The following is a 66,141-nucleotide window of genomic DNA, read 5'->3' as shown; positions in this document are numbered from 1 at the left end:
GTTTTTGGTAGAAAAACAGGACAACATGCAGAGAAACTTGACAGGTTATACAAGTCCTTTACAAATCTGGGGTTCAGCAGTTACAAAACTGAAAGGATATCAGAATTCAGAATGTGATGCAACAAACTAAAACACCTGCACATCAGCAGTTGAATTCATTTTATACAGAGAAAGTGGAAACATCAGAAGCTTTTACACTTTTAAACTATTTTCATATTTGAGTAACTCCAAGTATTGCATATTATAATTGTACTCTTAATGTGTTACATGCATTTACCTGCAAATGTGTTCAAAACTGCCCTAAAAGTATGTTATAAATGTGTTGAGGTGGGGTGGGGTCACAGGGATTTTGTGAACCAGTCAAGCTACAAGTCTAGACCCGCCCCTGCTAGTATAAGTAACACTGTGTGCAGTTCCTCTCACAACAGAACAGAAGCTTCACCTTCCAATAGCAAGACTCGCATCACAGCTCCAGTTTCAGAACAAGAAGTATGTGTCGAGGAGAAATAAATACTAATAATAGAATTAAAGAATTAGAAATCAAGCTGGCATTTCTAGAAAATACTTTACATTCTAATTTATCTGCTAACACTGCAGTGGAATGGGATTTCATTAGAAAAGAGCTTAATCTTTTACTCAGGCAGCGGGCTGGATTCCTTATTCATAGAGCTAGGCAGCACTATTATTTCAATGGCTCGAGACCTAGTCATCTTCTACCTCTCCTTCTAGCATCTTCTGACACTCCGGGCTAACGAGCACTTCACAAACATTATATTTGTTAAATCTCCAAAGGGAGATATACTTTCAGGCCCTGTACAAATAAATTTGGCATTTCGCTCTTTTTATTCCAAACTTTATAGTTCTGACGTTCCTCATGACAAAAACAACTGCATGCAGTTTCTTCAAAAGCTGCAATTGCTGCACCTTTCGGACTATGAAGCAGCTGTCCTCGGCACTCCGATATCTTTAGCTGAACTTAAAGACGTTCTTCAAGATATGAATAAGGGTAAATCCCCAGGATTCGAAGGCATTCCTCTGGAATTTTTTTTGACTTTTTGGTATCAGTTAGGTCCTCTTTTGCTTGATATGATGCATTCTGCAGTTGAGAAGGGCTTTTTTTTACTAGAGATGTTAATAGTGTGTGGAAGGCTGGTGGGCAATTCACTGACACACAGGAGACAGAATTAGATTTGTAACGCTGCTCAGGCACACTCATTTATTCTTACCTGCAGAGGGCGCTGTTGTCCGTGGCCTGAATACTGGCAACAGTAAACAGGACCACAGGGTTACCAATACGGTAGGCAGTCCAGTGCACTCAAAATAATAATGAAAACAAAAGGCACAAAGAAAAAGGGAAAACAAAACTACAAAATAAAGGTGCTGCACTCTGCAGCGTTTCCCCAACCGTCGCTACCCGCATGGTCCGGGTCTCCATCCTACACTCCACCGTTCACTCAGACTACGGTCTTGTATGCTAATCCCACAGCGATGGTGTTGACAGGCAAAGAGTGTTCTCCCCAATTTAACATCTCCAGGGAAACCCTCTCTCCTCTGCTGCTCGCCCTGTCACTCGAACCGATTGCTCAGGCTGTTCTTCAGTTGGTTGATTATACTCCCATCACCATTAATAATACTCAATGTTCGCTTTATGCAGATGACGTATTACTGTTTGTCGAAAATGTGTCTCAAGCAGTTCCTCACTTATTGACTACTATTTTTGATAACTTCAGTTTGCTATCGGGATATAAAATCAATTGGGCACTATTAGCCCTGAATGGAGCAATGAGAAATATAATTTTGCCCTCGAACAGATCGGTGGTTCAGCACTTTAAATATCTGGATGTAGAGATCTATCCCTGCTTACACTCTACTGTAATAACTAATTTCAATTATTTTTTTTTTAAAAGGTGGAGACAGATTTAGATAGGTGGTCTCAACTTCCTAATTAATTTCAAGTGCGTATCTCTATAGTTAAAATGAATGTGCTCCCACATGTTAATTTTATAAGCTCTATGATCCCCCTCTCCCCCACTATAGGATACTGGGATAAATTGCACTTTTTAACTTCCAAATTTATATGGAAGGGTAGACGCCTGCACCTTCTCCACTTTACAGCGGGAGAAGTGTACATGAGGTTTATCATTCCCAAACTTTACATTTTATTTTTTGTTATTTGTTCTGTGCCCTCTTACTATATGGTTTGACAATAATGCTCCTGTCTCTTGGTGTACTCATACCCAAGATTTAATCTACTCCTATATTGCTCTCAGACATTGTAAGCTACGGTTTGGCCCCATAATCACACAGTTAGTTACTGTTTGGCACTTAGTGGAGAAGCACACAAAAACCCAACTCACTCTCCTATATTTCACAGTTTTGCACCTCTCTTCCACACTGGAGGGACAGGGGGATATATACCCTCACTGATATTTCTAATGGCTGCTGTCTCCACGCATTCCAGGATTTACAACTTGATGAGAACTTTGCTGATTTAGTTCAGGGAGTTTCTTTGCTCTTGTTCAGATATTGAAGGTTCTGTCTGATGAGAAGTTTGCTGATTAAGTTTGGGCTTAGTGTTGACTTCTTTGTTTAGGCCTGATGTTTTTGTGTTGACCAGACAGTCAGAATCGTCACTCGGTGATTGCTCAGTTTTATACATTCCTTTCGTTGGCCTAGATTGCTCTTTTCAATTTAAGATCATAAAACTAGCACACAAAAATAAAACACGAAATTCAACATGAAATGTATTAGTAGGATTTGACTGGTATGCTTTCCGTCACACATAGACTTGCTACTATTCGAGTTTTATTTTTTTGCCAAATCGACGATTAAAATCGACTTTTATTTTAGAAAGAATTTACCATTTTTTTCTATCTTTATTTTTCCATTCAAGCAGAGAATGGGTGAAATCAACCTTTATGCTATAAAAAAACTTTTTATGCCATTGAGAAACGTCTCATTTAGCGAAACCCATTTATCATATTCAACATGCAACAAAACCATGGTTACCAACATTCTAATTGAAATAACGTTTGGTCACAGCGGAGCTACAGGTATAGATAAAGATCAGAACACATTTAATAATTGTCTCAAATAAACTGCAGAAACCGCAGCATATGAAAGTGTATTACACAGACTTTTTACCCTTTGCAGTCCATTTATTAAGTGCGCATCAGGCGCGTCAGGTCCAATTTATTTTTACACGCGCAGTTAATTTTAGACGCGCTGTTTAAAAGTCTTTTTTTCCACAGTCAAACGGGTTTCAAAGGCCCTGCATATCAACAAAGTACTCACTAGGCATCTCCAGCCCCGCCCCACCCTTTCGTTAGCTATCACTTTCACATATGCGAAGAAATAAATAATAATAACACTATGTAACACAATTTTTATTCCTGGGTGGTAAGTGTTATTTCCTAATTGCTTATGCCTCAAAAGTATAGAAAATGGCTATTATTCCCCACAAACTTTGCTTTTGTGACCAGGACAGTGATATTTTGAAATTTACCTATTTCCAATGAGAAAACGGGCAAATTTGTGTCTTTTCGTTCACATAAAGTCAGAAAAAAACAACATATGAATCCAAATTAACATGTATTTTTACTAAAGTAATACAAAAATGACTACAAACGATTTAGAAGTGAGTAGTTTTTTGAGATTTCCGATTATACTGTAAATCACTTTCACGAATCAGCCCCCAAATGTAGTCTCCCATCATGTTCTCATTATACTGTCCTTGGTAGCGGCATTCAAAGTCCAGTATATCCTGGTGGAAGCTATCGCCTTGCTCCTCTGAGTACGCTCCCATGTTCTCCTTGAATTTATCAAGATGAGCATCAAGGATATGGACTTTGAGGGACATCCTACAGCCCATTGTGCCGTAGTTCTTTACCTGAGTCTCAACCAGCTCCACATAGTTTTCGGCCTTGTGATTGCCCAGGAAGCCCCGAACCACTGCGACAAAGCTGTTCCAAGCCGCTTTCTCCTTACTAATGAGCTTCTTGGGGAATTCATTGCACTCCAGGATCTTCTTTATCTGTGGTCCGACGAAGACACCGGCTTTGACCTTTGCCTCAGACAGCTTAGGGAAGAAGTCTTGAAGGTACTTGAAGGCTGCGACTCCTTATCTAGAGCTCTGACAAATTGTTTCATAAGACCCAATTTGATGTGTAGTGGTGGCATCAGCACCTTCCGGGGGTCCACCAGTGGCTCCCACTTGACGTTGTTCCTCCCCACAGAGAACTCGGTCCGCTGTGGCCAGTCCCGCCTGTGGTAGTGCGCCTTGGTGTCCCTGCTGTCCCAAAGGCAAAGATAGCAGGGAAACTTGGTAAAACCGCCTTGGAGACCCATTAGGAATGCCACCATTTTGAAGTCTCCTATGACCTCCCAGCCGTACTCATCATACTTCAAGGCGTCCAGCAAGGTCTTGATGCAACATTTTTCGTATATGATATATTTTTTCAATAACATTGAAAATTGTAAAACATTTTAAAATTAAAAACTTTTACAATTTTAAAAATTTTAACAAATTTTATAACATAAAATTCCGAGCAACAATTGTCCATCTTACCTTCCAGAGTTTTTTTGCAGTGCTCGCAGGTGAAATGAGGTGCCCAGGTTTTGTCTTGATCCCCGACAGGCATGCCGAAATATGCCTTGTAGGCCACAGAGTACTTTTTCACTCTTGTCTTGATAAATTGGCCGCAGACATAGCAAAATGTATCTGCCGGATGCTTGAAGCCTCTTGATGCCATCTCAGAAAAATGCAGATATGTATCCACTTAGGCAGCTGGAACTAAACTGAACTGGTGGGCTTGAGGCCCTTGTATTTATACTACTATTTATATTACTGGAAAGTTCTAGAAAGTTCTAGAAGTTACTCCAAGTTTACTCAGCACTGAATCTATCTGGAATGTTCTGGAAAATAGGTAAATTTCAAAATATCACTGTCCTGGTCACAAAAGCAAAGTTTGTGGGGAATATTAGCCATTTTCTATACTTTTAAGCATAAGCAATTAGGAAATAACACTTACTACCCAGGAACAAAAAAAAAATAAAATAATTGTTACACGGTGTAATAATAATAATAATAATAATAATCGTGCATACCGATCAATCATCTCCTGATCACTCGTTTTATCACCAAACTCCTCAATAATGCAATCCAAGTTATTTTATTACTATAACATCTCAAAAAAGCTCTGCAAATGTCTGTGATAGTCTCTGTGCGCTGATACACTAACAGCCAGCTTGTTTCCTTATGACCGCCCCTATGTAATGCCAGGGGCATGTATGACTAATCATGAGATTCGCCTTTTTTTGGCACAAATATTGGAATTATTGGTTAGTAGCCAATTTAAATTAAAAATTGACAAGACTGGCATGTTACCCATATCGATTGGCTCATGGCAGCCATGTTTGTTCATGTAGGAACTTTTCCTGAATAACTTTTTTAGTGGACACTACAAAGATATAGTATACCCAAGATTCACGTCAATCGGCCAAAGGGTTCATGAGGAGATGTCGTTTAAGCATTTTACACAAAATCCAACATAGCTGCCACACCATGTGACCGATCCATTTTTCCTGAAATAGAATCAATCGTGGACATAAGCACACTATGTACAACATTTTTCACAGCTGCGCTATTTACCATCCATGAGAAGTAGACTGTTGAATATTGTCCAAAATTTTCATTAAATCCAAGATGGCTGCCACACCATGTGACCAAAGGCCGCCATATTGACCACGACACAACATCCCATAGTCCTCTACATCTGTGTGAAACTTCATGCGTTTTGGTGCAGCCGATAAGAAGTTATAGGCAGTTTTAGGGCAGCAGTGTGGAGTAGTAGGGCAGCAGTGTGGAGTAGTGGTTAGGGCTCTGGACTCTTGACCGGAGGGTTGTGGGTTCAATCCCTGGTAGGGGACACTGCTGCTGTACCCTTGAGCAAGGTACTTTACCTAAAAAAAAAAAAAAAAAAAAAAAAAATTGCTCCAGTAAAAACCCAGCTGTATAAATGGGTAATTGTATGTAAAAATAATGTGATATCTTGTAACAATTGTAAGTCGCCCTGGATAAGGGCGTCTGCTAAGAAATAAATAATAATAATAATAATAATTTTATAGCCAGTTGTGTATGTTGATGATGTCATGCATCACATTTGACCTTTAGGAGATGTCAGAGGTCATGGGCAATGACAGTTTTTCATACTGCACATGACTTCCTATATGTCTTTAATAATAACTATGGCCCTCCCTAAGGAATTAAAATTTCAACGTAAATTCCAATATGGTTGCCACGCCGTGTGAGCAATCTGTTTCAATCTGCCATTGTCATAGTTCCAACAGTGGCAGCAGTGTGGAGTAGTGGTTAGGGCTCTGGACTCTTGACCGGAGGGTCGTGGGTTCAATCCCCGGTGGGGGACACTGCTGTTGTACCCTTGAGCAAGGTACTTTACCTAGATTGTTCCAGTAAAAACCAAACTGTATACATGGGTAATTGTATGTGAAATAATGTATAATATGATATTTTGTAACAATTGTAAGTTGTCCTGGATAAGGGCATCTGCTAAGAAATAAATAAATAATAATAATAACTTAAGTTATTAAGTCAAGAGTTTTGAAAAATTTCCAAATTTTCCACGAGATCCAATATGGCAGTCGAACCATGTGACTTTTTCATTTGGGGCACCAGTCTGGTTGTCCAGCCATAGGCATCTACTTATGTATTCATTTTCATAACTCTGCGATGTTGTTTGTGCGCAAAAATAATAATAAAAATAAACACTGCAAAAACAATAGGCTTCCCCAGCCTTCGGCTTGGAAGCCTAATAATACAATTAATTTAATCAGCAAAAAGGGTTTAACAAATTCATTAATACTTATGCAAATAGGCAATACTATATTTAAATAATGCATTCACATTCATAAACAGTAACCATATCACATGTTTAACCAAACAAATAGCAATTATAAGTTTAAGTTATCCATATGCAAAGGAACTGGGAAAATGTTTGGGAGACAATACAGCCACTGTCATGCTCCCAGGCAGAGTATGCCATACCGTCTCTGTAAACTCTTTATTTATGTTGCATTCACTAGTCAATCTGGGTGTCTATATAATAATTCTACTATCACCCAAATAAAAAAAAAAAACTGTAATGCAAAGGTTGCATGTCCCACTCCTTACGACAGAACTATGGTCTGCAGACGGTGTTTTGCTTTTGTGGTCGATGTCGACTCATCCTCATACTTGCTTTTCTTCACAGGAGTACCTGGGTAACATACCTCGCTCTTCATCACTTCCAAATATCTCTTAAAGAAAATAATGTCCAACATTCACACGCAGCTATTAGGCACTAGATATTGCATTTTCTGATTTGTATTTGTATTTTTTTATTTGTTGTAACAGGGCAAGGAGCCCTGTACATGGATTTATTTATTTATTTTTAAAATGGGGTCTCCCCCTCTGGCCCTGTGCAGTTTATTATTTTGTATTTGTTTTGTTGTATTGTTATGAATAATTTTATGTATTTATATGAAGACAAAGCGCTGCTGTTTTTTTTTTTTTTTTTTTTTTTAAAACATGTTCTGACAGGTGTCAGTGTTTTTCCCTTTCTGCTTCTGACCTGACGTCACCGCACAGCCACCCTGTCACATTTGTATTTGTGTTTTTTTTTTGGAGCTCTGTGTACAAACACACATCACTCCATTGAAGTGAATCGATATAATATGTTTTTTAATATTTATTTTACTATACTGTTTGTCGCAAATGTATTTTTAATTTTCACCTTTCATTAAACTGTACCATTTTAGCACAGCCCCAACCAATTAAAATACAACCAGGCTACAAACAGGTTTGTTTTAAACCTTCTTTAAAAAGCTGGTAAATTGTGTACCAGAACTTTATTCCATTGTAAACATAGTGAATATGAAGTTTGCTGCTGTGTTGTGTGTTACCCAGTGGGCTCAATGCATGCAAAGAAATGAATATGTGTTGTTTTATGGTAACATTGTTTCTGAACTCTATGTTAAAAATCACCTTTCTTTTCATCAGTGAAAGAGAAATTGCAGGAGCAGAAGAAAGAGAGAAGAAACTTATCCAGTAAATCCAGTTAACATTGTTCTTCAGTGATAGCATACAGTACAAATCATGGCTACTCAGGTTTACAATAACTGGAGCATTGTTGTCATCCTTGCTTTGTGTCGAACACCAAGGATGGTTAAATGTAATTATTTGTTAACTATTTCCCTCAGGATTCGCTTATAGTTCTGCTTTATTGTGCTGTACTAAACTTGGGCCAGATATTAATTCCATTGAAGTTCATTATTTATTTATTTATTTGCAGATGCATTTATCCAGGGCAACTTACAATTACAACTTACAAAATATCACAGTACAAACTATCACAGTACAAAATATCACATTACAGAATTTCATATTACAGAATATCACATTACAGGTAAGAGCAATTATAAAGCATAATAAAATCAGTAGCAAATAAGATCAAATTCAAATAAGAGCAAACTAAAGGATACAGTAAATAATTACATTTGAGAGCGAGTTTGACTAAGAACAGTTAACTTATAGTAAAAATGTTTGATTATATGAGTAAAATCCAGTAAGAGCATGTAGTAAGTACGATAAATGGAAGATAAAGATTTCCAGTAAGAGCAATTACAAAAAATGTGAATACGGATACCTATAAGAGTAAAATCAAATACACGATACAGGAAATAGTTAATATTAAGAGCAGTAATAGAATATGGCCAGGTATGGTGCAGTGCAGTGTAAGTACAAGCTGATGCAAGTACTGGAACAATTGGGTGCCATATAGTCCAGTAAAGTCGAGAGTTGTGGGGTTTACAGATTCCGCCTGAACAGATGTTTCTTGAGGAGTCACTGGAAGGTGGTCAAGGACTGAGCAGTCCTGATATCCGTGGGTAGGTCATTACACCACTGAGGGGGCAACTGTGGAGAAGGAGCGGGCTCTGGAAGCAGGGGAGCGGAAGGGGGTACAGCTAATCTACCGGTAGCAGAGGAGTGGAGGGGGCGAGAGGGGGTGAAGGGAGAAATTATAGTCTGGAGATAGAAGGGAGCAAAAAGATCAAGAAAGCGATAGGTGAGTACAAGAGCTTTGAATTGGATACAAGCAGCAATAGGGAGTGTGGCAAAGTGGTTAGTAAGGGGAACAGGTGTAGAGGTGATGCGGTGCAGGAGTGACAGGCAGACAACGGTAATCCAGTGAAAAACGCTTTTATTTTATTTCCTGGTCTAGTGACCAGGAAATAAAATAATAAGCCCCGGCAATACACAACGATGTGTAGAGCGCGGGGATGAAAAACACAGGTTACACTCCTGAATAAAGAAACAAAAACACGTTCACCCGTCTCGGGTGCGTGCAGTCGTGCTGGTGGTGAGTGAATACACTTTATTCTGTGACAGTTCGTGATGTGGTGATCCGGCTTGTGCTGGCCCAAGGCGACAGCTCCGGATGTGCTTTAGCTGTCTGGTGATTTCAAAAAACACAGACAGTTATTTTACAGCGACAAACAAACACAAACACACACACACGCAACTCTTTACAGAGTAATACAGTAATTCGCTATATCGTCCTTCTCGGTCCTTGGCTTAACCCAAATGAAGGAAAAGAACAGCGTTACCCTGGCCCCTATATGTAATCCCGCATGATATCTAGGTAAACGGTTGCAGCTGCCTTATTACTTGTAGCTGCCCCTCGTTTACCTGTCAAATCAATACGGTCTTACAACAGAGTCTCGCTTCTTTCCAGGCTGACCCACTTCCCGGTCCCGGAAACGAACTGTCAGGCCAGCCCTTCCAGATACTTCTCTTCCCGTTCTTTAGCGCCCTCACAGGTTGGGAGGAAGATTTATCACCAGAACTCATTGTATTTCTGTCACAGGAGCCAATGTAGAGAATGTAGCAGCGGTGTAGCGTCAGAGAAACAAGGTAGTGACAAATTGAAATGCTCCCACAGCCAGTGTCACATGAAATCAATAATGTGCAATATTGTGCAATTACACAAGTGATTAGAAACCAGAATCAAACTTGATTCAAAGTGTTGACACAATGACATGGCCTCTGCTCACTCCAAGATCTTAGCCAGTCACAAACAAACCAGAATGTGTTTCTAATTCAATCACAATTGTGTTTTATTTTTGTTAGTGTTTGGATTTGAGTTGAGGATTGTACTGATTGGGAAGACTGGCTCTGGGAAAAGCGCAACGGGAAACACCATCCTGGGCAAAGAAGCATTTCCATCTGAGCCTTGGGGAGAATCAGTAACAAAGATATGTGGGAAGAAGAAAGGGGAAGTGTTTGGGAGACAGGGGGTTGTGGTTGACACACCTGGCCTGATGGACATACAGTTCTCCACTGAGCACATTACTGAAGAGATCGCGAAATCTATCCAGCTGTCCTCCTCGGGACCCCACGCTTTCATCCTGGTGTTACAAATAGGCCGATTCACACAGGAAGAGCAGAAAGCAGTGGAGATTATCGAAGATGTTTTTGGTGAAGGAGCTTCAAAGTTCATGATAGTCCTTTTCACCCACAAAGAAAGCATTGAAGACAGAACGATTGAAGAGTTTGTTCAGAGAAGCAGTAAAGAGCTCCAGCAGCTTGTTCAGAAATGTGGAGGTGGGTGTCACGCCTTCAACAATAAAGACATGAACGATTGCACCCAGGTTACTGAGCTACTGGAGAAAATAGAGAGGATGGTGGTAGAGAATGGAGGAAGGTAATACAGCAGTGAGATGTACGAGAAGGCTGAGGCAGTGATCAGAATAAAACAAGAGGAGTTACTGAAGAAGAAAGAGGAAGAGATACAGAGGGAGCAAGATGAATTCAGGGCAAAGCTACAGAAAGAACTGGAAGAGCAAAAGAAGAATATTGAAGAGGAATATGAAAAGAAAGAGACAGCGAATAGGATAGAGAGAGAAAAGAAGGAGAGGGAGCTGCAGGAAAGAATAAAGACAGAGGTGAAAGAAGAGATTAAAAGACTGGAGGAAGAGTTTAAGAGAGAGACAGAGGCCAGGGAAAAGAAAGAGCGCGAGGAAAAACAGAAACAGGAGAAACAGAAAGAAAAAGAGAATGAAGAAATAATACAAAGACAAAAAAATGAAATCAGAAAGAAAAAAGAGAAAGAAGCAAGAAGCAGAAAATGCAAAGCTATCCTGGTATGAAGTACTTAACCTGGGTAAGAAGGTGGTCGGCTGGATTTCGGTGTTATTCAAGTAAATGACTTTTGATTTGACTTTATTTGCTCTCTGTATGACAAATAAGACTTTTAAAATAATGCATATGACCCGACACTTTATTGGTAGATTTTACTGTTAAGTGTGGATTTGAATTGTATTATTAAATGCTAAATAAAAGCTTGTAATGCCCCATTTCTCTTTTTCCAACAAAAAGAGTAGATTGTGCATGTGTTCAAATGGAAAGTTTTAGGCAATATTCATCTTATTTACCCAGTAAATAAAATTAAATGAAATGTATGGATAAATAACATTAGTTTCTCCTATACATTTGAACAGAAGACAGTAAACAGTATACTCAAGTAAATGTGTATGAGCTGGTTACAGACCCACACGTGAACAATCCCAATACACTGTATAAGCTGCGTACAGACCCACACATATACAATCCCACTACACTGTATGAGCTGGGTACAGCTTGGACTGTAGTCTGGGGGGCATTAGAAGGTTCAGGATTTTAAAAAATATATATATATTTTTATTTTATTACAGCAGCTGTCTTGTAAATCTTTCCAATTCCTAACAACGGATGTTAAATAATAAAAGTGGTTTGCTTGCTATTTCAGAAGGACCTTTTACACTGAACTTTTATGACCCCCTGTGACAGAAATACAATGAGTTCTGGTGATAAATCTTCCTCCCGACCTGTGAGGGCGCTAAAGAACGGGAGGAGAAGTATCTGGAAGGGCTGGCCTGACAGTTCGTTTCCGGGACCGGGAAGTGGGTCAGTCTGGAAGGAAGCAAGACTCTGTTGTAAGACCGTATTGATTTGACAGGTAAACAAGGGGCAGCTGCAAGTAATAAGGCAGCTGCAACCGTTTACCTAGATATCATGCGGGATTACATATAGGGGCCAGGGTAACGCTGTTCTTTTCCTTCGTTTGGGTTAAACAGGAGGAGAGAAGGACTGAGAGAGGAGCTCTCAGAAATATAAAAAAGGAATAAGTGTTACGTGTTGTGTGTTATTTCTGTCTGTCTATAATTGTCTGTCTTTTTGTCGCACTACTAGACAGTTAAAGCACACCTCCGGAGCTGTCGGCACAAAAGCACTATCCGGAGCACCACTGCACAGAGCACCTGCACGACTGAGTTCACCCAGGACTGGTGACCGTGCATTTTGTTTTTCTGTTCAGGACTGTGTGGGATTATTCACGCTCCCCGTGCTTTACACATTGTTGTGTACTGCCGGAGATTTATTATTTGATGGTCGCCAGACCTGGAAACAGCACAATAAACACTTGTTCACCAAATTATCGTTGTCTGTCTGTCACTCCTGCATCGCATCACCGCTACACCTGTTCCCCTTACCATCCACTTTGCCACACCCCCCCACGCACACACACCTTTCCTTGTATTCTGTCTATTGAATATTTGTCAAAGAACTTTCTAAATGGCTCCCTATCTCTTCTCAGTGCCTATAATAGGGGTCTCTCCAGCTCTGCTCCTCGAGAGCTCCAATCCTGCAGGTTTTCAATGTGTCTTTACATCATCACTGGCTAAAGATCTGGAACGCCTGTTAATCATGACTAATACTAATAATACTGTCGCAGTATTTCCCGAGTCCCTCTGCTCTCTTTCCCTCGCTCTTGGTTAGTGGGAGGGCGATCTCTGTAAAAATAGAACAAAGCTCTGCTAATTACCGGGTCCTCAGCTTGGGCAGTTGCCCATCGTTCACTAGTCCAGTCAGGAAGCACTTCCATCCATTGGTTTCATCCCTGTAAACTCAGGAGCTTCTCCTTCTCTATCCGCTCACTGATCCCAGCACAACAGGCCTGGACAACTGCATCCTCTATGGGCAAAAAAGCTGGAACCTCCAAGCCATCTCTATTTTCTTCTTCCACTGGAGAACTTGTTGGCTGTCGAGAAAGAGAATCAGCATTTCCATACTGACTTCTGGGTCTATACTTCATATCAAACTGGTAATTTGCCAGACGGGCAGCCCATCGCTGTTCCACGCTGCCTAGAGAAGCTGTCTGGAGATGGGCCAGGGGGTTATCAGTATATACTGTAAATTTTGAACCGTCTAAATAGTCATGGAATTTCTCAGTAATAGTCCACTTTAATGCAAGAAACTCCAGTTTAAAGGAGCCATAATTGCTATCATTCTTCTCAGCAGGATGCAGACTGCGGCTAGCATAAGCGACTATTCGCTCTTTGCCATTCTATTTCTGAGATAGTATTGCACCCATGCCTTGGTGGCTAGCATCAGTATAGATAATAAGGGGCAGATCAAAATCAGCAAAAGTTAAAATAGGAGCTTGAATCAGTACCTGCTTTAAACGGCAGAAGGCAGCTTCACAGTCTTCATTCCACTCCCCAACCTCTGTCGTTGGGAGTTCTTGGCATCCTTTGGGATACCTATCAATGATCCATTAAGGGGTGCAGCAATCTTTGAAAAGCCCTCATAAAATGATGGTAATAGCCCACAAAACCCAGAAATGAACATAGTTCTTTTACAGTACCTGGTCTGGTCCAACCATTCACTGCTGTGATCTTGTCTGGATCAGGGGCCACACCTTCCATGGACACTACATGTCTCAGATATTTCACTTGTCTCTGCAGGAGGCTGCATTTTCTCGGTTTCAACTTCAGGCCGTGACGATGCAGACGACTGAAAACAAAGTCTAGATGGGCAAGGTGAGTAGTAAAATCAGGTGAGTATACAATTACATCATCCACATATATTAATATGGACTCTAAGCTCTACTCCCCCAAGCAACACTCCAAAAGCTGTTGGAATGTTGCAGGGGCATTACATAGTCCAAACGGCATGAGTTCGAATTCATACAGGCCCACTGGAGTGGTGAAAGCGGTCTTCTCACAATCTCTTGGATCAACCTCGACCTGCCAGTATCCACTGGCCAGGTCCAGAGTGGAGAACCAGGCAGCTTGCTTCAGGCTAGTCAAGGCTTCTTCTATACGCGGCAGGGGATAAGCATCCCCTGTAACTGTATTTAACTTACGATAGTCAACACAGAAGCGAAGCGTAACATCCTTTTTCCTTACTAACACAATTGGAGATGCCCATGGGCTTTGGCTTTAACATCCTCTGTAAAAGAGGAAAGACCTCTCGTTACAAGTTAGGTGGAATCTGGCTATACCTCTCATGTACTGGTAGAGCTTCTCCAGTCAATATCCGGTGCTGCACAGTACTAGTCATTCCATAATCCTCATCTCCAGTCAAATACATTAAAAATTAAAAATACCTCACATACACACAAACACCAGACTGACGCTCTGCTGGAGTAGAGCCAAGAGTGCTAGCAGAGAGAAAAATACTGAATAGGTCTGCAAGGATACTTCTTACAGTTTAATAACATTTTGAAAACCTTAACTGAGTTAAGTTACATGTATACATATTGTCTTGAGTGGAAATGGACCTGTCTTCCAGTAGTTAATAAGAACATAAGAACATAAGAAAGTTTACAAACGAGAGGAGGCCATTCAGCCCATCTTGCTCGTTTGGTTGTTAGTAGCTTATTGATCCCAGAATCTCATCAAGCAGCTCCTTGAAGGATCCCAGGATGTCAGCTTCAACAACATTACTGGGGAGTTGGTTCCATACCCTCACAATTCTCTGTGTAAAAAAGTGCCTCCTATTTTCTGTTCTAAATGCCCCTTTATCTAATCTCCATTTCTGACCCCTGGGCCTTGTTTCTTTTTTCAGGTCAAAAAAGTCCCCTGGGTCGACATTGTCTATACCTTTTAGAATTTTGAATGCTTGAATCAGATTGCTGCATACTCTTCTTTGTTCAAGACTGAATAGATTCAATTCTTTTAGCCTGTCTGCATATGACATGCCTTTTAAACCTGGAATAATTCTGGTTGCTCTTCTTTGCACTCTTTCTAGTGCAGCAATATCCTTTTTGTAACGAGGTGACCAGAACTGAACACAATATTCTAGATGAGGATTTACTAATGCATTGTAAAGTTTTAACATTACTTCCCTTGATTTAAATTCAACACTTCTCACAATATATCAACATCTTGTTGGCCTTTTTTTATAGCTTCCCAACATTGTCTAGATGAAGACATTTCTGAGTCAACATAAACTCCTAGGTCTTTTTCATAGATTCCTTCTTCAATTTCAGTATTATAATGCACATTTTTATTGCCTGCGTGCAGTACTTTACACTTTTCTCTATTAAATGTCATTTGTCATGTGTCTGCCCAGTTCTGAATGCTGTCATTTTGAATGACCTTTGCTGTTGCAACAGTGTTTGCCACTCCTCCTATTTTTGTGTCATCTGCAAATTTAACACGTTTGCGTACTATACCATAATCTAAATCATTAATGTAGATTAGGAATACCAGAAGACTTAATACTGATCCCTGTGGTACTCCACTGGTTACCTCGTTCCATTTCTAATCAATACTTTCTGTGCATGCATTTCCTTGAATCCCTACTGTGTTCAGTTTGAGAATTAATCTTTTTTGCGGGACTTTGTCAAAAGCTTTCTGGAAATCTAAATAAACCATGTCATATGCTTTGCAGTTATCCATTGTCGATGTTGCATCCTAAAAAAAGTCAAGCAGGTTAGTTAGACACGATCTCCCTTTCCTAAAGCCATGCTGGCTGTCTCCCAGGATATTGTTACCATATAGGTAATTTTCCATTTTGGATCTTATTATAGTTTCCATAAGTTTACATATAATAGAAGTCAGGTTTATTGGTCTATAGTTACCTGGTTCGGTTTTTTCTCCCTTTTTGTGGATCGGTATTACGTTTGCATTTCTCCAGTCTGACGGTACAACCCCTGTGTCAAGAGACTGTTGCATGATCTTGGTTAGCGGTTTGTAAATAACTTCTTTCATTTCTTTGAATACTATTGGGAGGATCTCATCCAGCCCAGGGGATTTGTTTATTTTAAGAGCTCCTAGTCCCTTTATAATATTGGAAAAACATTTTGGAATTGGTTTTAGCCCCCTTAGCAATGATGATTTCTATCTCTCTCTTGGCCTTTCTAACTTCCTTTTTGAGTTGTGTTTGCAGTTCCAAGTACTCTTTCTGTGCACTTTGTTTTTGATCTATTAAACTATTTTGGCCATTTTGTTTTAGATTTAGATTTGTCTACTTTTGGGATTTAATTGTTTTGCACCTCTAGTACTACATTTTTAGTACTAGATTCCTAAATAGAGGCTGTGTGGTCCAGTGGTTAATGAAAAGGGCATATGACCAGGAGGTCCCCGGTTTAAATCCCACCTCAGCCACTGACTCATTGTGTGACCCTGAGCAAGTCACTTAACCTGCTTGTGCTCCGTCTTTCGAGTGAGACTGAGGTGGGATTTAAACCGGGGACCTCCTGGTCATATGTCCTTTTCTTTAACCACTGGACCACACAGCCTCCATTCCTTGCCCCTTCTCCTTATCAGCAACTCCTCATTTAACAAAGAACATATGTCTCCTCCTCTGACAGTTCTCAGATCAGGGAAGAGGGGAGAGAGAGAGAGAGAGAGAGAGAGAGAGAGAGAGAGAGAGAGAGAGAGAGAGAGAGAGAGAGAGAGAGAGAGAGAGAGAGATGCCCCCCCACACACACACAGGGATGGAAATAAGACTCCTATTGCATAGCATTTTCACCCAGTTCAGTTCTCTGCAAGAACAAGGTAGTCAATTAAATGATTACTAAAAGTATATTACAAATACTACAGTGTTTGTGCTCACTGAAGTGTTTCAATATGTCTGCTACTGGTCATATGCACTGAAGTGAGCACTAACCCTCAAGTGTTGTTTCTGAATATAGATGTTACAATGCAATTGGATGAGACCAGAGAAGAGGGCGCTGTTCCTATAAATCCAGGTAAATGCCTTCATACCCCCTGCAGCACAATGTTAAATGCCTTGTGAATGCAGCCCTATCTATCCTGCATCAAATGCATCAAATGGACCTAATATGGCAAAAGACTACTGTTGTTGTATTAACTGTATATACAATAAAATAAAAACTCAGCCTGTGACACACGCTATGATGATATGAAGCAGGGAACCCAGTAACACACAGTAATGATCTCAGGTTCCAGGACGTGCAAATTGTTTTCTAATTGTAGAATATTAGCAACACATTTCCAGCACATCTGTCCTATAGCCCTGCTCCTGTCATTGTGCTCAGTGAAATACCCTGCAGGTGTTGAGTGCAAATAAGAGAAATAATGGACAGGCTGATGTCTTTGTTTGCTATTAACTCTTTCATTTAACAGGCTCCATTAAAGCTACTGAGCACTACAGCGATTTATCTTTTTCCTTCCAATTTATTTTATTCACATTGTCCGATTCCCATCTTCTCCAGGCTGCATCTATCGAGCCCAGCGCACTCCATTCTGTGCAGCTCAGTCATTCATTACAATTGGTTAAGGGGTATTTAAGACCCAATTGTCATTAGGTAAGCCAAATAGCTGTCAAAATTATGGTAAAGAAAGAAGACAAGCTCTGTCAAGTTCCTTGGGGAGTGCTGATGGACAGCAATCTTCAAGTCAGGCCACAAATTTTCGATTGGATTTAGGTCGGGGCTCTGACTGGGTGTGGCAGGCTAGCTGCAGTGATGACGTCAGACCAGAAAGAATCACTCACAGAGGCAGAAGTGATTAGTGAAACTGAGCTGCAATGGCTGCGCTCAGTGCGTTTAATAAACAAACAAAAAGGTTTTAAACAGAAAACAGGACACGGCTCTTGAGGCCAAAATAAATAGTCAAACAAAACGGACTAACACTTAAACAAACGGTGGATGAACAGACAAACAAACACGGTGAGTCAAACAAACTTATATTTACTTTTTCCTTAGTTTTACTTTTTATTTTCTCCTTCTCCACACTCGTTCTCCACTCACCGAACACACAACCCCGAGTGAGTGAAACATGCATCTATATATACTGTTGTGCTGGGATTCAATTACTAATTAATTATTCACTTGAATCCCAGCACGTGAATTAATTATGTGCAACCTCGTGCTCACGTATTAAATACTTTAAATGCACGTGAAGTCCTTTAAATCCTGTGCCTAAATACAATTATACAATTTAAATACTTGTGCTCATTACCCACATTATATCCCGTGTACCAACTACAATACACCAACATTAACACAGCACACGTAACATATAACACAGAAATGCACACAGGGGCGGGCCACATTGCCACACTGGGCCACTCAAAGACATTTACCTTTTTGTTCCTTAGCCACTCCAGTGTAGATTCTGCTGTGTGCTTTGGGTCGTTGTCATGCTGAAAGGTGAACTTCTGTCCCAGTTTCAGCTTTCTTGCAGAGGGCAGCAGGTTTTCCTCAAGGACTTCACTGTACTTTGCTCCATTCATTTTCCCTTCTATCCTGACAAGTGCCCCAGTCCCTGCCGATGAGAAACATCCTCATAACATGATGCTGCCACCCCCATGCTTCACAGTAGGGATGGTGTTCTTTGGGTGATGCGCTGTGTTGGGTTTGCGCCAAACATAACGCTTTGCATTTAGGCCAAAAAGTTCCATTTTAGTTTCGTCAGACCACAAAACATTTTGCCACATGGCTACAGAATCTCCTGAGTGCCACCCTACCATACAGGCCAGATTTGTGGAGTGCTTGGGATATTGTTGTCACATGCATACTTTGACAAGTCTTGGCCATAAAAGCCTGTAGCTCTTCCAAAGTTGCCATTGGCCTCTTGGTAGCCTCTCTGATCAGTCTCCTTCTTGCTCGGTCATCCAGTTTGGAGGGATGGCCTGATCTAGGCAGGGTCTTGGTGGTGCCATACACCTTCCACTTCTTAATAATCATCTTGACCGTGCTCCAAGGGATGTTCAAGGCCTTTGATATTTTTTAGACCCATCCCCTGATCTGTGCCTTTCAACAACTTTGTCCCAGAGTTCTTTTGAAAGTGCCTTGGTGCTCATGGTTGAGTCTTTGCTTTAAAATGCACTACCCAGCAGAGGGAACCTACAGGAACTGTTGAATTTATCCTGAAATCATGTGAATCACTACAATTTAACACAGGTGGAGGCCGATTAACTTGATGTGTGATTTTGAAGGCGATTGGTTACACCTGAGCTAATTTAGGATTGCTATTACAAGGGGGGTGGATACTTATCCAACCAAGCTATTTCAGTTTTTATTTTTAATTAATTTTCTACAAATTTCTAGAATATTATTTTCACTCGGAAGTTGTGGGGTAGGATGTGTAGCTAAATGAAAATATATATATATATATACAGTACTGTGCAAAAGTTTTAGGCAGGTGTGAAAAAATGCTGTAAAGTAAGAATGCTTTCAAAAATAGACATGTTAATAGATTATATTTATCAATTAACTAAATGCAAAGTGAGTGAACAGAAGAAAAATCTAAATCAAATCCATATTTGGTGTGACCACCCTTTGCCTTCAAAACAGCATCAATTCTTCTAGGTACACTTGTACAAAGTCAGGGATTTTGTAGGCACATAGTCAGGTGTATGATTAAACAATTATACCAAACAGGTGCTAATGATCATCAATTCAATATGTAGGTTGAAACACAATCATTAACTAAAACAGAAACAGCTGTGTAGGAGGAATAAAACTGGGTGAGGAACAGCCAAACTCAGCTAACAAGGTGAGGTTGCTGAAGACAGTTTACTGTCAAAAGTCATACACCATGGCAAGACTGAGCACAGCAACAAGACACAAGATAGTTATACTGCATCAGCAAGGTCTCTCCCAGGCAGAAATTTCAAGGCAGACAGGGGTTTCCAGATGTGCTGTCCAAGCTCTTTTGAAGAAGCACAAAGAAACGGGCAACGTTGAGGACCGCAGACGCAGTGGTCGGCCAAGGAAACTTACTGCAGCAGATGAAAGACACATCATGCTTAGTTCCCTTCGCAATCGGAAGATGTCCAGCAGTGCCATCAGCTCAGAATTGGCAGAAAACAGTGGGACCCTGGTACACCCATCTACTGTCCGGAGAAGTCTGGTCAGAAGTGGCCTTCATGGAAGACTTGCGGCCAAAAAGCCATACCTCCGACGTGGAAACAAGGCCAAGCGACTCAACTATGCACGAAAACACAGGAACTGGGGTGCAGAAAAATGGCAGCAGGTGCTCTGGACTTATGAGTCAAAATTTGAAATATTTGGCTGTAGCAGAAGGCAGTTTGTTCGCCGAAGGGCTGGAGAGCAGTACACAAATGAGTGTCTGCAGGCAACAGTGAAGCATGGTGGAGGTTCCTTGCAAGTTTGGGGCTGCATTTCTGCAAATGGAGTTGGGGATTTGGTCAGAATTAATGGTCTCCTCAATGCTGAGAAGTACAGGCAGATACTTATCCATCATGCAATACCATCAGGGAGGCATCTGATTGGCCCCAAATTTATTCTGCAGCATGACAACGACCCCAAACATACAGCGAAAGTCATTAAGAACTAACTTCAGCATAAAGAAGAACAAGGAGTCCTGGAAGTGATGGTATGGCCCCCACAGAGCCCTGATCTCAACATCATTGAGTCTGTCTGGGATTACATGAAGAGAGAGAAGCAACTGAGGCTGACTAAATCCACAGAAGAACTGTGGTTAGTTCTCCAAGATGTTTGGGCCAACCTACCTGCTGAGTTCCTTCAAAAACTGTGTGCAAGTGTACCTAGAAGAATTGATGCTGTTTTGAAGGCAAAGGGTGGTCACACCAAATATTGATTTGATGTAGATTTTTCTTCTGTTCACTCACTTTGCATTTTGTTAATTAATAAATATAAACTATTAACATGTCTATTTTTGAAAGCATTCTTACTTTACAGCATTTTTTCACACCTGCCTAAAACTTTTGCACAGTACTGTATATTTGAATGCATTTTAATTCCAGGCTATAAGGCAACAAAAGGTGAACATTTTGAAAGGGGGTGTAGACATTCTATAGGCACTGTAGTCAGTATAGACTGTGTGTGTAGAGTCTCTATCTTGTATATAAAGCAGCCTGGCTGCGATCAAGTTGCTGCAGTGCTTATCTGAGTGTCAGGCAGCCCCTTCTTCCTGGCTTTACTCCAGGATAAACCCCATGACTGCTGCTGCTCTGGTGCTGGCTGTGGCAGCTAATGCCTGGTACCAGCAGACCTCTGTACCCCAGTGCCTACTCTGTAGGGACAGTGTCAGGGCTGCTACTGGGGCTTGGGCGGCCTCATGCCAGCCGTTGCGGTCGCAGTGAGGAAGGGCCCGCTGCCTTGAACGCGAGTCCCGATCTGGACCAGCCTTGCCGACTGAAGAGGGAAATCCTGGGCACTTGAACCCAGGTCACAGCAGTCATGTTATGCTAGTGATTGAGCCACCACTCTGGGAACCGGATCAGGTGAGTTACAGCAAGACAGAGAGAGACAAGTTCCATGAGAAAGCATGGTGTAGCTTAGAGATACATGGTGAAGCATAGGGAAGCATGGAGAGACATAGGGAAGCATGGAGAGACATAGGGAAGCATGGAAAGACATGGGTAAGCATGGAACAATCAGGATGAAGGGTCATGTTACAGCACAGCACAGGTGAGAAGAGTAAAGGTTAGGGGTGCATGGCAATAAACAGAGAGTGGCACTACAATGGTTCTGTATTACACTAAGGGGAACTGGGGTGAGGCTGGTAGAATGAGACCACAGTGTGCTAACTATACCCTAAATGGCAGACAGACAGCAGCACTGCAATTGCTCTGTATTACACTGAGGGGCAATGGTAGCACAAGTATAGGGCAGCTACAATGGGGTGAGGCTGGTAGAATGGGACCACAGTGTGCTAATTATACCCTAAATGATCTTCAATGGCAGACAGACAAACAGCAGCACTGCAATGGTTCTGTATTACACTGAGGGGCAATGGTAGCACAAGTATATGGCAGCTACAATAGGGTGAGGCTGGTAGAATGGGACCACAGTGTGCTAACTATTATTATTATTATTATTATTATTATTATTATTATTATTATTATTATTATTATTATTTTATTAATGTACTTAACGTGTACATTTTTTTTGCATGATATATTTAAGTACACAATTGTATCCGAAAAGGGAAAAGTTTAGAGTTAGGGTTATGTTTACAGCATGCAAAAAAAACTTACATATTAAGTACATTGTAACTATGCATAATAGCATTGTAATTATGTGTAAGTGCACATGTATTTGCTAAGTAACTACACAGTAATTAGAGACAATGTAGTGGTACCAAAAATAGTGACTGAAAAATTAAACAATGTAAACTCAAATCAAACAATATTTATATTTTCTGTGTCTCATATCTGGGAAAATGTGAGATATTTTACTTAATTGAATATGCTTTTTCCCCCTTTTTGCAAAGACAATATATGAGATTGACTGATATGCTATAGCAACTATGACATCATTATTCTTCTGAAGCCCTTTTTAAATGTCAAATACAGGTAGATGTCCTTTTCCCACACATGCACTGTTTAATTATTACTGCGTGGTTATGAATTCCTTAAGAGTTGTAATAATATTTCTCAACATATCTTTTTACCAATGCATGGCAATCAGGATTCTTCAGCATGGCCAAAAGTTTTGCATCACCCTATAGAATGAACTCATTTTGCTTCATAAAGTCGAATGAAACCTGCTGAATAATGTTATGATAACAAATTGAATTGCATACCGCTTTGTAGTTTTCCAAATACTTAACAAAAAACTGACAATAATTAAAATACTGTACTACTATTATGGCTTCCGGTGAAGACGGTTGAAGATAGATCCAAGTTCGTTGTTCGTTGTTTGAATTACAAAAAGTGAACAACGAACCAGTTTGTTTTTCGTTGTTCCTTTTTCAACTTTTGAAAAACAAAAAACAAACTGGTTCTGTTTTTGTTTTTCAGCTTTTGAATGAAGAAACATGAATAATGTGCCAGTTTGTTATTCAGGGGACTCTGGTGGCACTGGACCCTCCTTCTCCGGCGGCGCGGGTCAGTCTCTCATGGGCAGCGTGGGACACTCTCTCGCTGGTGACTGGGGAGCAGAGATATCTGGCGGTAGCTACGGGCTCTCTGGTGGCGTTTGTGGGCTCGCTCTCTGGGGTGGCACATGACACTGTCTTGCTGGCTACTGAGGGGTGGCGGTCTCTGCACAGCACCTGTGGAGGGAGAATACTGCTGACAGAGAACCCGCAGCTGCCGCCAGAGATCTCCACCCCTCAGCAGCCAATGAGAGAGTGTCCTGCACAGCCCCAGAGAGCTTTTGAATGAGAAGACATGAATAAGGTGCTAGTTTGTTATTCAGCTTTTGAAAAACGAAAAACAAACTGGTCCTTTTTTCGTTTTTCAGCTTTTGAATAAGGACACATGAACAAGGTACCAGTTTGTTATTCAGCTTTTTATACATCCCATTGGCTATGCAAACTTTTGACTACGACTGTATATACAAACATTTCTTCAAAAATGAGAGCATCTGCAATCTTGATACATTAAACATTAAATCGTATCACAGATTGTATTTAATCATTATTTGGTTTTCTGTCCAAGATTAAGACAATGCAATGCATATCTCCAAACAAATCCAGTTGAAGAGCCTGTGAAGCAGTGATCTGTAAAATGAATACATGCACACATTAATTCATATTGAGGTAGATACTTTATATAGGTTTGCTACGCCTGCAATACAGTAATCTTGGTAGGAGGCATGTTTAAATAAGGATTACATTAGGATACTGTAGGTTTAGGGGCATGTTCAATTAACACGCCCCTAATTCTCTATTCTATGGTGACACAGTACAAAAGGGAGCCAATAATTGAAACTGTATACAAACCATTCTCTATTGTTGCTGTCACTTGTCCCCCTTGATAATTAAGGGTAGAGTGGTGTATATCTCCAGCACAGTCAGATTGATAAGAAGGCCTTTTATCACAGCAGTCATGAACTGGTAAAAACAAATACATATGAAGGTATTCACTAGGGGTGTGCCTAAACCCGAATGCAGATTCCAGAAATGCCAGGGAAAGTGTTTCTTTATGTCAGTCTTTAAGTGCATCTATTGTTAGGGGAGACTCCTGGCTAACACTGTACATGAAGTGTCTCTAATTACTGTGTATTTACATAGTAGTTACTTAGTAAATACATGGGTACTTACACATAATTACAATGTTATTATGCATAGTTACAATGTACTTAATGTGTAAATCTTTTTGCATGATATAACCCTAATCCTAACCTCTACCCTTACCCTAACCCAAGCCTTAACTCTAAAACTAACCCTAACACTTTTCTGATACAATTGTGTACTTACATATATCGTCCAAGACATTTTACACATTAAATATATTGTAACTCTGAATAATAACACTGCAATTATGTGTAAGTACACATGTATTTACTAAGTAACCACTATGTAAATACATAGTAATTAAAGACACTTAATATAAAATGTGACTGAAGCTTCCACTTACACTTAGCTGATCCTCATTGCTGTATGAATTCCAAAAGAACATATCCACACAATACAAAACTATTCCGATCCCAGCAGAAAGAGAACTTCCTAGGCTCATTTTTAAACAGACCTGAGCAAAGAGGAAATAACATATTACTGTGACATTATTTTTATAGGAAAGTCCTACAACTGACCCAGACCTTTTTTGAAACAATTAAATGTGTTTGTTAACAGCACACTGATCAGAACATTATGAAGGACTGCCGTCCCATTAATACGGATAAGTAGTCAGTCAACTAGCAAGTATTATACTTAATGGATAAGTAGTTAAATCAATACTGAGACATGAATACGCTTGATATACATATTAGTATATTAGATTAGTGCACTGGTTTGATTTTTGAGTAGTGCCATTGTTAATATAATACTGGAGTGGAGTTATCTTTCTTGTATCTGTATACAGGTGTGCAGATTGTATTTTCATATGCCTCTGGGCTGCCGAGACTGTAATAATGCTTTTTAATCATTTCACTTTTGAAACACAGGCCCTCAGAGGTTTAAGTCATGAGGCACGTGAAACATAGGCCCTCAGAGGTTGAAGTGTGAAATTTCTTGCTGTGCCACCACTATTCATACCTAATAATCCACTTACCCATAATATTTTTGGATACTTTTCTACTGCAGCAGATAGAGATCCACACACCAAAAACTGCCAAGAAGAATACATGTATTTGTTCTATAATATTTTATTATGTATACAAATACAAGTAAAAATTTAGCTCACACACAAGCACTAATGTAGAAGTCAGCAGGAATTGTCCTGGCTGATTGTATTCTCTAACCTAAACATGATATTTTCAAACTCGAAATATACTTCATATGTACACATGTACACATGTGTTAAATCTGTAAAATACTACTACTAAGACTACTACTACTACTACTACTACTAATAATAATAATAATAATAGAGCATATCATTGAAAATAAGTTGCAGAGACTTAGAAAATGCATTAAAAAGTATTTAGAAGATATGGAAATTGTAATGGTCAAATTATAAATGCATTTGACAGCGATATTATGGACATATTTAGAAATAAGAATTGTATTTACCAAGAAACCAGTCAAAAAGGGTAATTTGATAATGATAACAAGTGAAGGAGGACACATCGCCAGAACGATGCCAAGTCCAATGGTTACCAACCCAATCATGATCTGAGCAGCCTTGAAGAGAAAGAACAAGCAATGCAATGAAGGGATGGAGACAGAGTACCAATGCTGAACCAGAAGGTAACCTGCTCTCCTGAGGGTCCCTGACATTAGAGACGTTCAATAAAACTCACAATAGCATATCATGTGATCCACTGAACCTATATGACTGTTTGAGAGCTGTGTGCAACTATTCAGCAACAGGGAAATCAGAAAGATCTCAGTGACTTCACAAGGGGCAACCAGCTCTTCCCTCAACACAGAGGCTGATTGACCAACTGATTAAAGTGTAGGGTGAAAATGTATTGGAAATATCATATGCAAGTAAAATGTATTGGGAATGTTAAACCAGTTTGCTGAAGTAGAACATGTTTAAAATGATTGAAGAGATAAGGCATGTGTGGAAATGTATGGAATGAAAGATGGTAAACAATTAACCACGGTAACCTTCTAAAGAGATTGATTAGTGGTTGGTTGCACTTGAATGAAGTAACAGCTAAAGGGCCTAATTCTACTGATAATTAGTAAGATAACAGAAACAGACTGTAGTCACGTATGTCCTAAGCCCATATGGTATAAATACCGGGCATGGAGGCAACACAGACAGAGAAGCTTCCAATACCTCCAGGATCATCGTGGACCACCGTGAATCGGTCTGAGGGCTCTCTCCAAGGGTTCAGGTAATCTGATCAATTGCCTCTCTGTTAATACTAGTGGCACGTATTGTATCTAAACAATAATGTTCAATGTAGAATGTAATGTGGGTATTTGGAAAAAATACATGGCAAACATTGTTAAAATTTGAAAATGATCTGGTCTCATCCTTATAGCAAAACAATGTAGTTAATTCCATGTTTACATTAATGCATAAACCTTACACTGGTGACTCTGACGTACCTTACAAAAGAATACCTTTTATTATATAAATATCTAACTTTAGAGAAATCAGAGTTCCATAGATCAGAACATGCTGAACACTCCCTCTAAACCCAAGAGTTACATAGATCAGAACGTGCTGAACACTCCCTCTAAACCCAGTCAAGAGTTACATAGATCAGAACCGTGCTGAACACTCCCTCTAAACCCAAGAGTTACATAGATCAGAACGTGCTGAACACTCCCTCTAAATCCAGTCAAGAGTTACATAGATCAGAACGTGCTGAACACTCCCTCTAAACCCAAGTTACATAGATCAGAACCATGCTGAACACTCCCTCTAAACCCATATAGTTAATACTGAATCCTAGCACTGCATTTATTGAGTAGATATGCAGAAGAACATATATTCCTTTTGCCATTACAGTCCGAAAGGTTTTTTGTGAATTTACCACAGTACCACAGATGTCAAACCAGATGTAATGACATTAAAGTCTTAAAGAGTTACATAGTAGTTACTTAGTAAATACACGTGTACTTGTAATGACAATGTTATTATGCATAGTTACAATTTACTTAATGTGTAAATATTTTTGCATAATATAACACTAACTCTAATCTTAACCCTAACCCTACTAACCCTAACACACAGAGAGGCAGAATCACTTTGATCCTTTAAGACCCGACCAAGAACTAGATAAGCTTAGATGCGCAGAATGACCTCCTCTTGTTCATAAATGTTCTTTATTTTTACAGTATGTTCTTATATTGAACCATGATCAGAGACTCAGCATGACCAGGATTTCAAGGAGTCAGCTCCTAACCCTATACACCAAGTCTGAATGGGAGCCAATGAGGACCCTCTAGACCATTTTAACATAATTTAAAAACAGTGTGCATCTTACACCCAAGGCTGCTGACTCCCTATTTAGAAATGTCCCCAATGGTGCTGGTTTCTTTGGAATCAAACAAGCTGGTTCATATCGTTTCAGTATGTTCTCAGAATCTTCTTCATCCTGGGTGGCAATAACGATGCTGCTGTCCATGGAACTCGCTATGATCTGAGAAAAGAGAACCCATTTTATTCTATTGTTATTTCATGAGCTCTCTGTTAATTCAGGTATCATGAAAAGTGAGGTGCATTTTTTTCTTTTACTCGTCTCATTATAGAAACCCACTTTGCTCAGTCCCCTGGCTAGAGACTTTATATTAAGGGCCTCATTTATGAAAGGGCTCTAAATTTGGAGTTAGCGCGCATGTAAAGTAGTGAGCCTAACATGCGTGATAAATCTAAATTTACTGCCCGATTTATTATCAGAGAACGCATTAATTTACGTGCACAGAAATTGGCTAATTTACATTCCATACCGTGCACGCTACATGTATAGTGCATGATAATGTCCATGACTACCTTCATATAAAAAGCCCCAGCAGTCCAGGTGTATCTTTTGGTTAGTAGCGAAAGGTGGAGGTGGCTTACATTGACCGAAAATGAGCGATCAACAGACACAGCACTCAGCAGGGGACAGGCAGAGGTAAAGTAATGTGAAACTGCACTCCTCACGTTTTCATTTTAACATGCATTCGTTGTCTGATGTAAAAAAAAAAAGAAAGAAAAAAGCCCTTTTCCTTTCTCCTTAATGCCCATTAGTTTCTAAAATTGCATTGATGTACTGTATCATTTTGGAATTATTTTTTAAAACAACCCACCTCTTTAATACAACATGTGCAGTCTGCATTGTATGAGTGACATTCCCATTAAGCCAATCACAGCTCACATAGGTAGTAAAATAGCCAAGCAAATGACGCACAGGATCTGTTTCCTCACGCAAACGTGTAACATCTTTCTTTATACAAATATAAAAAGGTCTTGTATTTGTGGGATTTGAAACTATAACCTTCAGTTTGCAAGCATGTTGTGTTACTGTCAGTGCTACATGATTAATTGAGAAAACAAGCAGTATTTTGAAGGATGAAGTCAGCTAGCTGAGAATTCTCGGCTTATTTTTTACATTTTGGAGATTTCAAGTCTCTCTTCATCATCATCATCATCATCATCATCATCATCATCATTCTGAGATACTGACTTGATCTCTGAAAAATGTTTGGTTTCCTGTCAGTGTAAAGCTCATTGTTGTCCCTATTGGTGCAAGGAAGTACAGTTCCTCTTGATACTGGTTGATGAGAGTAACTCTATTTGTGGTCCCCACTCAACAAAAAGGAAAGTTAATTTCTGACAATTAGCTACATGCTGAAGGATATAGCCTATATATTTGGTAAAATAAATAAATACATCAATACATATTGAAATAAATGAATACATAAATCAGTACATCAGTACATTTCTTTCTTTATCTATCTTGATATTTATTTATTTATTTTTCAGATATAAACACTGTCATTTAATATTGTATGAAACGAAAATAAATATTCAAAAGTTCTTGTTGAATTGTATATTAGTGAAAATTTTTGTACATAAAGGTCGTCATGCTTTCAAATATTTTTACTTTCAAATTAAAAAATGTATTAACGACCTGGACAATTGCTTTGTTGCAGGACTTGTTGTTTGTTCAGTTTGTCTCGTCTGTCTTTTATATGTTACATGTATTGTAAGGGAACGGGTCACACTGTTACTTAGCATGGGAAGGGGGAGTGAGTGAATGAGTAGGGAGAATGTGTGCTGCTGTTTTTGGGGGTTGCAGAGCATGGATGTGACTGGTTGATGAGCTGGACAGTGTCAGGGAAACAACGGGAGTTAATATACTGGAGACAGTGCAGCGCTGAACTTGAATGAGAAACTGTGGGTGCGACTGAGCAAGTGAGCAACCGAAGAAAATATGCAGTGCAAGTGCCAAGACTAAGATGAAGGGTTATCATTTTGGTGCCGTGAATTCCGGCCCCTGACAGGAATTCTCTGTACTTTCAAATAAAACAAACATTTTGAGAATCTAACACGTCTCCCTGAGTATTACTTCCTAAACATGAAAATGTTACAATATACTAAATGAACGAATCAAGCTTATTATGATAGTTTGCAAAATCAGATGAAAGCTTTCAATACAATCGGGATAATACATAATCATTATTTACAAAATCCTATTTGTCTCATTACTTGTTAAAAACTGTAACTTTACTGCTATACTACTTGCAAATGTTGTGAAATGGAAAGACAAACTTTGTGGCGTGAAAGCTAGGGCCTCTGCATTGCAAGCTGTATTGGAAACATGTCTTGGGTTTGATTCCCACACAAGGTTTATATTGCAAACTTAAAAAAAAATAAAATAAATGTATTTTATTTATGTGTAACAAACACATTTTTAATGTGAACATTTTTTAGTTGATATGAATGACACTTTCATTGAACATACATGCTTTTGCACACATAACTTTAACATGCGTGTGTATATATATATATATATGTCACACGGGGTGACAAATGGGGCTGCAGCAATGGACCTGGAGGGGCTCAACGAGGGATCTGCTGAGGAACTTGGGGCATTGTTACAGGGGGAAGGGCTCTCTATACAGGAACAGGCTGAAGTTCAAACCCTACTGGTAAAGCGGAGAGATGAGTTTGCGGCCCATGAGAATGATTATTGGAGAACTGGGATTGTACAGCACCAAATACCCACAGGTGAGGCTCCCCCTATACGAGAGCGCTATAGCCCTATACCACCCACCCTTCACCGTGAGATGCGGTCTCTATTGCGGAGAATGCTTGATACCGGAGTAATTAAGGAAAGTAGTAGTTCATGGGCTGCCCTTGTGGTGCTGGTTCAGAAAAAAAGTGGAGCTTTGAGATTTTGTGTGGATTATCGCAAGTTAAACGCCATCACACATAAGAATGCCTATCCTCTCCCTAGGATAAAGGAAGCTTTAACCAGCCTCACCTGTGCCCAGTGGTACTCTACTTTAGATTTGGCTAGTGGGTATTGGCAGGTGGAGGTGGACCCCCAAGACAAAGAAAAAACTGCTTTTAGTACGCCTATGGGGTTAAACGAGTTTGAACATATGCCATTTGGGCTATGTAATGCCCCGGCGACCTTTCAAAGGTTGATGCAGCACTGCCTGGGGGGTCTAGTTTCGGAATCTTTGCTTGTCTACGTTGATGATATCATTGTGTTCTCCAGGGATTTCGAGACCCACTTGCAAAATCTGGAAGAGGTGTTCAAGAAGTTGCAGCATTAAGGCCTCAAATTGAGACCAGAGATGTGTAAGCTGTTCCAAAAAGAGGTAAAGTTTCTGGGGCATGGAGGATTGGGTGCAGTGCTGTCGCAAGTTCAAGGAGGTGTAATTGTGTGTAATTGCGTATGCCAGCCGCAGTTTACATCCTGTAGAGAAAAACGATGCTAATTACAGCTCTTAAGTTGGAGCTGTTGGCTTTAAAGTGGGTGGTTAAAGTGAGTTGGTTATATTTACTGTTAATAACCCCCTTGTATATTTACAAACAGCTAGACTTGGGGCTGTGGAACAGCGCTGGGTATCACAACTAGAAAACTTTAACTACACTATTAAGTGTCGTCCAGGATGGGTAAATGTTAATGCCGATGTGTTGTCGAGGTTGCCCTCAGGTGAACAAGATGAGCCAGACCAAGCAAGGCTCGATGTGGTTCCTGATGCGACCCACAACATGACCGGCCCTCAGACGGTGGCAACGGTGACCTTGAACAGAGATACTGAAGAATGCCAGTGGGGTTGGGATCCTAAGAAGTGGAAGGCCCTACAGGAGCGAGAGGAAGTGCTCTCTAGAGTTCGGAGGTATGTGAAGGGGGACAGTTGCCTACAGCAGAAGATCGCAAGCAAGAGGGAGCAGAGGTGGTGAAGTGGCTTAGACATTGGACCCGATTGAAGCTACAGGATGGAGTCCTGGTGCAATGTAAACAAGATCCCAAGACGGTTGAGTTGTACCAGCAAACTCTTGTCCCCCATACTCAGTGGTGACAGTTGTGGGAGGAGTACCACACCCACTGTGGACATCTAGGTGTGGACAAGACTCTTTCCATCCTGCACAGGAGCTTTTATTGACCAGGGATGGCGACCAAAGCTCTGCCATGGTTAGCTGCCTGTGAGCGCTGAGTGATGAGGAAAACTAAACCAGTAAGTAACTCCACTTGTTCCCATTGTAACTAGTGCACCATTAGAGATATTGGGCATGGACTTTCTGAATTTAAGCCGACCCACAGATTGTTATCAATATATACTGGTAGTTACAGATTTGTTTTCTAGGTTTGTTTGGGCAATTCCTACCAGAGATCAGACTGCACGGACAACTGCACAGGCTGTTTGGAATTGTGTGATTCAGCCATTTGGATGCCCAGAACGCTTCCACTCAGATCAAGGCCCTAATTTCGAGTCTACATTAATCCAGGAATTGTGCAAGTACTATGGCTGTAGCAAGAGCCAGACTACAGCTTACCATCCTCAGGGAAATGGGATGTGTGAACGATTTAATCAGACTCTGCTTGACCAGTTAGGCACCCTTGAGGTAGAGAAGCAGGCTAGGTGGGCTGAGTTCTTATCCGAGCTAATACAGGCATATAATAATGCAATACACGCATCTACCGGCTATGTACCATTTTATTTAATGTTCGGGCGGCATGCTCGATTGCCGGTTGATTTGATTACAGGCTCCCTGACTGGGCGTGAGGAGGTCACCAGAGATGAGTGGGTGCAGAAACACCATGAGCGGCTTACCTATGTTTTTGAGAAAGCAGGAGAACAGATGGGGAGGTCTTCTGAAAGAAGCAAAAAGCGGTATGACCAATCCATTAGAGATATGCCACTGTTTGCAGGGGAGTGGGTGCTAGTCCAGACAGGATGCCGGAGGGGGCGGGGTAAGCTTGTAGATAAATGGGAATCCCAACCTTATGTGATAGTGGGCCAGATAAACCCCACCATTCCAACATATAGAGTACGGCCTGAAGATGGGCCAGTTAGAGTTATCCATCAAAATCGCCTCCGAATCTGTGTCTTGCTTCTGGCTAACTTCTCTGGTAATGACCCACCAGCTAATCCCCAGTCCTCTGAAAATGATTTTTTTCCAGTTTCTTTGTGTTGGACACTTACATTTTTTATGGTGTATTTTTGTTTATTTGTTACTTTGGCTCCCAGCAAACAGAGGGAGCCCCTTTCTCATTTATTTTGTTACTTTAGCATCAAGCCAAGTGGTGGAGTCTTTATCTTGTATGTTTTACTGTTTTGTGCAATAAACCCATTGTTGTAATAACTTTTGAAAGCTGTCTCTTGCGCTCTTGCTTGGTTTGGTTTGGCAATGCTGCTCTAAGCTAGTCAGAATTTGAACCTGTGGTCGGAAGGGGATATAGTTTTAATATTGTTATTAAATTTGATCTAGGGTCCTAGTGCCCTGTAAACCACTGGTTGGCGTAGATCGGCAGACTACATTTGTTACAGTGACTACATTAGCCATTTTTTGCTAGGTTGGGGCTGGTGAGGCATCTCGCCCCCTCCCTTGTCTCATATACATATACACACACACACACATATATATATATATATATATATATATATATATATATATATATATATATATATATATATATATAGTGAAAACAGAATTGATATTTGAAACAAAAACACATTGGAAATGTGAAAAAATGACAAGTTATCAAAAGTGCCCAGCCATTTAAAGTGGAGATATCAAAAACACAAGCCAAGTTTCAAGAAATAATTGGGGCAACCTTGCCCAGCATCAAGCAAATATGTACAACTGTAAAAGCGGTGGGGGTCAAGGTTGCCCCAATTGTTTCTACTAACTTGGCTTGTGTTTTTGAATGGCTGGGCACTTTTGATAACTAGGTGTTTTATCACGTTTCCAATGTGTTTTTATTTCAGATAGAATGTACAGGATTTCTAGCTATAAATATATTATTCTCAAAAAGGAAGGGAATTCTTTGCAAAAAACTTCATTAAATGGAGGCTGTGTGGTCCAGTGTTTAAGGGCTTGTAACCAGCTTGTAACCAGGAGGTCCCCAGTTCAAATCCCACCTCAGCAACTGACTCATTGTGTGACCCTGAGCAAGTCACTTAACCTCCTTGTGCTCCGTCTTTCGGGTGAGACGTAATTGTAAGTGACTCTGCAGCTGATGCATAGTTCACACACCCTCTGTAAGTTGCCTTGGATAAAGGTGTTTGCTAAATAAACAAATAATGCATCAGTTAGGGTTGATATTAAAACAACAAAAGTAGAGAAATGCAATGTTAGGGTTTTTAACTATAAATCTGCATTCCCTCCCACCCCTTTACAAACAGTGGAAAGGGTGAAGCAACACAAGAAACCAGTGAAGATGAACAGCATACAACTCTGCAGATAACACAGGAGACTTCCATCATCATAGTCCACTAGGTTTATGAGGTCTGCTGCCATGCCAGTGTGTTGGGGAGTCGTGTATATCTGGGCACTGCTAATGCAGGTCTAGTAGGAGACAGATGCATAATAGTGGCACCAACATCACACTGTACCTCTATGAATTCCACTGCCATGACCAATGTCTAGTGTGGCAGCCACATTTCTGATGTGCGTCAGTTGGTTGGGTGGGGGGTGGGGAACTGCATGCAGGGCAACATGAGGGGAAGTGTATATGTATGGTAAATCTTGAGACACAGGTGCATGACAGAAGGACTACCAATAGGGCGAAGAATAAGAACATAAGAAGATAAGAACATAAGAAAGTTTACAAATGAGAGGAGGCCATTCAGCCCATCTTGCTCGTTTGGTTGTTAGTAGCTTATTGATCCCAAAATCTCATCAAGCAGCTTCTTGAAGGATCCCAGGGTGTCAGTTTCAACAACATTACTGGGGAGTTGGTTCCAGACCCTCACAATTCTCTGCATACGACATGCCTTTTAAATCTGGGATAATTCTGGTTGCTCTTCTTTGCACTATTTCTAGAGCAGCAATATCCTTTTTGTAGCGAGGTGATCAGAACTGAACACAATATTCTAGGTGAGGTCTTACTAATGCATTGTAAAGTTTTAACATTACTTCCCTTGATTTAAATTCAACACTTCTCACAATACATCCGAGCATCTTGTTGGACTTTTTTATAGCTTCCCCACATTGTCTAGATGAAGACATTTCTGGGTCAACATAAACTCCTAGGTCTTTTTCATAGATTCCTTCTTCAATTTCAGTATCTCCCATATGATATTTATAATGCACATTTTTATTGTCTGTGTGCAGTACTTTACACTTTTCTCTATTAAATGTAATTTGCCATGTGTCTGCCCAGTTCTGAATGCTATCTAGATCATTTTGAATGACCTTTGCTGCTGCAACAGTGTTTGTCACTCCTCCTATTTTTGTGTCATCTGCAAATTTAACAAGTTTGCTTACTATACCAGAATCTGAATCATTAATGTAGAATAGGAATAGCAGAGGACCTAATACTGATCCCTGTGGTACACCATGGTTACCTCGCTTCATTTTGAGGTTTCTCCTTAGAATCAATACTTTCTGTTTTCTACATGTTAACCACTCCCTAATCCATGTGCATGCATTTCCTTGAATCCCTACTGTGTTCAGTTTGAGAATTAATCTTTTATGCGGGACTTTGTCAAAAGCTTTCTGGAAATATAAATAAACCATGTCGTATGCTTTGCAATTATCCATTGTCAATGTTGCATCCTCAAAAAAATCAAGCAGGTTAGTTAGACATGATCTCCCTTTCCTAAAACCATGCTGACTGTCTCCCAGGATATTGTTACCATATAGGTAATTTTCCATTTTAGATCTTATTATAGTTTCTATAAGTTTACATATAACAGAAGTCAGGCTTATTGGTCTGTAGTTACCTGGTTCGGTTTTGTCTCCCTTTTTGTGGATCGGTATTACGTTTGCAATTTTCCAGTCTGTCGGTACAACCCCTGTGTCAAGAGACTGTTGCATGATCTTGGTTAGCGGTTTGTAAATAACTTCTTTCATTTTTTTGAGTACTACTGGGAGGATCTCATCCGGCCCAGGGGATTTGTTTAAGAGCTCCTAGTCCCTTTAACACTTCTGTCTCTGTTATGCTAAAGTTATTTAAAACTGGATAGGAACAGGTCGACATGTGGGGCATGTTGTCTATGTCCTCATTTGTAAAACCCTGTGAAAAGTAATCATTTAATATATTTCCTATTTTTTTCTTCATCTATGATTTTGTCATTTGTGTCTCTTAGACATTTAACCTCCTCTTTGAATGTTCTCTTGCTGTTATAATATTGGAAAAACATTTTGGAATTGGTTTTAGCCCCCTTAGCAATATTGATTTCTATCTCACTCTTGGTCTTTCTAACTTCCTTTTTGACTTGTGTTTGCAGTTCCAAGTACTCTTTCTGTGTACTTTGTTTTTGGTCCTTTTTAAACGCTCTGTAAAGTGCCTTTTTTTGCTGAATGTTTTTTTTTAATTGATCTATTAAACCATTTTGGCCATTTTGGTTTAGATTTAGATTTGTCTACCTTTGGGATGTAATTGTTTTTCGCCTCTAGTACTACATTTTTAAAAAACAGCCATCCTTTTTCTGTGGATGTTTTCTCTAGTTTACTCCAATCTACTTCTGTTAGTCTCTGTTTCATACCTTCATAGTTTGCTTTTCTAAAATTGTAAACCTTAGCTTTAATCATTACTTTTTGGGTTTTAAAAATCACTTCAAATGAGACTATGTTGTGGTCTGAGTTTGCCAATGGCTCTCCAACCTCTGTTTTAGTTATTCTGTCTTCGTTATTTGAAAAGACTAAATCAAAGCATGCCTCCCCTCTAGTCCGTGCCTTGACAAATTGCATTAGGAAGCAGTCATTTGTCATTTCCACCATTTCAATTTCGTCCGTCGTGCCCCCCATCAGGTTTTCCTATTTTATATGGGGGAAGTTGAAATCCACCATTAGTATGGCTTCTCTTTTTCTACACGCATTTCTAATGTCATTGTATAACAGATTATTTTGCTCAGCGTCTGAATTTGGCGGTCTATAGCATGCTCCTATTATTATGCCCTTTGAATTTTTGTCCATTATTCTGACTCGCATTGATTCGGCATTGTTTTCTTTGTCCAGATTTAACCCCTGGGCTTCAAGACTATTTCTTATGTATAGCGCTAACCCTCCGCCTCTTCTGTCCTGCCTGTCTTTCCTATATAGTGTGTACCCACTAATATTATATTCGTCTCCATCACTCTCAGACAACCAAGTTTCTGTAACACTATCACATCTATCTATGTGATATCTATCATATCGTAGTTACTTGTTAGTGCAGTAGCTTCAAGTTCTAACATTTTGTTTCTGAGACTTTTAGCATTAAGATAAATACATTTAATAGCTGTCTTACCTGAGTTGTTGCCTGTATGACACAATGATATTGTCACCTGCAAAAATGGAAGTGTATCAGGTACACCTATGAAACTGTGTTTACATGGGCAAGTGGAATGTACTGTGTCATGTCAGTTTGAGAGGGCAGCACCAACAACAGTGATCAACCAAGAGTTTTTCAGTGTCATACTGGATGAGCAACAGAATACAGTTTAATGGGAGGGATGGCCTCACCATCACAGTTGGGCTGTATAAGTTGTGCTGTATTCTCCAGTGTTTTAGGACTATGTTGGAAGATAGCACACACATGCGTTCTGTAAATATTCATCCTTATGCAATGCAGATGGATGTCTCTTGTGCTATCTGTTGAGAGTTGTATGTTGTTCGTCTTAACTGATGCTGGCTGTCTGTGGTTGCTTGTGTTGCCTTGCCCCGATTGTTTTATTTTTAAATTGATAATTACTGCAGAAATGGATTTATGTGAATTAATAATCTGTGAAGTTACATCCATCCATGAGGTAGCACCACAGTCGGAGTGAACAATCTCCAGATATAATCGATTTATGAAATGGAATGTTTGCACAGGAAATTGGCCACTGTTGAAATCCCAGTGTTAACCGTTAGTGTTGATTTTAGGTGTTATATTTTCACATTTGACACCACACGATGTTGTTTCATATCTAACCCAAGGTATATTTCACAGTGTTAAATAAAGTACACTAATCCAGAGTAATAATATCAACATCTGGGATTTTAGTCAGCGGTTTCTGTAATGGCGCCGTGTCTGTCCGTGCTGGAGAAGTTCCAGGTAGGCTAATATATTGTAACAAACATGACTGGACTGACTCACCATTGCCACCTGTTGGCGGATTGTGTGGTGTGCCCGGAGTCGTCCTCCAAAATATGTTAATCAGCAGCAGAAGACGCTGGGAGTGGGAAATAGGGTAAGGGAAATACTGTTGTTATTATTATAAATGTTGTGATTATTGTAAGTGCCGCTATTAGTTATTTTGCCATATCCTGTAGCTGCTGAAACCTTCCTGTGTTTTTTATGCAATATGTGAATGTCACCTTGAGAGTATACACTGAAAGAGATGTAAATTTAACTCCCATAATGTTAAATGTTTTACACTATGGAAGTGTGGAGTGTGGGGCCATATGTACATTGGAAAAGTAGATTTGACTCTTACAGAGTTGATTTAACGCTGGCCAATTTGCTGTGTGGAAGCTGCACGCTGATTGGCTGTTGAGGTTTTTTTACCCTGCACTTAAATAATACAATGCAATTATTTTTGCCGAAGCGCAGTTCAATTAATACAATATCAACACACAACACATTAAACTCGCAAAAAAATGCACACATTAGTGCGAGAGGTCTTTTGAAGTTTTTAAAAATGAGTGACATTCCTTTCATCACATTTGATCTTTTCGCAGGCATGACAGTAGAATGGCCAGAATTACAAGAAACAAAACCTCTTGAAAAAAATACAATAAAAAAGCAAGACACAAAGATTTAACAAGTCAACACTCCAGGGCTTGTGCGTTGTGTTACATTAACATAAGGCTTTGTTGGTTGAACTCAAACTACAGCTGTATGTTAATGCAACACAACACCTGCCCTGTCATGTGTTATCCCTGACTTACAAGCTGCTGTGTTGAGTGCACGTGAAAACGCCAAGAATACATTTTAGACACTCCAAAATTATATATGACGAAAACTGTAGACATTTTTTTTAACTTGGAGATATTCTCCATGTATGCATTTTCTTCCTGCTTCTGTAGCTAATTTTTAAGGTCTCAAATTTTTAAAGTCTCAACTGTGCTGCTGCTTCCTTTCTGTAAATTATGTAACCTTTCCACGGACCACCTGAAGGGCGGCCCATCAGTGGTCCACAGACCACAGATTGAAAACCACTGTCTTAGATCATTATATATTCCACCAAAAAGAAAGCATCAGAATAACTAGCTAATTATGCATTTCATTTGTTTTGATGGTTGGCACTAGTTGTTTTATGACCTGAAAATAATGGGTAACACTTTACATTAAGTGTCTCTAATTACTGTGTATTTACATAGTATATATATAGTAAATACATTTGTACTTACACATAATTACAATGCTATTATGTAGTTAACCTGTAATTGTACACAATTGTATCAGAAAAATGATAGGGTTAGGTGGTTAGAGTTAGGGGTAGGGTTAGGTTTAGGGGTAGGGATATGGTTAGACATAGGAATAGGGTTAGGCTTAGGGTTAGGGTTATATAATGCAAAGGTACATTGTAACTGCATAATAGCATTGCAATTATGTGTAAGTACACATGTATTTACTAACTTAACTTAAAACACAAACCATATTTAAAAACAGTGTGTATCTTACACCCAGAGCTGTTGGCTCCACCTTCAGACATTTCCCCAATGTTGCTGGTTTCTTTGGAACCAAACAAGCTGGTTCATATCGTTTCAGTATGTTCTGATAAACTTCTTCATCCTGGGTATCAATATCGATGCTGTTGTCCATAAAACTCGCCATGATCTGAGAAAAGAGAACCCATTTTATTATATTGTTATTTCATGATCTCTCTGTTCATTCAGGGGTCATGAAAAGTGAGGTGCATTTTTTTTACTTGTCTCATTATAGAAATCCAGTATTGCTGGTGACTTTATATTATATATCCAAAACTGTCTTAAAGGATTAAAGAATACATGTGTAAGGAATAAACAACAAATCAATTCACCCCTTTGAGTTATTTACATGACTTAAAATGTTATAGAACACCTTGCAAAGTTTACAAGAAATTAAATGTTACCTTTGTTGTGTTGTCTGTATCACAGAATTACATATATATATTTTTATTTATATAAATTTAGTGACCAATTATTATTTTTATTTATTTTCCCCCAATTCAGAATGCCCAGTTATGTTTTTTCTCCTGACAGCAGCGAGTCCCCACACAGCACAGACGTTCTGAGGGCGTGTGAGCGTCCTCTGATCTCACAAGCCTAAAGCCAGAATAGCTTTTAAGACAAGCAATCCAGAGCAGAGGTGGACGGGGCTACCAATCCCGGAGAACAGAGACCAGCCCTCTTATCCACTCTGAATGTGCTCTGTACCTGACCAGTAGGGGTTGCTGTTGAGTGATGAGGAGAAGCAATCCCTGCCAAGTTTCCCATTCCCCACCCCGGGAGCATCAGAGCCAGTTTGGCCTCTTTGCACAGACTGGTTGTGAACTGGCACCATCCAAGCTGTGTGACTCATCCTGCGCTCCCAGTGGCATCACTTTAACAGGATGAGCCACTCGGGGACCCCCTCAGAATTATATATTTAAAACATATTGCTGACCCATTTTAATTTTATAATTAAAGCAGTGTGGAGTAGTGGTTAGGGCTCTGGAATCTTGACCAGAGGATTGTGGGTTCAATCCCTGGTAGGGGACACTGCTGCTGTACCCTTGAGCAAGGTACTTTACCTAGATTGCTCCAGTAAAAATCCAACTGTATAAATGGGTAATTGAATGTAAAAATAATGTCATATCTTGTAACATTTGTAAGTCGTCCTGGATAAGGGCGTCAGCTAAGAAATAAATAATAATAATAATAATAATAATAATAATATTGTATCGAACTAGCAGTATAGTAACAACAGCTAAGTAGCATTTTATTAACACAATTTGTTAATTAAATCAATCCATTAATGCTTTGAAATTGAGTCAATGAGGTAGTTAATGAACGCATTTCTCGTTAAAAAGCTTAATTGTCACAGTTCACGTAATCACTGATTGTCTCAACGACTACATAAGGAGAACTTGTTAATTACAATGCATGTTAACGAGATCAAGAAAAATTAATGGAAGCAGAATTCATTGTTATGGAAACTACTAGCATACAGGGAGACAACTCTCCCACCAGCGAGCAGCAGCCAAATGGAAAAATAATGGGAATATCTATTTTGTGTATAATTTGTAAACTTTTTTAAAATTGTATATTTTGTCATGGAGAATGTACATATATTTACAATACTTCACAATAAAATGCTGATTTACGATTATCTGGCATGTGGGTAAAAATCAGATGGCATGGACAAAAAAAACAAAACACAAAAACTTAAACCGCACTAGTCATTTCCCCTCATTCGGGGGGATATTTTGCCACAGCTTACTATATACAGCTCTTATGATGTGCATTTTTCAATCTTTTTTTTGGTTAAAAATATTCTTTTTTTATTGCGGCAGAGGTAAGCCATCTATGTATTGTATATTGTTGGAATTTATTTTCTTATTTTGACATCTCCTTTTGTCTATTTTAGTATGTATGATCGTAGGATATAAATAAATATGTTTGAAGTGCCATTTGTGTTTACAGTTATTATACATGTATGCCATGTATGTAACACTTCATTATGTATTTATTAAGCTTTTAAAATTATGATAGAACTCTCTAACCCATACATATTTTGTTTATAGTTAATTGTTCGGAGAATTCCTCTAATCGTGTACTTTCTCTGGTACTCTTGGCTTGCCTCGTGTGGATTAGACACAGGTATTAAAAGCCAAGGACACATTGCAAATCAGCAATCACCTAAGGAAACTATTGTAATATCTAAGCTGTTTTCTATACCAAGATTTCATTATTTACAAATAATTCAAATAAAATCTACTAGCGGTCAGATGTCATATAATGTATGTATCCAAAATTCAAGCAGGCTACAGTTGCATTGATCATTTCTTGATACATATAGTAACATTACACTGGGTGCAAATAACAGTATATCATTTTAGCAATACAACAAACGTCCCATAAGGTTACAAACGGTTAAAACAAGTAAATACATCTCATTCATAACCATGAGTATAGAAAACGCTAAAATATTTTCATAACTACAAATATTGAATTATGTCGGTAGTCTGTAAGAAATTAACTCTGGTCCTGTACACTCTCTCTCTCTCTGTATTGTCAGCGTCACAGCCGCAGTCTGTTAAACTTCTGTTTCAGGTGAGTTGACGTTAGTGAAGTTAGCAAGCGGTTCGCAGTTCGCTATTCCAGCTCACGTTAATCCAGCTCGCTATTCCAGCCTGCAGTTCGCTATTCCAGCTTGCTATTCGCTACTCCAGTTTGCTATTCATTTTTTCCAGCTTGATATTCGTTTCTACACCTTGCTATTGATTTTTACAGATGGCTATTGGTTTCTGCACCTTGCTATTGATTTTTACAGATGGCTATTGGTTTCTGCACCTTGCTATTGATTTTTACAGATGGCTATTGGTTTCTGCACCTTGCTATTGATTTTTACAGATGGCTATTGGTTTCTACACCTTGCTATTGATTTTTACAGATGGCTATTGGTTTCTGCACCTTGCTATTGATTTTTACAGATGGCTATTGGTTTCTACACCTTGCTATTGATTTTTACAGATGGCTATTGGTTTCTACACCTTGCAATTAAGAACATAAGAACATAAGAAAGTTTACAAACGAGAGGAGGCCATTCAGCCCATCTTGCTCGTTTGGTTGTTAGTAGCTTATTTATCCCAGAATCTCATCAAGCAGCTTCTTGAAGGATCCCAGGGTGTCAGCTTCAACAACATTACTGGGGAGTTGGTTCCAGACCCTCACAATTCTCTGTGTAAAAAAGTGCCTCCTATTTTCTGTTCTGAATGCCCCTTTATCTAATCTCCATTTATGACCCCTGGTCCTTTTTTCTTTTTTCAAGTCAAAGAAGTCCCCCGGGTTGACATTGTCTATACCTTTTAGGATTTTGAATGTTTGAATCAGATCGCCGCGTAGTCTTCTTTGTTCAAGACTGAATAGATTCAATTCTTTTAGCCTGTCTGCATACGACATGCCTTTTAAACCCGGGATAATTCTGGTTGCTCTTCTTTGCACTCTTTCTAGAGCAGCAATATCCTTTTTGTAACGAGGTGACCAGAACTGAACACAATATTCTAGGTGAGGTCTTACTAATGCATTGTAGAGTTTTAACATTACTTCCCTTGATTTAAATTCAACACTTCTCACAATATATCCAAGCATCTTGTTAGCCTTTTTTATAGCTTCCCCACATTGTCTAGATGAAGACATTTCTGAGTCAACATAAACTCCTAGGTCTTTTTCATAGTTCCCTTCTTCAATTTCAGTATCTCCCATATGATATTTATAATGCACATTTTTATTGCCCGCATGCAATACTTTACACTTTTCTCTATTAAATTTCATTTGCCATGTGTCTGCCCAATTTTGAATGCGGTCTAGATCATTTTGAATGACCTTTGCTGCTTCAACAGTGTCTGCCACTCCTCCTATTTTTGTGTCGTCTGCAAATTTAACGAGTTTGCTTAATATATCAGAGTCTAAATCATTAATGTAGATTAGAAATAGCAGAGGACCTAATACTGATCCCTGTGGTACACCACTGGTTACCTCACTCCATTTTGAGGTTTCTCCTCTAATCAGTACTTTCTGTTTTCTACCTGTTAACCACTCCCTAATCCATGTGCATGCATTTCCTTGAATCCCTACTGCGTTCAGTTTGAGAATTAATCTTTTATGCGGGACTTTGTCAAAAGCTTTCTGGAAATCTAAATAAACCATGTCGTATGCTTTGCAGTTATCCATTTTCAATGTTGCATCCTCAAAAAAGTCAAGTAGGTTAGTTAGACATGATCTCCCTTTCCTAAAACCATGCTGGCTGTCTCCCAGGATATTGTTACCATATAAGTAATTTTCCATTTTGGATCTTATTATAGTTTCCATAAGTTTACATATAATAGAAGTCAGGCTTATTGGTCTGTAGTTACCTGGTTCGGTTTTGTCTCCCTTTTTGTGGATCGGTATTACATTTGCTATTTTCCAGTCTGTTGGTACAACCCCTGTGTCAAGAGACTGTTGCATGATCTTGGTTAGCGGTTTGTAAATAACTTCTTTCATTTCTTTGAGTACTATTGGGAGGATCTCATCCGGCCCAGGGGATTTGTTTATTTTAAGAGCTCCTAGTCCCTTTAACACTTCTGCCTCTGTTATGCTAAAGTTATTTAAAACTGGATAGGAACAGGTCGACATGTGGGGCATGTTGTCCGTGTCCTCCTTTGTAAAAACCTGTGAAAAGTAATCATTTAATATATTTGCTATTTTTTTTTCTTCATCTATGATTTTGCCATTTGTGTCTCTTAGACATTTAACCTCCTCTTTGAATGTTCTCTTGCTGTTATAATATTGGAAAAACATTTTGGAATTGGTTTTAGCCCCCTTAGCAATATTGATTTCTATCTCTCTCTTGGCCTTTCTAACTTCCTTTTTGACTTGTGTTTGCAGTTCCAAGTACTCTTTCTGTGTGCTTTGTTTTTGGTCCCTTTTAAACGCTCTGTAAAGTGCCTTTTTTCGCTGAATATTTTTTTTAATTGATCTATTAAACCATTTTGGCCATTTTGTTTTAGATTTAGATTTGTCTACTTTTGGGATGTAATTGTTTTGTGCCTCTAGTACTACATTTTTAAAAAAACAGCCACCCTTTTTCTGTGGATGTTTTCTCTATTTTACTCCAATCTACTTCTATTAGTCTCTGTTTCATACCTTCGTAGTTTGCTTTTCTAAAATTGTAAACCTTAGCTTTAGTCATTACTTTTGGGGTTTTAAAAAATATTTCAAATGAGACCATGTTGTGGTCTGAGTTTGCCAATGGCTTGATTTTTACAGCTTGCTATTCTTTTTATTATGCTACAGCGCTCAGCGTATTTATTAAATAATAAAATAAACAAAAGATTTAAACAAACAACAAACAAACACCAAACTTGGCATGTGACATGTACTCGACATCACCTACATTTCGGTACCATTCTTGTCGCTGTACCACCTATAGAGTCGCTGTTGCAAATAGCTAACCAAATAGCTAACTGGCTATTTTGACCTATTTCCCAACCAGCTAGAACACCAAACTTGGCATGTGACATGTACTCGACGTCACCTACATTTCGGTACCATTCTTGTTGCTGTGCCACCTATAGGGGTGCTGTGGCGAATAGCTAACTTAATGACTAACTGGCATTTTTGACCTATTTTCCGACCAGCTAGAACCACCAAACTTGGCACATGGCATGTACTCGACGTCACCTACATTTCAGTTGGGGCACTGCAGTGAATTGCTGACCGTTTTGATTATCTCTTTATTTTAGCAGACGTCACAGTAAGAGAGAGCACAAAGAGGTAAGTGACATGGTCACACAGCTGAGTTGGGATTTGAACCAGGGTCCTGCTGGTTACAAGCCTGTTTCTTTAACCACTGGACAACACAGCATCCTATTATATCTTTGTCCCATAAACTTACTGCATTTAAATATTGTTTTTGTATTGCCCTTTAACACTTGTAAGTAGCCTTGGATAAATGCATCGGCCAAATAATTAATAAGCAGAAGAAGAAGCAGCAGAAGAAGAAGCAGCAGAAGAAGAAGAAGCAGAAGAAGAAGAAGAAGAAGCAGAAGAAGATTTTCAAACCACTGAGGTCAACTGAATGTTATGCAATTGTCACTGCAAAATCTATAGATAAAACCAGTTAGTCTTCAAGAAGACAAACACTTTAAAACCTTCTGCATACAACAGAAAAAAAAACTGCAAATAAATGTTATGAATAATTATGTTCATACCATATTGATTTGGCCAGCTAAGCAAATAAATAAATAAATAAATAAATAAATAAATAAATAAATAAATAAGTAACAACTTAAAGAATGAGCTTCAGCTACATGAAAGATCATAATGACTACAAACTTGCCCAATCGTATCTGTTACATTCATGGAATCAGTCATACGTGTGACAGGAAGAATAGAGCCAGGGGGGAGCGACACTACAAGCTACACAGCAAACAACAAAGTGCAACCAAATTGTTCATAAACTGAAATGCCTCTATTTAAATGCAAGAAGCATTAGAAATACATTTGTAGAATTAGAAGCCGTAGTCAATGTGGACAGCTATGATATTATAGGGATAACAGAATCCTGGTCAACTCCAAATTATGGAGACAGGTTTAACATGGAAGGATATAGGTTAGTTAGGAAAGATAACAGAAAAATAGGTAAAGAAGGGGACACTCTAATTATGGGAGACTTTAACTTCTCAAACATAAACTGGGACCACATGACCTCAGACAACATTTCAGACATTGGAATGATAGAGTTAGTGTAAGATTGTCTGTTATCACAAATGGTGAATGTCCTGACTAGATACAATTCATGTCTAGATTTAGTATTAACAAACAATGAAGGAAGGATACACAGCTGACAGGTAATAGAACCACTTGAGATAAGTGACCTCAATATGATAAAGTTTGTGGCAAATAAATCAAGGGCAGTACATAAATCAAATACAATGGTTTACAATTTCAGGAGAGCATTTACAAAGGAATGCAACAGGAGCTTCTAAACATAGACTGGGCTATAATACTAATAGATAATGAAGCAGAAAACAATTGGATTACATTTAGGGATATAATGTTAGAGATGCAGGATACATTTATCCCAAAATGAGAAAAGGTAAACTTAAGAAAAATAAACTACAACAGGTAAATCCATTTATTAAGCTGGGTATTAATAATTTAATAAAATGATATATTTCTATTAAATCAAAGGGAGCAGTCTAACAAATAGAATACAGAGAGCCCTGTAGAGACCTTAAAAAGCAGACTAAGAGTGAAAAGGGAACTAGAGAGACAAGTAGCGTTTTTTTCAACATGTTAATGCTAAAAGGAAACTGAAAGAGGAAGTCAGTATTTTTCATGACAGCAGTGATAATTTAGCGAATAAAGACAACCAAATCACAGATGTACCTAATCAACACTTTGTACAAGTATTTACAAATGAGGATTTATACAATATACCAAGGTTACCAGAATGTACACACACATTTTACCAGTATTTGTTATAACTGATTACAATATAGGAAGCAGAGAGTTATAATTAGAGGCCAGGCATCAAACTGGAGTAACGTAACAAGTGGGGTACCACAGGGATCAGTACTGGGACCATTGCTTCAATTATATAAATGATTTGGAGCAAGACATAATCAGTAAAGTATGCAAATTTGCAGATGAAACAAAGCTGGCAGGGGTAGCCAACTCCAATCAGCACCTTTAATAATACAAAGAGATTTTGACAAGATTCAAGCTTGGGCTGAAATTTAATGCGAATAAATGCAAAGTCCTGCACATAGGGCGCAAAAACATTACAGGCAAGTACAGCATGAATAGTAACGAAATAGAGGAGGCTCTGTATGAAAAGGACTTGGGGGTAGTAGTGGATGAATTGCTTAAGCCAACTAGACAGTGCGGAGAAGCTATAAAAAAAGGCAAATAGAATGTTAGGTTATATATTCAAGACAGCTGAATTCAAATCTAGAGAAGTTATATTAAAATTATACAATGCACTGGTCCTACTACACTTAGAATATTGTGTCCAGTTGTGGTCCCCATATCATAAGAAAGACATTAAGGCCATGGAGAGAGTAGAAGAGAGCAACACAAGTAATTCCAGGATTGAAGGGTATGTCATATGAAGATAGACTGAAATAGCTGAATCTATACAGCCTAGAAAGAAGGAGAGCCAGAGGCGACGTAATAGAGGTATTTAAAATTGTCAAGGGGTTTAACAAAGTAACTGTCCCACATTGTACTGGCGTGTGTGTAATGCATGTGGTGATTGCATCTCTGTGTTACTGTTGCAATACCCCCCTCCCCCAGGGCTCTGGCACATTATTCTGATGAGAATAAAAAAAAAAAACAGCATTCAGAACTGGGCAGACACATGGCAAATTACATTTAATAGAGAAAAGTGTGAGGTACTGCACGCAGGCAATACAAATGTGCGTTATAAATATCATATGGGAGATACTGAAATTGAAGAAGGAATCTATGAAAAAGACCTAGGAGTTTATGTTGACTCAGAAATGTCTTCATCTAGACAATGTGGGAAGCTATAAAAAAGGCCAACAAGATGCTCGGATATATATTGTGAAAAATGTTGAATTTAAATAAAGGGAAGTAATGTTAAAGCTTTACAATGCATTAGTAAGACCTCACCTAGAATATTGTGTTCAGTTCTGGTCACCTCGTTACAAAAAGGATATTGCTGCTCTAGAAAGAGTGCAAAGAAGAGCAACCAGAATTATCCCTGGTTTGAAAGGCATGTCATATGCAGAAGGCTCAAATAATTGAATCTATTCAGACAATATATTATATATGTTTTTATATAATTATCCTAGATGTGTCTCTACTTTTTTGTGATTGGGCGCTGTACATAGCGAGTAGTTTACTGGTGCCCGCAAATCCTGTGCATTCAGCCAATAGGAAAGCTTGTGATTCCTGCAAACAGACAGGGAGCCTTCCCATTGGCTGTCTGGTGTGGAGCTGCCAGGGGGACTGCGCGGTCTGTAGCCTCAGTGACAGGCAAATTACTAGATGAGATAGAGGTGTCTAGTAAGAGGTGAGCTGCTCATCATTTCCACAATGTGTATTTATTTTTGTGCACAATAATTGTAAACTTAAGCAAAATCAAGTGTTCCTAATATTTGCACCTTAGATTTTTTTTTTAACCGTGCGCTTTACATTTCCCCCCCAATTATTATTATTATTATTATTATTATTATTATTATTATTATTATTTACTGTTTTCAGAAATTTAAAAACTGAAAATATTGTTTGTTCTTTTAATTTTTCAGTTTTTATTTTCATCTACAAACAAACATCAAACTGCGGTAAAACTCCACATTCGTGTTTTCTTTTTTATTTGCAAAAAAGCAAAAAAAAAAAAATAGCAAGCTGTAAAAATGAATAGCAACCTAGAAAAAATGAATAGCAAACTGGAGTAGCAAATAGCAAGCTGGAATAGCGAACTGCAGGCTGGAATAGCGAGCTGTATTAACGTGAGCTGGAATAGCGAACTGCGAACCGCTTGCTAACTTCACTAACGTGGTGAGACATAGTCTTTCATTAACTAAAACCCTTTTCCAAGTGCAAATTAACTCCAGATAAATTATAACAATTAACACATTTGCTTTTAAATCCCCACGCAAACAAAATAAATAGTCGCAAGAAGACCTGCTCTTTGAGATATTAACATTACTTCATAAATCAATATAATTTTGGAAATCACATTAGCACTATTACCTATAAGGAAATGGGCACAACGGCCGCTTGAAAATGCCAAAATCAATGCTACATACCGATTTCTTGATTAACACCAGAGTTATCATTTATGACCTTTTGAAAATCCTGCCCTTGGGCCATAAATCAAATAGGCAATACATTTCTCAACATTTACTAACGAGCGTTTACCAGGAGAAAAAACAAAAAACAAAAACAAAAACAAACAAAAAAAAACTATTTTAAGGATCACAGTGTATCCAGATGGTGACCGGGATACACTGCAATGTGTAGAAGATCTTCCTCAACAACACGGGATACAGCAAAGGTAAAACAATGTGTTTCTTGTAAAATACTGCAGGGAATTCTGGAACACTTTGAAACATTTCAAATTCAACTGATATTTATTCAAAATCTCATTGTCAAATTAGCAATTAATACCCCACGCTGCATTTTGCATTACAATCAGCAATTACATTTTGAATTGCGTGATGTTTATTTTTTATATCTCTTGAAGAGTAAGTAGCGGGTTTCCAAAAAATATAACATTATATGTCCCTTTAAGTAACGTACCAGGGATGTTTTATTTTCAGTGTAAACATCCCGACAACGTTTTACACTTGTAACTTTAAAGTCTGTTTCAAAGCCCTTTTCAAAATGGCCACTGTAGTGCACTGCTAGATTATTGCCCACACTGTCAAACAGGTAACACAGCAAGAACAATCCATGATGTGAACAGAAATGCCAGAGCACAGTGATTTAGAGGACATGTCTCAAACCCCAGTGCACTAGAGCGACCATTGTTTTTGAATACATGTATTTAATGTTTTAATATTCCACTCAGGGGTGAAATTCTCATCAAAGTGCAGGTACTCCTATGTACTCCTGGGTGTGTTTCTACTCATTTAAAAAATTGAGACAATTTGAATGCCAATGAATAAATACTTTTAAAATGTATACATATCGGTACGCAATACATTTTTTGTAATACAAAATAAGCCTTCAAAAATAACTGATACATTATAACCAATTCACCATAAACAAAGAAGCTGAAAATACTGAAAGCTTGTATCACTGTCACGTACTGTAATACAACACTTAAGTTAAACCTTAAATAAGTATTAAGAAATATCACACTATGCAGGTGCTGCTGTAGAGGGAGTTTTGTTTCAAGATATCCTAAAAAAGGGGAGGATGTTATAAAAAATGGTATAAAAAAACAAATGTACTATGAACAAATTCAACAAAAAGGTCTGAGTCAAACAATGCACAATAGTGGCTGAAATACCCCTGAAATATTCATTTTTTTATGTAACAGGCACTACTCTTTAAAAATATTATCTACTTGACTTGGCCATGTTACTCTCCATAGTATTCTCTGAAAGCATCCACATACTTTTCAGTCCCTGCATACTCACCTACAACAGGACCTGGCCATGCTACAATGATAGCCTTGGATAAGAACATATATCCCTGTTATATTTAATAATTTTTACATATTACTTCTAATAATAAACTGGAGACAAAAATCAGGAGTTTCGCAAGATTTTGCTTATTATTATAGCTCTGACAACAGGTCAAACTTAATAGATGAATCAATCATATAAATTGATTGAAATTAATACAATACCTAAGCTTAAGTACATTACTTACGTATTTAAGTTAAATAAAACAAAACCTACTTTCACTTTCCTGTTAAGAACATAAGAAAGTTTACAAACGAGAGGAGGCCATTCAGCCCATCTTGCTCATTTGGTTGTTAGTAGCTTATTGATCCCAGAATCTCATGAAGCAGCTTCTTGAAGGATCTCAGGGTGTCAGCTTCAACAACATTACTGGGGAGTTGGTTCCAGACCCTCACAATTCTCTGTGTAAAAAAGTGCCTCCTATTTTCTGTTCTGAATGCCCCTTTATCTAATCTCCATTTGTGACCCCTGGTCCTTGTTTCTTTTTTTCAGGTCAAAAAAGTCCCCTGGGTCGACATTGTCTATACCTTTTAGGATTTTGAATGCTTGAATCAGATCACTGCTTAGTCTTCTTTGTTCAAGACTGAATAGATTCAATTCTTTTAGCCTGTCTGTATACGACATGCCTTTTAAACCCGGGATAATTCTGGTTGCTCTTCTTTGCACTCTTTCCTGTTCCAATCACATGCTGCACAATTCCCAGCTAAATGTAATAGAAGAATAACAATTTGCAATGCTGTTATATCATAAAATGATCTGCAAAACTGTAATACCCAGGAATAATAGGCTGTCAAGGCTTTGCCCCACTGAATTAACTGTAAACAGTAGTTAAGGCTGAAAGAGTATAAAAGTAGACATCACGTATTTTTTTTTCAAATCACTGTCATTATAATTTGTGGCAAAACCATATTTTTATAAAGTAATAGCATTACTGATCAGACCCAGGACACTGGACCCTCAGTGTTGATTTGTTCTGAATACTAATCAGAATCTGTAGCACAGTAAATACATGCCTTGTCTAGTCTTCAAGGTTTCTAAGTTGTACTGGACTGTACATGTGCAGGTTTGCAGTGACACCTCAACTAACCTGTGTGCACATTCAGAATCTTCAGCTATCAGCATGGGTCTACAAGGTCCTTCATAAGCAAGTCTACTGTGTGTTTTATTTCATGCTAACAATCTTTTGATCCATAGATCACATTCCAGTATACAGCATGGACTCCAAGTACAATTGAGGATGACATCTGAGACTGGAGCAGAAAACACAAACTGGAAAAAACAGAACACTTACCAATTAGAAATGATATTCACAGGATCACTTCTTCTCTGTATCACAGCATATCGAACCTGCATACCAGAATCTATCAAACAACTGTACAGCAAACAGTAGAGCCGTGTGTAAAGAGGGAACCTGGAGCTTATAAACCACAAGACAACTTCAATACACTACTTCAGTATGTCAGATACGGGTTAGCAACTGCGAACTTTGAAATTGAACATCCTTATATCTGTTAATTATTTAAGTTACCTTTTTTTCTATTTGTTGTATTAATACATTGCAAAACAAAAGATTAAACTATCCACAGAAGTAAAGAAAATGCAACACTACACCTAACTCTGTGGTATACTGTGTCACTGTTCTTTTGTAATATTAATGCCCTAGACACATTCACAGAGTACAATATACAATACAGTGAAGATTTATTAAACTCCTTCCGAGAAGCGATATACATTCTTAAAATGTCTTTAACCTTGATTTAAAATATATGTGCAGAGTCCTCTGGCCTTGGTTTGGGTTACCTTTGTCAGTAAACTTGAATCTACAAAAACATCATCCAGTTGCAAAACAATAAATAAAAGCATGGACCAGGGTTTCAGCAGAAATATTTATGAGTCTAGATATATTTCCCATATGAGAAAAATACTATTGTGTAAACCAAAAGAGCAATAGAAAGGGTCAACCTAATCCCACTATTGATTAAATACATTTCAACCATTTAAACATGGGAAGTGAGAGAACAGGAATAATACTGTGTGTGTCTGTGTGTGTGTGTGTCTGTGTGTGTGTATGTATGAGTGTGTGTGTGTGTGTGTGTGTGTGTGTGTGTGTGTGTGTATGTGTGTGTGTGTCAGTGTGTGTGAGTGTGTGTGTGTGTATCTATGAGTGTGTGTGTGTGTGTGTCTGTGTGTGTGTGTATGTATGAGTGTGTGTATGTGTGTGTATGTGTGTGTGTGTGTCTGTGTGCTGCTGGTTTCTTGTAAACCTGATTCCAATGGAACAACATATTGTGTCTGTAATAACTAATAACCACATTAGAAATGACTGCCTAACATTGCCAATAGGAGATAGGGCCCCCATGAGTATGCAGTATTGCAATGCATTGCAACATGACAAGGCTGCAGAATATGACATTGTTCTGGAGGAATATGTGACCATTCCTCAATAACTGTCACGTCTTATAACTTCATGTTGAGGATGGAAATCTAAAGCACGGGTCTGTTCTCCAGAATTATCTACACAGTCACACCTTTTGAGACATGTTTGCAGTGTGTCTGAACAGCCAGCACACAAATTCCCCTTTATACAGTGGTGTGCAAATGTATTAGAACACCCCATTGCTTCTGTTGTGCACATGAAATCAAACCACTGTAACTGAACATCTAGGAGTGCCAGTGTGAAAGGGGCTTAAGTAACCTCTAATATTAATATATTCAGTTTAAGGTTTGGTGATCCTTTATTCCAACGAAGAAGGCACTGGCTAGGATGTTTGTCTACTTGACTTAGTAGTAGTTTCACTGTAGAATTCTTATTGAAGGTTTTGAAGTTATGGATGAGGAAGACTTCTAGTTGTAACGTCTCATACTGTTGTACGTTTATTACTGCATATACAGTACCACCATGGCTTAGAGCATATGAAATAATTTCTTTATAGTTACTATGTAATTACATTATTACTGGAAAGTAAAATAAAGCATTATAATAATTAGACAAAATTAAACCACTGGAACTGAAACATCAAAATAGGCAAATGAGTGATTGTCTAAGTTAATTGATTACTTGAATAGGCCACACATGCAATTCATTTAAAATAGTAAGAGAAACGGAACACATACCCACACATGGTAAAATGTGGTCCAGTGGTTAAAGAAATGGGCTTGTAACCAGGAGATCCCCGGTTCAAATCCCCCCTCAGCCACTGACTCATTGTGTGACCCTGAGCAAGTCACTTGACCTCCTTGTGCTCTGTCTTTCAGGTGAGACGTAATTGTAAGTGACTCTGCAGCTGATGCATAGTTCACACACCCTAGTCTCTGTAAGTCGCCTTGGATAAAGACATCTGCTAAATAAACAAATAATAAAAAAAAATAAAAAAAAATGCAGGAGACTTTTTATAAGTCGTAAGATGCCTAATTAAAGCACAAAGTAGTCTAACATTTTCACACGAGTACCTACTGTTTCTATATCACTGATTACTGATCGAAAAATGAAATTCTCCCACCCAGAGGTTTTCATGCAGGTAGGTACTGTATATAAAGGATAGCAATGACAAATCTTGAGGTGTAAATAAATGTTGTGTAATAAATGTGCACACTACTGTATCAGATGTATTTTCCACCCTAGTTTTCCCTTTTGACAATTCATATGTAAAACAAACGTCAGGTTATAGGGTGTGGTTCACTGCATTCAGTTTGTGTTTAATGTTGGTAATTAGACACATAATAATCTTCATACCTACACTGTAGCATTGCAGGTGCTTTCTTTTTGTTTTACTTAATTGTAATTTAAAAAATATTTTCACAGACTTTTTCTTTTTTACTATTTAGTTGTTAGGGGTTGAGGAAGTTAAATATGGTCTTCAGCAGAGTGAGACTATAGTGGTGTTTTATCTGGAAGTGGGTCCTAGCAGCATTATCTCAGCCCTGCAGCAAGAGTCACATTAACCACTAATAAGTTACAGCCTTGAGAATGTACACAGTGTGGTCACAGTGCATCCTGTCACACTCGGGAGACATCACTGTGAGGCTCTCTGCTCACACGGTCAGTTCACCACACTGTGAGGCAGGGGCCTTGCGGTTTCTCACGAAATATGAAAACTCCCTTCTGTGCAAAAACTACATCAAGAATCAAAACAAACAGCGCTTTGTCACAGGAAATATTCTTTAATATTTAATTTTAGCTGAATGTAGATTAATGATAGTTTTTTGTAGTTTATCCGTGACCTTAAACAATTCAAATATATTCTATAGCATTAAAAGCATGAGAAATATTTCATGAAAAAGTATTTGTAAAGTTGTAAATGCCATTCATGTTATATACAAGTTATAATAACAGATCATACAAACCTTGTGAATAGACCTTGTGAACTACTGTACATTGAGAAATACAGTAGGTAATACACTAGTAAAATGTTAAACACTCAATCAAAAATATTCAGTATGTGTAGCACTAAAAATAAATAAATAGGTTAAGTTAAAATTAGACAAACGCTTCAATAATAAAATCCAGCAGACTGAGACTTTTAGCATAAAGCTTCTAATAATGTTACAATGGATTTAATTTAAAATTGAAACTATCCCTTCCCTAAAATAACAAGATGTCATCCAAGATTGATGTTTCACAGGGGCTGTGAAACCAGCCGTTCATTTTCCTTTTTTTAATCTAGCTTTTTTTTTTGCGCACACAGAATACACAGATGCAAACACATTCCAATAGTGGTTTCATGGTTTGAATGAAATTCCACAGCGCTGTTTAAAATATCCTCTCTCTGGCATTCCCTTCCATTGGGATTCCAGATCGTGTTGTCCTGTGATAAAACAAACTCTAGCAAAAGAGCAAAAGAGCCAATGAATTGACTTTTATATAGAAAAACAGCACCTTCAAACCAAAGAGAGCGCATCAAGTTCATTGCAAACCCTCTTTATATATATATATATATACATTTTTATTTTTATTTTTTTCTCATTCAGATAATGCTTTGGAAATCTTCCTCTAAGCTTGTTAATATGATGTGGGATTTAAATTGTAATTATTTTGTATTAATCGTGCTTTCAAGTTAATCGCACTTAACAAAAATGTACTTAATAGTGTTTTCTTTTTTTTTTGTAAGTATCTTATTTCTTCTACTCATAAAAAGAAAACGCTATTAAATACAGTTTTGTTAAGTGAGATTAGCGGGTTGTCAAAGTTTTGATTTGGTCCCAGCCTACAATTTTCAGAAAACGTAACAGAAGGCCTAATTAATTAGGGAAAGATTTGAATACTTAGGAAACATCAAAATATGCAGTACTGAAAGCAAACAAAGACAAAATACCTGTTAAATAAATACAGTTTAATGAAATATACTATTCATATTTTACGTGTTTAATGTATTAAACCAAATGAAGCTGTCATCATTGTGACTCCCCTCCCACTTGTGTGCAGCAAAGAGCAGAAACAATACAAAGGTGTGTCTCAAAAGGCTGTCAGGAGAGAGGTAAGCTGCTAACTGCATTTCTCTTACCATATTATCAATTGAATGAAATGATTATTCTGTCAATTAATTTATTTGGTAAAAAAATGATTTGGATACAGCAATGTACAAATGTATCCGCACACCTTGATATTTGTCATTTATATCCTTTATATACCTACCTGTATTTAAACCTTTGAGAAATTCATTTTGCAATCATTAATCAGTGATATAGAAACAATAGGCACTCGTGTGTTGAAAATGTTAGACCACTTTGTGCTTTAATTTGGCATCTTAATCAACTTCTAAAAAGTCTGCTGCATTTTATCTTTTGTGGCTACAGCATGTGTTCCCTTTCTCATACTATTTTAAATTAATTGCATGTGTGGCCTATTAAAGTCATAAATTGCATTAGACAATCATTCATTTGCTTATTTTGACAATGTTCCCAGATTTTTTGTGACAGTGGTTTGATTTCATAAGCACAAAAAATGAAAACTAAAAAATCAATGGGGTGTTCTAATACATGTGCACCCTGCTGTATTATATACAGAAGCAATTATGGGGTGCCAAACAGGCAATATATCAACTTTGAGTGTGTATATATATATATATATATATATATATATATACAGTGCCTTGCGAAAGTATTCGGCCCCCTTGAACTTTGCGACCTTTTGCCACATTTCAGGCTTCAAACATAAAGATATGAAACTGTAATTTTTTGTGAAGAATCAACAACAAGTGGGACAAAATCATGAAGTGGAACGAAATTTATTGGATATTTCAAACTTTTTTAACAAATAAAAAACTGAAAAATTGGGCGTGCAAAATTATTCAGCCCCCTTAAGTTAATACTTTGTAGCGCTACCTTTTGCTGCGATTACAGCTGTAAGTCGCTTGGGGTATGTCTCTATCAGTTTTGCACATCGAGAGACTGAAATTTTTGCCCATTCCTCCTTGCAAAACAGCTCGAGCTCAGTGAGGTTGGATGGAGAGCATTTGTGAACAGCAGTTTTCAGTTCTTTCCACAGATTCTCGAATTGGATTCAGGTCTGGACTTTGACTTGGCCATTCTAACACCTGGATATGTTTATTTGTGAACCATTCCATTGTAGATTTTGCTTTATGTTTTGGATCATTGTCTTGTTGGAAGACAAATCTCCGTCCCAGTCTCAGGTCTTTTGCAGACTCCATCAGGTTTTCTTCCAGAATGGTCCTGTATTTGGCTCCATCCATCTTCCCATCAATTTTAACCATCTTCCCTGTTCCTGCTGAAGAAAAGCAGGCCCAAACCATGATGCTGCCACCACCATGTTTGACAGTGGGGATGGTGTGTTCAGGGTGATGAGCTGTGTTACTTTTACGCCAAACATAACGTTTTGCATTGTTGCCAAAAAGTTCGATTTTGGTTTCATCTGACCAGAGCACCTTCTTTCACATGTTTGGTGTGTCTCCCAGGTGGCTTGTGGCAAACTGTAAACGACACTTTTTATGGATATCTTTAAGAAATGGCTTTCTTCTTGCCACTCTTCCATAAAGGCCAGATTTGTGCAGTATACAACTGATTGTTGTCCTATGGACAGAGTCTCCCACCTCAGCTGTAGATCTCTGCAGTTCATCCAGAGTGATCATGGGCCTCTTGGCTGCATCTCTGATCAGTCTTCTCCTTGTATGAGCTGAAAGTTTAGAGGGACGGCCAGGTCTTGGTAGATTTGCAGTGGTCTGATACTCTTTCCATTTCAATATTATCGCTTGCACAGTGCTCCTTGGGATGTTTAAAGCTTGGGAAATCTTTTTGTATCCAAATCCGGCTTTAAACTTCTCCACAACAGTATCTCGGACCTGCCTGGTGTGTTCCTTGTTCTTCATGATGCTCTGCGCTTTAAACGGACCTCTGAGACTATCACAGTGCAGGTGCATTTATACGGAGACTTGATTACACACAGGTGGATTCTATTTATCATCATTAGTCATTTAGGTCAACATTGGATCATTAAGAGATCCTCACTGAACTTCTGGAGAGAGTTTGCTGCACTGAAAGTAAAGGGGCTGAATAATTTTGCACGCACAATTTTTCAGTTTTTTTTTTGTTAAAAAAATTTGAAATATCCAATAAATTTCGTTCCACTTCATGATTGTGTCCCACTTGTTGTTGATTCTTCACAAAAAATTACAGTTTCATATCTTTATGTTTGAAGCCTGAAATGTGGCAAAAGGTCGCAAAGTTCAAGGGGGCCGAATACTTTCGCAAGGCACTGTATATATATATATATAAATTGATAATTGTTGATATATATATATATATATATATATATATATATATATATATATATATATATATATATATATATATATATATATATATATACACACACATCAATGTTTGATATATATGTATTGACTTGGGATAATAATAAATAAGCATTTTATTAATTATTATAATTATACAATTGTATGATGCACATGGTAGTTAAGCACCATTATTCATTTTAGCAAAGGTGTAATGGTTAATTTACACATTAATTGCTTTCAGTTTAGGGACAAGTTTGAAATCCCGTTGTCTCAAAGCGACCAGTAAATCTGGAGCCAGGTAGTTTTATAGCTGAAAGCAAGATTGAAAAAGGACACGCTTTCTGCAAGCTGGACTGATTTTAATGTGATGTGCTTCAGCACGAAAAATCACGGAAACACCGGAGGGCAAATTAAGCACAAAAATGAGCACTTGCATGATTTTGATTTGGAGGAATAATCAATTAAAGTATAATCTTAAACAGAGTTTTGGTAGTTGGGATCAGTAGACAGTTTTAAATTACAATAACTAATAACCCTGATGCAGAAAGGGTTTCCTGTCTCTGCGCTCGACAATAGAAGGACACTTTGTCCATCATTTTTTTATTTTATTATTTATTTATTTTTGGCTATGCAGCGGATCACAAATACTGTACGCAACACTCCTATTATTCATTACAAATTAGGAGATAAAGTCGACAGCCCCATAGTAGTCCAACGGAAAGCCTAATTCAAATATACCGGTATATATTAATTTATTATTTTTTACAATTAAAACATAGAATTTTAATAACACTTTGGTTAAAATTAATGTTAGGCTACATGTACTACAAAAGTAAGTATCAGGACCCCGCTGAGCTTACTAACAATGTGCCTGCTCCATGTCAATACATATTATAAATTTTTTAGCAGACGCCCTTATCCAGGGCGACTTACAGTCGTAAAACAAAAATACATTAAGAATCAGAAGTACAAGTATTAATACAATTAAGAGCAATGTATATCAAACATGGACGTATACTAACAATCATCAATTCATATATATAGCAAACATTGATGTATGTCACGAAGGACAATTAAAATCAGGGGTAAGTATATTTATTTTAATTGCTAAAGGTAGCCAAACTACGCCACATGGTGGAATATACGGGCAAGAGGGTCCCGGAATTTTAATACACTTTCATGATTAAATCTTATACTTAATAAACTTTTATCCAAATCGTTCTTCGCAGGTTCTTTTTTTTAATCCCAGCACCACACAAGATACTATTATAAATAGGCTTGATTTAGTACAGAAATGTCTTTAAAATATAAAAAAAACTTCAGTCACAACACACAGTATTATTCCTTTTTCTTGCTCATCTGGTTAACACAGGATAGCATGCTTCGTACACAATTTTAAAACACATCATTCAATAACGAGGGTATAGCAACTAAAAAGATAAGATCAGTATTTGGCAGAACAGTTGAATAAAGTCCGCCAAATCGTGGTACAACTACTTGTCTTAGTATGCAAGAGAAGGAAAAAAATAGAAAATCAATCTCAATCTCACGAGTCTGTCCCGGTTCCGTTGATAGCTGAGAAAAGATCCAACTCGTTACACCCGTGCCTACAGAGGACTCTAGAAAGAATAGTCCATGTTCAGCACAGCTCACTCTAACCTCCAGGAACGCACGCAGATTGTCCCGTGCAGCAATAACAGTTCCAGCTGGCAGTAACGCTGATCCCGGCGCACACTCTAGCCTAGGAAAATCAGTCTTAAGCACTATGTGTATAAGCACAGATTTCAGTGCCTGGACAGATTTACAGCATAGTCAAACTTCAATCAATTGGTCTAATGGGATGGGGGATGGGGGATGGGGGGTAATAGAAAGAAAACAGTCTTGGTTTATAACAAGCAATTCCACCCGGTTTATCACGGGAGGGGGTATAACAGTCACAGTATTGAAATCACAAAAATAACGTCTGTCAGCGTCTTAAGCAGCCAAACATGAGCACCAATACAGCTCTTTTCAGTATTGTACTTCCCTGTGTGCTGCCTGAGTCGCGTCTTTCTCAACCTTCGTACTCTTTCGTCCGCGAAATGTTGTTCTTTCCTTTCTACAGCTCTACTTAATCCATTAATATCGGGTCGATCTTGCGGGTCTATATTCCTCCTCCCTTGTCACCGTTCATTCTCTCCAGTTTGTGAGTCAAAGAACTATTGTCTGTGTGAGGGATAGATTAGGGCAGGTGAAAACACTAGAGATGATTAACTGTGGGAGTCGGGAGTCAGGGATCCCAAACCCGTTTCAGGTGTGGTGTTCAAGCGTATAAAATTAACAATTAGTGACTACAACAAAAACAAGTGAGATAAAAAAAAGAAACTTCACACACAATAAAAATCAAACACATCATCATAATACAACAGGCTGTGTGGTCCAGTGGTTAAAGAACGGGGCTTGTAACCAGGAGGTCCCCGGTTCAAAACCCACCTCAGCCACTGACTCACTGTGTGACCCTAAGCAAATCAACCTCCTTGTGCTCCGTTTTTCGGGTGAGACGTAATTGTAAGTGACTCTGTAGCTAATGCAGTTCACACACACCCAGTCTCTCTAAGTCGCCTTGAATAAAGGCATCTGTTAAATAAATAAATAATAATGATAACAATTAAACACAATAAAACCATGAATATATATAAAAAAAAATATTTAGTGCACACAATAACATCCACCTGCACCATTTTAACATTTATATATCAACTATCAATCCATATATACCAACATTGATTATATATATATATATATATATATATATATATATATATATATATATATATATATATATATATATATAGCAAAGTTGATATTGCCTGCTTGGCACCCCATAAGTAATGGGGTGTTCTAATACATGTGCACACTGCTGTATTATATACAGAAGCAATGGGGTGTTCTAATACATGTGCACACTATTGTAATTGTACATTAAAGGTCTCCATTAGCCATGCACCATTCCTGGACAGTATTGTGTGCATCTCAAAGAACCTCACCAATCAGTTCAGTGATATGGACAAAGAGAAGTATGCAATATATATATATATATATATATATATATATATATAGTAAAAGACCTCACACCACTCACAGTTCTTTGGGGTTCAGTATTAATAGAACCTGTCCCTGTTCATGAGAAATGCATGCTGTGGGGTTCAGTATTAATAGATCCTGTCCCTGTTCATGAGAAATGCATGCTGTGGGGTTCAGTATTAATAGATCCTGTCCCTGTTCATGAGAAATGCATGCTGTGGGGTTCAGTATTAATAGAACCTGTCCCTGTTCATGAGAAATGCATGCTGTGGGGTTCAGTATTAATAGATCCTGTCCCTGTTCATGAGAAATGCATGCTGTGGGGTTCAGTATTAATAGATCCTGTCCCTGTTCATGAGAAATGCATGCTGTGGGGTTCAGTATTAATAGAACCTGTCCCTGTTCATGAGAAATGCATGCTGTGGGGTTCAGTATTAATAGAACCTGTCCCTGTTCATGAGAAATGCATGCTGTGGGGTTCAGTATTAATAGATCCTGTCCCTGTTCATGAGAAATGCATGCTGTGGGGTTCAGTATTAATAGATCCTGTCCCTGTTCATGAGAAATGCATGTTGTGGGGTTCAGTATTAATAGATCCTGTCCCTGTTCATGAGAAATGCATGCTGTGGGGTTCAGTATTAATAGATCCTGTCCCTGTTCATGAGAAATGCATGCTGTGGGGTTCAGTATTAATAGAACCTGTCCCTGTTCATGAGAAATGCATGCTGTGGGGTTCAGTATTAATAGAACCTGTCCCTGTTCATGAGAAATGCATGCTGTGGGGTTCAGTATTAATAGAACCTGTCCCTGTTCATGAGAAATGCATGCTGTGGGGTTCAGTATTAATAGATCCTGTCCCTGTTCATGAGAAATGCATGCTGTGGGGTTCAGTATTAATAGGTGTTTAATGCAATATTACATTCAGGTTTTATGCAGAACTATGAAACACTGAGGAGGCATATCAATGATACTAAAATACAATTATAAAATTATAAATAAAAGTTACAACTAAAAGTCTTCCTCATCCATAACTTCAAAACGCTCAATAAGAATTCTGCAGTAAAACCACTGAAACGACTCGGTCAAGTAGACACACATTCTGACCAGTTCCTTCTTCATTGGAATAAAGCATCACCAAACCTTTAGCTGAATATATTAATATTATAGGTTAGGGGTTCTGGAAATGACCTTGATATAATTAAAGTATTCAGTTGCTTCCCAAAATTAATTTGAGATAAAAAAAAAATAAAAAAATTCTATCTGCCAATAACAATATACACTATTTATGAATAAGATATTCTTCTGTCATTGTAAATGCTGTTTGTTCGTGTAAACACCATATTTTTTTTAGTTTGACTTATATACGTAATTCAGCTCTGCAGACACACACACAATAGGCGATCATTCTGAATACTTGAGTATTACATTATGATGCACTTTTTAAATTGTATTTTACATCCATATTACGTTTAAGAGATATGTTTAAGTTTATATATCGTATTGTGTAAGATATAACAAAATATAAAATAAATACAAAAGTTCATATATCACATCACATATATCACAACATAACAGCAGAGCTCAAGGAAGAGAGTCATTGTGCATCCCTGTCGACTGAATAGAATACCTGTTCACAATGGGACATCATTACAATAGAATAATGTCATTTAAGTGGTTGATTCTAACTTGTTTTTTCCCTGAACCTTTAATTAATGATGGATTATAGAAGAACTATTAAACAATCAACAGTGGTGAATGTTGAAATACTAAAATAACTTCAATTCAGTGACAAACGTTTCGACTATAGCAGTCTTTTTTACATTGAACGAAAAAGCAAATTTTAAAAGGCTTTAAAAATAGTGTTGAAAATCCTGCTTCATAACAAGTAATTGAATATATAAGGATCTCAAGTCGAAATGTGATCCCGTCGGCTTGGAGTTCACAATGCAGAGCAAATGATCAGTATGCATTACAAATGTATTTTTCTGTACAGTTATATGGGAGTGCACTTGTAATAGCTCTGCAGTAATGAATGTATGCGTCTGGATAATGTTTCACATTTTTAATAATTCAGATTGGAAACTAACCCCTTAATCTGCTCCCTATTTTACTGCATTTAATCCTGTACTTTAGAGTACTATAATCTGTCACAAGTGTTATTTAATCTGTAGTATTTTGTATTTAATTATATCCTGATGTAATTATCACTGATATTGTTATCTGCTCTGATATTGATTTGTATTTTGTGATATACTTGTACTTGTTACAACCGAAGTAATATATATCAAGGCTGCATGATATATGGGATCCAATTTGCTTAATGTTAAGGGCGATGCAAACCTATAGACTGTGTCACCATAATCAATTTGTGTTAAAAATACAAGCATTAGCCTTTTTTGTAACTGCAGAAAAATAAGATTTGAATCTATACAAAAAACCTAGCATGAATTTCATTTTTTTTTTTGCAAGATGGTCAATATGGGCCTTGAAATCAAGATTACTATCCAGCCAAATACCCAGATACTTATAGTTGTCAACTAACTCAATGGCGTTGTTATCTAAAGTAACTAAAGCTGAATCAATAGTAACATTTGTCCTTGTAGCAGAGAATACCATAGCTTTTGTCTTACTAGAAGGGGAGGGATTACATGAATATAAAATGGTATTATCTGCATAGAGATGGTACTTACAGTATTTAATGTTGTCACCGATATTAATATATAGAATAAACAATAACAGACCAAGAATTGATCCTTGAGGACCACCCTTATTTAATAAATCAGGATTTGACATCAGATTTGCATGTTTAACAATCTGTGATCAATTAGTAAGAGGCTTGCAATCCAATACCAGCGCTCAATAACATTTTATTGAGTAGTGCATGATCAACCATATCAAAAGGCCATGTTGATTTCTTATCTAAAGCCATTTTGATGTCATCCATCACTTTCAATGTTGCAGTCACAGTAGTCTTAACCTAAAACCAAACTGCATAGTGTTTAAGATTGTATTTGCATCCAACTAGCATTTCAATTGTGGGCAGCAGTGTGGAGTAGTGGTTAGGGCTCTGGACTCTTGAGCGGAGGGTCATGGGTTCAATCCCAGGGGGGGACACTGCTGCTATACCCTTGAGCAAGGTACTTTATCTAGATTGCTCCAGTAAAAACCCAACTGTATAAATGGGTAATTGTATGTAAAAATAATGTTTTTTTAAAAAATGAAATTGTACGTATAATGTAATTATTTGTAAAAAAAACAACATCATATCTTGTAACAATTGTGAGTCACCCTGGATAAGGACGTCTGCTAAGAAATAAATAATAATAGCTCTTATCAGTAACAGTCCATTTGTTACAAATGTTTTTTTACAGTGTCTGTTCAGTCAAACAATTTGATTAATTCATTACATTAAGAACTTCTCAAAATGTTTGTAGACATCTGTGAATGGACAGTGTCTGTCAAGGCTGGTGAATGTCAGGAAGCAGACACAGGAGACAGAAGCTGCAGTTTAAAAGGTGCTGCTGCACACTTTTATTTAACACCAAACAAAGAAAAAGGCACAGGGGCCAAAACAAAACACTCCTGTATAAACACTTGTCAGGCTGGGCATTCGCTTTCACTGACCAGTGCACAGCATATTCACAACACAGCACAGCATAGCATAGCATATTCACAATACAGCACAGCATATTCACAATACAGCACAGTACAGCACAGCATAGCATATTCACAACACAGCATAGCATATTCACAATACAGCACAGCATCAAGCTCTAGGGTGCCAGATAGTAATAAATATCCTATCAAATTATTTAACTTAACCACATTACCAGGACCAGAAAACCCATTATCCTATTCAAATCCTATATAGTCAACCAGAGTAAAAGGGGACTATTAATTAATTGAATGACCAAACAAGTTGCTTATGAGGTTTATATATATATATATATATATATATATATATATATATATAGATGGCTCCAGCTTTAAGTCCATTTACCCATAATAATGAAACCAAATTACAAAAGCAAAATAAAACACAAGTTTTACAGAAAAGAAACAAAACATGTACAAAACAAAATATTAATTAACCAAACAAATGACAGTTAATTGCTATGGTAATAACAAACAGTACAAGACAATGAAAAGCTTTTCATCCCTATTGGAAACCTGCTTTAAATACGGTCCTTCCCAGAGACAAACTAACTTTACCATCGTGTTACCAAAGACACCTCTTTAGTAATCAACGCCAGGGGTTGCGGGAATATACCCTCACGAGCCAATTTACACTATTAAACTGCAAGCCGGGTTTCAATAGTCTCAGCAAACACACACAACGCAATATACATACCCAACAATTAATCAACAAAGCAAAAGTTAATTAACAATTTACTAAAATAAAATACAGAAACAAAAAACACCAGTATACTATAAAGCAATATTTAAAATTATTTACTGGTCAAAACAAAATAAATAAATAGGAGGAAAATAATAAAGTAAGGAAAATAACACACGAGTCTGTAACACACAAGGATTGGCGGTAATACTATAGCAGTTCTGATAGACAGAGTAATGTTCATTTAATATGCTGCAAGTCAGTTATATTCGAATTATTTTCTCTTCCTTACAGGGACTGTATTGGATATTTAACCAGTCACAAAAATGTCAGATTCCCTTTAGCAATCGAAACAACGATGCGGGAATCCTTTCAATGACCTAAAACTACCCAATT

The 66,141-nt window shown here is 38.2% G+C and overlaps 1 protein-coding gene and 1 pseudogene across 2 annotated transcripts; one reads left to right on the top strand and one right to left on the bottom strand.

Annotated features, from left to right (window-relative positions):
* The first annotated feature begins 10,158 nt into the window (after positions 1 to 10,158).
* Positions 10,159 to 11,214, top strand: LOC131722943 (GTPase IMAP family member 9-like; annotated as a pseudogene).
* Positions 11,215 to 23,608: 12,394 nt separating this feature from the next.
* LOC117965765 (uncharacterized) lies at positions 23,609 to 41,781 on the bottom strand. Of its 2 annotated transcripts, XM_059016140.1 has the most exons (6): positions 39,393 to 41,781; positions 27,618 to 27,773; positions 25,741 to 25,851; positions 24,647 to 24,757; positions 24,010 to 24,120; positions 23,609 to 23,787 (listed from the first exon to the last, which is right to left on the bottom strand). In XM_059016140.1, the coding sequence occupies exons 1-5, from the start codon at positions 39,543 to 39,545 to the stop codon at positions 24,028 to 24,030; spliced, it is 624 nt and encodes a 207-aa protein (XP_058872123.1). In that variant the 5' UTR covers positions 39,546 to 41,781; the 3' UTR covers positions 23,609 to 23,787; positions 24,010 to 24,027. The 2 variants fall into 2 exon arrangements, 1 of the variants encoding a protein (XP_058872123.1); XR_004661479.2 differs by lacking the exons at positions 23,609 to 23,787; positions 24,010 to 24,120; positions 24,647 to 24,757 and adding an exon at positions 37,863 to 37,938 and having other exon boundaries at positions 24,790 to 27,773.
* Positions 41,782 to 66,141: the final 24,360 nt, after the last annotated feature.

This window comes from Acipenser ruthenus, chromosome 52 (genome assembly GCF_902713425.1).
Source record: "Acipenser ruthenus chromosome 52, fAciRut3.2 maternal haplotype, whole genome shotgun sequence".
NCBI classification, from domain to species: domain Eukaryota; kingdom Metazoa; phylum Chordata; class Actinopteri; order Acipenseriformes; family Acipenseridae; genus Acipenser; species Acipenser ruthenus.
Note: the sequence above shows the minus strand (reverse complement) of the source record. Positions and strands in the feature narration are given on the sequence as shown.

Excerpts from the sequence above, each read along its gene's own strand:
- LOC117965765 (XM_059016140.1), bottom strand. The coding sequence starts at position 39,545 with ATGGCGAGTTTTATGGACAACAGCATCGATATTGATACCCAGGATGAA. Across the intron at positions 27,774-39,392 it reads TGGAGCCAACAGCTCTGGGT|ATCATAGCGAGTTCCATGGA; the intron begins GTAAGATACACA and ends CTCTTTTCTCAG. Across the intron at positions 24,758-25,740 it reads CCTTTTTGACTGGTTTCTTG|GTCTGTTTAAAAATGAGCCT; the intron begins GTAAATACAATT and ends CTCTTTGCTCAG.